This window comes from Mesoplodon mirus (genome assembly GCF_964341445.2).
Source record: "Mesoplodon mirus genome assembly, chromosome: 15".
In the NCBI taxonomy this organism is placed as follows: Eukaryota; Metazoa; Chordata; class Mammalia; order Artiodactyla; family Ziphiidae; genus Mesoplodon; species Mesoplodon mirus.
Window position 1 is genome coordinate 8542641 of NC_138991.1, and position 71857 is coordinate 8614497.

A 71857-nucleotide genomic window follows, 5' to 3' on the forward strand; every position below is an offset into this window, starting at 1 on the left:
TGCCTTTTCAAAGATGATCAAATATATCACCTTGGAAAACCGTGTAACCTTGTTTGGAAGCCTCCCTCATGCTCTTGCTCCCTATAAGAGATCTGCTAGAGAACTTTAATACAAACCAGAAGCTTAATTTAAGTAAATGGTACTAAAAAAGAAACTTCTGGCCCAGTACTTCGAATCTTTGGACTATTAATAACCAAGAGAACTGTATTTTCAAGTTGGTGTATTGTTCATCTATTCTGCTCCCAACTTTGATCTCAATACTTACAGGGTGTCTGTGAAGTCTGGAAACAAAGAAGGAAATGCATAATATCATCATGAACCTCTTCAATCTGCAAAAAATTAGAATACAACAGAATGGACTAATAGAATGGTATAATCGAATAAAACAAAACAAAAAAACAGAGTAAAGTAAATTAATAAATGAAATAACACTATCTATGTTTCCAGACTTTATGGAAATCCTCCCCGTGAACTTGTGGGGTGTGCTGAGCCATGAGTAGCTTGGCGAAATGGGAAACTCCACTGCAGGAAGTGGTACTTTTCTGATGCTGCTAATTAAGGAATGTGGAACCCTTCCTTCTGAGTCAGCTTGGCGGTATGTGGATCTCTGCGCTGCTTGCTGCTTACATGATTATTGCATGAAACTTTGGAAATAAAACCAGAGTATCTCACCACTTAACACTTAAGAGGCAGGAGGTGGTATGTGTGTGTGTGTTTTTAAATGGTTCCTAATCTTTAAAATGGTTCGCTGCAGCTGGCCTTGTTATCAGCTGATCGTATTTACAGCATAGTCTCAGACAGTGGTGCAACCCACAGAGAGGATTTGGACCATTTATGAGCTTGCATTTTAAGGTACCTAGGCTTATCAGAGCATTCTGAGGATTCATTACTATTACACAGCAATAAAGACATCTCATGGGACTGTCAACTCTTTTAAATTTCTTTTTGGTAAAATAAATGTTAATTTGTTTTATTTCAAAGGTAATACAGGCATATAAGAGAAAATATTTCGAGAAAAATAGGAGGTAGAAAAAGGTCATGCATATCCCATGATCAAAAAACAACCATTTAAAAATTTTTAATAGAAATTTTGAAAGGAACATAAGAATAGAGAGAATAGTGAAGCTCCCATGCCCAATCTCAGTTCTGCAGTTTCAAGATGTAAACCACATTTGCTTCAATTCTCTCCTTTTTAAAGTTTGCTAAATATTTTAAACTCCAACATACCAGGCCATTCGTCTCCTATACTCTACAATATATATCTCTAAAAAATATGTAAATTTTTTTCTAGTAACTCAAAATGCCATTATCACAGCAAATGAATGAACAATAAGTCCTCGGTATCACATGATGCGCAGTCCGTACTAAAATTTCCGTGATAAGAAAACCAATTTCAGCAGTTTTACATATTCTTATATGCTCTCTTTTTACTTACTAATAAAAAGACATAGTTTATTAAAAATATGATTTTGCATCTTGATTTTTTTCCATTTGCTATTTTAACTATTTCCCAATGGCATTATTTTTTAAAACTTTCTAATTTCAAAATGGCTATGTGGAAAAGTGGGGCATAATTTGAATGATTAGCTATTCCTCTGTGTGTTTCCACATGTATGTGGAGAGAGAGGGTGTGTGTGTGTTTTTCTTCCCCTTATATTAAGACTTGCTGCCATGAATGTCTTTGTTCATAACACCTTTTCCTTGATTAGGGTTATTTCCTTGGGATTGATTTCAGGAGTGTTATTGCTGCACCCAAATGTATGAACATTTGTAAGGCCCTTGACTTGTCTCACTGAGTTGTTTACAAAAGGACTGTACCAATTTACACTTCCACTTACAAAGGATGAGAGAGCCTCTATTAAAATGTTTAAAGGCAGTGCTTTTCAGAGCTCTTATAAATCATTGGCTAAGGCTAGCTCATGTGTCATATGGTCATAGCCATCTCAAAATAAATAAATACACATTTTCTATAGCCATAAAAACCTGGCAAGCGCAGACTGCCAAACAACCACAAACTAACTTTGATTAAACAAGGAAACCGGTCTGCTTGTTGAAAATGTGGTAATGAGATAGTTTCCACCCAGCCGGGAAGCCCAGTCGTGGAGGGGGAGGGGAGCCTGCATTTCTTCTTGCCTCTTTACCCATCCTGGAGAAGGTAGAAATGAACAGGTCAGCAATCTCTTCCCTCTACGATTTTTTTTTTTTAAGCTGAGTGTTTTATTTGTTTCCATATGGCTGAGTTGATGATGTAAAAATACGATTGAAAGCGGGTTGAAAACTAGCAGAAAACTTCTGGTGGCAGGCGTTTCCTGTAAACGCAGCCCCATGGTACCGGGTAACAGAGGATTAAGGCAGAGCCATTTTAGCTTGGAATCCAAATTCTATTTTGTTTCCTTGGGGACACGTTGTTGTTCTTATTCCTTGACTTCAGATATAACTGCTTCAGAAACTGTTTATTTCTGTTCATAGACTTCTTTTCTTTAAAGGACATAGCATATCAGTTACAAATCATTATAGCAAATTCAATTGGAGAAATTTATTTGACAGATTTTTTTTTTTTTTGAAAGTAGGGAGAAAGAAAAACTATCTCGTTACTGTTGTGTTTATGGGTGAGGAAAAAAAAAAAAGAAGGAACTTGGTAAGAAAATACTTAGCAAGATGGTCTTTAAAAGCCCAGGATCTGAATCTTTAATTCTTTGCTTTTTCTTTTCTTTCTTTCTTTTTTTTTTTTTTTTTAAGTTCAGGAAAGATGGTCCTATTATCCTCATTTGCTTTTATACTGTTTTCATCCCACTCAACGGCGCTGAAGCTGTTCCTCAAAGCAAGTGGGAACAAAACATAATCTCTTAAAATATTTTTAAGAGGACATGCAGGCTTGGTATTTGTAAAAATATGTCAACAAAATGTGCTAAGGACGTTTGAAAAAAAGTTGTCAAAGAGGCCAAGGAGATTAGTTAAGTAGAAGGGCTGATTTAGGACAGGGAGACGGATGGCTGATGTCGTTTTGGCTGACATTTACTGAGTCAGTTTTAAGGTTTTTAAGGTCTCCTCACCATCAGCCCATTTAACCCTTAAAGGCGCCTGATGCATTGGGGACTATTATTCCCATTTTACAGGTGAGGTAGAGAGGCTAAATCATCGGGCTGAGGTCCCCCAGCAGCTGAGCAGTGGAGTCAGGATTTGGATCCAGGAAGCCTCTGGAGACTGTATTTTATTCAGTTCCGGTTTCTGGGAAAACTTGCTGTGGTAGTGTTGGGAGCTGCTGCAAGTGAAGTGGTGAAGTAGCTGGTTTGGGATTAACTATGCTCCAGAAATTTAGGGCAACTGTCTGATCTTTAGTCTAGACCCAGGGATTTTTTTGGTCACTCTGTGCCTGTCAAGGGTATGGCTCTGACCTTAATCTCCTCTCCAGCACTTCTCCCAAATCCCAGTATCCTATTGGGCGTGGCTCGAGAGGGCACACCTAAAGTCAGGAGATTCTTCTGTTCCACATCCTTTCCCGCTGCCACTCACCTCTGACCTCCTCTTTCAGGGGTCGCTCAGGCCTTGCTTGACCTTCATTTTGGAGAAGACGCCCAAGGAACAGTGAAAGGTGGGTTGTCTCCGAACTTCCTGGAGGATCACCCAGATTGAGGTATGTATCTTTTTTTCCAGGGAATTCCACGTACTTAGTCTACGTTGGGTGGGCGCTCAGATGATTGAAAGTGACTCAGTTCTGGAGAGGACAAATCCCTCACCTCTATAAACACACTTCTCTTCTCCAACCCATGAATAAGTACCCTGGCAGGGTCCTGCAGTGGGTGAACTTCTGTGACCGTGGGCAATAATCTTCATAATAATAGTGTGTCTTAATTAAATGTTTACCATGTGCCAAATTCTCTGCAAAACATTTTACAGGTGAGGATTTATTTATTCCTCTTAAATACACTTGTCAGTGAGTATTCTTACCTCCATCTGTAAAATGGGGAGAACAGAGGCAAAGAGAGCTCAAGTGAGGTGGCAAAGGCGGCACAGCTGGGTAGTCCAGAGTCTTGGTTTGAACCCAGTTTTATGAGCTCAGCCCTTTAACCACTATCCGTATGACTGCTCGGAGTTGCAGGTTTCTAATCTGGGTGAAGGGGGTACTGACTCTGCCTGGGTATCCAGTAATGGTGCATACAATGTGCTTGGCCTATAATAAGTACTTAATCAATGATCCCCATTATTACCCTCTAGTCTCCGAAGGCCAAGGTCAACAACTTAGGGTAAAAAAGAATGGCATGTGGCAACATGGGGTTTGGAATTAGATGGGGCGAGAATTTCACTTTATTTTTTTTAATTTTTTTTTTTTTTGCGGTACGCAGCCCTCTCACTTTTGCGGCCTCTCCCGTTGCGGAGCACAGGCTCCGGATGCGCAGGCTCAGCGGCCATGGCTTACGGGCCCAGCCGCTCCGCGGCATGTGGGATCTTCCCGGACCAGGGCATGAACCCATGTCCCCTGCATCAGCAGGCAGACTCTCAACCACTGCGCCACCAGGGAAGCCCCACTTTATTTATTTATTTATTTATTTATTTTTGCTGTACGCGGGCCTCACTGTTGTGGCCTCTCCAGTTGTGGAGCACAGGCTCCACACGCGCAGGCTCAGCGGCCATGGCTCACGGGCCCAGCCGCTCCATGGCATGTGGGATCTTCCTGGACCGGGGCACGAACTCATGTCCCCTGCATCGGCAGGTGGACTCTCAACCACTGCGCCACCAGGGAAGCCCCCACTTTATTTTTGTTGTAGCACCTCAAGGAAGTTAGAGAAGTTAGTAAGTCAGAAAGCAAGTTAACCTCTGATGGCTATAGTTTCCTCATCTGACAAATGAATTTAAATATACTTAATTTCTATATACATTTACATTTCTGTATATTTACATAAATATAGATAGGTTGTCAGGAGAACTAAGTAACAGCTTGATTGGATACATTAGATGTGGAGTCAAGACTCTGGCACATAGCAGGGGCTCAGTAAATTCTTTTATTTCTCCCTTCTTATCCTTTTTATCTCTTCTATTGCTATTGTCCATGTTATGTTGTTGTTATTGTAAAAGTAGCCTGAAAATATGAACACGCTTAAATATCTGAGTGATTTCAGCAAAGGAGACTATCTGCTTTACTACTTTAGAAGTGCTCTTAATTTTATCATCTGTTTAATAAGCCTCTTAATACCCCAGCCAGGTCATCATTCCTCTGCTCAAACCATTCAGTGGCCCTCAGGCTCATTCAGATAAAATCCTATCTTTACAAAGTCCCAAAGGCCCCAGGCAATTTATATGCATCCCCTCCATTCTCATTGTCTGAGTTGTCTCTTCTTACTTCACGCCAGCCACTCGGCCACCATGCTAGCTGCCTTGTAGTTCCTTGAGTCACTGGATACACACTTCAAGGTCTTTGCAGGCCAACCTTTTAGCCTCTTTCCCCAGAACCCCACATGGCTCCCACTGCAACCCTATTCAGATCTTCACTCAGATGTCTCCACCTATGAAGTCAACCTGCAGTAGACTTTTTTTTTTTTTCTTTTGGCCACTTCTTGGCATGCGGAACTTCCCTGACCAGGTATCGAACCCGCGCCCCCTGCAGAGGAAGCGCCGTCTTAACCACTGGTCTGCCAGGGAAGGCCTGGACTAGCCTATTTAATATCCCCCCGCCTCCCACACCTACCCCTTCCTTTTCCTGACCCCTTCGCTCACCTTATTTTTCTCCATAGTACTTACTTAACACACTAGAATAGTAAATGTTAACTTTGTGAGGATAGGCGTTTTGATTGGTTTGCTTTCCTGCGGCATTCCCAGCACCTAGAACAGTGCCTGGTACACAGTAGGTGCTTAATAAATGTTCGTTGAGTAAGAGTAAATGCATGAGTGAATGAAAGAATTCAGGGAGCATATTTATTTAATTAAATAGAACAGCTGAATATTGAGATACTTCCTGTGTGCCAGCAACTGTGACATGGAGGAAACTGGCCTTCCCTTCAAGGAGCCTGTGATTTATTCAGGTGGGCTAAGCATAATCCAGCAAATGTCACAAAGGAGGAGTGAACAAACAGTGACTGAACAAAGAGAGGGTGGTGGCATTTGGAGTGTTCCTTGGGGAGTGGGCAGGATGGCTACAGATTGACTTTTGCACATACATGGCACATGTATTTGGAGAGATTCAAAGTGACAGTGGGACAGGAAGCCATCGCAGTGCAAGGAGATAGGTAAGCAGAGAATGGTTTATCAAATGTTTATCAGAAGGCAGTAGATGGAGATACTAAACATTTTATTCCCTGTTTTTTTTTTTTATTTCCCGGTGTATTCAACACAGTCTGGAATTTCTTTTTAGTAGGCATATGAGTATGCTTTACATGTAAAGAAATTAAAATATTTAGCTATCACCAAACTGTCCTGGATCCTTGCCCACACTTGAGAATTAACCAGCTTTTATTTGTGTATTTCCATATATACATTTCTTATTTATTTATTGAGATATAACTGACATATAACATTATATTAGTTTCAGGTGGTACAATATAATGATTCAGTATTTGTATATATTGAGAAATGATCAGCATATATTTCGTATGATGTGTGTGTACATATATTTACATTAATATACATATGTATACATACATATATGTATACATAAACACATGTATGTGTGTATTAATGTAAATATATGTGTACATGTATATGTATATATAAATATATTTATATATAATATACACACATAAATGTTATATACATATACATGTATTTCCTTTGGAAAATATATTATTGTGTGTGTCTTTTTTTTTTTTTTTTTTTGCCGTACGTGGGCCTCTCACCGTTGTGGCCTCTCCCGTTGCGGAGCACAGGCTCCGGACGCGCAGGCTCAGCGGCCATGGCCCACGGGCCCAGCCGCTCCGCGGCATGTGGGATCTTCCCGGACCGGGGCATGAACCCATGTCCCCTGCATCGTCAGGCGGACTCTCAACCACTGTGCCACCAGGGAAGCCCTGTGTGTGTCTTTTTAAACAAAAACGGCATATACGTTTTTGCAGCTTTGTTTTTTTACTCCACAATGTCTTGATGATCTAGCCACACCACTTTATTCTTTCCAACTGCTGTCTGTATTCTTCAATTCGGATATACTGTAGTTTATGTGGCCATTTTCCTTTTGATGAACACATAGGTTGTTTCTAATTTTTCACTGTTATAAAATGCTGCAATGAACATCCTTGTGTATGCTTCTTTAAGTACCCGAGTGATTATTTCTCCAGGGTAGGTAGTGTAATTATATGCTTTTCTGTTTATTTATGTTTTAATTTGTTTAATGTCTATTTCTCCTATTAAAATGTAAGCTCCATGAAGGTAGCAATCCAATTTGGTATCTCATTCTTTAGTTACTATCTAGCCAAGTGCCCAGGACAGAGGAGTGCTCCCAAATAAATACTTATGGAATGAATCTGGCTGAAAGCTTGGCTGGGGCCGTAGTTTTGCATCCTAAGAGAGGGAGGTATGGCTTCTTTTGGTAAAATTGGAGATTTTTGCACGGGACAGTGGCAGGATGGTTATTTGTGGGGTTCGGGAAAAAGTATTCTGGGTTAGGAAGAAGACAGGTACAGGAGGACCGGTTATGAGATTACTACACAGATCAGAATGAAACAAGAAACAAGGACTGTGGAAATAAGAAGGAAAAGGGTACACTGAGAGATTTTGAGAGGATAGCATCTGTAAGATTTGCTAGCTGCTGAGCTCTGACAGGCAGTGTGAAGGAAGGCATGGATGTTTGAGACCTAGTCTAGGATATTTTCATCTTACAAACCTATATTGCTTCCCAACTCTGTGAAAAGCACTCTGCTAATTGCTGTTGGGATATACTTTGCATGACCTTTCTCCCCTACCTTCAAAGGAGATTTGCAGACTGTTGGGGAAGACAGGCCGAGTTCACAGGGACACCAGGAACGCCAGGGAGTGACTGAGGTGGGAGGGGACTAGCCCCGGGGCAATGGAGTAAAATATGGCTGTTCCAGAATCGGGGGAGGGGAGGCACATTGGGTGAGGAGGTTTCAACTTTGCCCCGGAGCCACACACAGCTGACTGGTGAACATTCAGGAAACAGGCTGTCAAGCAATGTGCATCAGTGCTGATTTTTATTTATTTGTTTATAATTTATTTATTTTATTTATTTTTGACAGCATTGGGTCTTCGTTGCTGCGCGGGGGCTTTCTCTAGTGGCGGTGGGCAGGGTCTACTCTTTGTTGCGGTGCGCGGGCTTCTCATGCGGTGGCTTCTCTTGTTGCAGAGCACGGGCTCTAGGCGCGCAGGCTCAGTAGTTGTGGCTCCTGGGCTTAGTTGCTCTAAGGCCTGTGGGATCTTCCCGGACCAGAGCTCGAATCCGTGTCCCCTGCATTGGCAGGCAGATTCTTAACCACTGCGCCACCAGGGAGGCCCCAGTGTTGATTTTTAGAGGTGACAGAGTTGAGGTTTGACGTTGGGTTCAAATGGCCCATTGGCCTTAGTCTGGAAGATAGGGAATCAGACTGTTAGCTGTGTGACCTCAGTCAGCCTACTTAACTCTTCTGAGCCTCAGTTTCCTCTTTTTTAAGGAAAGGCAGTAATAACTCAAAGGGTGACGATTGATCAGATTACATACAGCTGGTGCCAGGCTCGGCGATCAGTGACTGCTGTGATTCTGTGATCCTACCCTTGGCACAAATGGGGGCTTGAAGTAAGAGGAGTGTAACTTCTTCATGTTTGCTGTGGCCTCTTTGTTTAACCAGGATGAGATCCTTCAGCAGATAATCTCTCAAGGAAGAAACACTTGAAGTTCAATACTTCTTTCGGTTTTACTACTATCTTTTTTCCCGTTGGCATCCCAGTGCTTTTGGAATAAAGTCCAAAGTCTTCACAGGGCCCACCAGATCCTGCCAGAAATTTTGTCTTTATTTTAAGACACGTTGGGAGTTTGGGGCAGGGCCCTGATGTGATCAGATTTGACTTTTGAAAAGATCAGTGCAGATTGTGAAGAGCTCAGTGTGACAGATTTCTGATTGTCTGCATCTCTCCTGGATTGGCAGCTCTGCAAGCTCAGAGTCCACTTTCCTCACAGCTGTATCCCTGGTATGTGGGAAACATGCTGGGCCCATTACTAGGGGAATGTAATGAGATAGTAGATGGCAGGCACGTGGCGCACAGCATTCATCCTCATTTTGCATCCGGTATTTTAATGAGCAGCTACTATATGCCAGGCATGGTTCAAGGTCCTGGGGATACACCATGGGGTGTTGGGGTGAGGCTTGGCCGGTGTCTGCACAGGAAAGGAGGCCATTGTGATGAAGGACAGTGAGGGAGGGGGGAAGGGGGGGAGAGGAGCCGAGGTGGAGACCTAGGCAGGGGACCCTGGTATGAGGAAGGTCGTGTATCTGTAGGTAAGGACAGAGGCCCTAGAGGCAGGTGCTGGATTTAGACGCCTGGCTCTGCTGCTTATTGCCAGCTACTTAATCTCTTTGAGCTCATGTTCTTTGTCTATAAAAATGGAAAAATATAGGCCCTGCCTCGCAGGGTCGTTAGGTGGATTAAATGAGTTACCAAATGAAAAGCACACATGAACTCAGTCAACGTTAGAGCTTATCAGCTAAGCCTCCGGGCAAGCTGGCCCTGTTTCTGGCATAGAAGTTTTTTGAACTGTCAGTGGTTTGGTCCACCCAACCCATCCCAAGGCAGAGAAATGCGGGAGGCTCTGCCGGGTGTGAGTTTGGACAAGTCCCCACTCTTGATGGAGGTAACAGTCTGATTCAGACCAAAAAATGAAAGAAAATAAAATTCCTAACCAACCAACTATATAAACCATTCACTACACCAGTTATCTCATCCAAAAGGGAGAGAAAAGTGAGTTCAAAGACTCTGAATGCTCTTTTAGCAAAGTGCAGGACCTCTTGGGTTTCAGGTCTTATGTAAAGGTCATCAGGGGACCTGAGTCCAGACACAAACGGAGCCCCCTGCCGAGTTGACACTCAGCAGTTAAGACAAGAGTCATGGTAAAAATGACCCTTTGCTGTTATACAGCATGGAGCTTCCCCATGGTATGATGGGGGTAACCCCACTATCCAATGAGGCAGGTCGAACAGAGGTTAGAAGCCCCATTTTACAGATGAGAAAACTGAGCCAAGACCCCAGTGACTGGCCTGAACACCCAGTGTTCAGGCCTGAACACCCAGTGTTGGCTGGATCTCACTGCGGCTGAGTTCTATGCATTAGTTTTATTTCTATATTCATTTGTCTTGAACACATTTATTGATCCCTGCTATAGACAGGCATCATACTAAGACTTGGAGATACAGCAGAGAACAAATCACAGTATCATGTATTTCTATGGAGTTTAGACTCTAGTGGGAGGAGGACAGGCAGAAATAATTACTATAATGTGTGATGAGCATAATTGCATTGGTTTGAGCTCGGGGAGTACCTGGCAGGGGTGCATGATCCAATGTCAGCGGCTGACCCAGCTCTCTGCCCGCTCTTTCTTCTCCATCTACAGTCCCTTCCTGGAGAGTCTCCTGCAATTCTAGGATCTTATGTATTCATTCATGGTGGAGGACTGTGGGAGAAGGTCTGAGGTTGAAATCTAGAAATAATTTCCGGACATCTAAATGGAGCTGGAAATATATTTTGGGGTTTGAGGGGAGAGGTCTGGGTGGGAAATATATAAATTTAGGAGCCTTATAGATGGTATTTTGAGCCATTGGACTGGATGAAATACTTAGGGAATGAGTAGGAAAAAGACCAGGCTCCAGCACTGGGCCCTGGGGCACTCTAGAGCCTGGAGATCCGGGGAAAAGGACCAGCAGAGGGGAGGGAGGAGCAGCCAGTGAGGACTGGTGGAAATCAGGAAAGCAAGGCGTCCCAAATCTGGGGAAATGTGTTTCAAGGAAGAGGAAAGGGTTTACTCTATCGAGGGCTGCAGATACGGCAAATAAAATGAGAGCAGAGAATTGAACATCTTTTTTTTTTTAATTAATTAATTTATTCATTTATTTAATTTTGGCTGTGTTGGGTCTTCGTTGCTGTGCACACGGGCTTTCTCTAGTTGCGGCGAGCGGGGGCTACTCTTCGCTGTGGTGCACGGGCTTCTCATTGTGGTGGCTTCTCTTTGTTGCGGAGCACGGGCCCTAGTCGCGTGGGCTTTAGTGTGGCACGTGGGCTCAGTAGTTGTGTCTCACGGGCTCTAGACTGCAGGCTCAGTAGTTGTGGCGCAGGGGCTTAGTTGCTCCATGGCATGTGGGATCCTCCTGGACCAGGGCTCGAACCCGGGTGCCCTGCATTGGCAGGCAGATTCTTAACCACTGCGCCACCAGGGAAGTCCCTGACCATCTTTGATATCCTACTGCTACCAGGGTCAAAAACCAGTCCTTGGGACTTCCCTGGCGGTCCAGTGGTTAAGACTCTGCGCTTCCACTGCAGGGGGCACGGATTCTATCCCTAGTCCGGGAACTGAGATACCGCATGCCTTGTGATGCGGCCAATAAAAACAAGCAAAAAAATCCCAGTCCTTGCCTCTGTCTTTACAAGGTCCTGCCTTATTATTTCCTTGCTCCCCTGTCCTCACCCGCTGGGCCCCGATGCACTGGCCTCCTTGTAGTGCTTTCCCCAGGTCAGCCTGTCTTCTACCCTTAGCCTTCTCACCTTCTGCTTCCTGCCTTAGTATGCTTTGCCACCGGACTTCCTGGAGGTCTCTGCTCCTCAGGGAGCCCCAGTCCAAAAAACAGCAGGCACCTTCCCCTCTCCACTGAGCCTGTGTGTTGTCTGCCTCCCTCTAGAAGGTAAACTCCAAAACAGAAAGAACTTCGTTTGCTTTGCTTACTGTAAGCTGTAGCTCTGGTGCCTAGAACAGTGCCAGGCCTGCAAAACTCTGGGCTTACAAGCTTTACACAGTGTGCCTCAATTTTCCCAAGAGTCTTATGAAAACAGAAATACTATTTATATAAATAATATAATTATATTATTATATAGTTCTTCCAGTTTTATTGAGATATGATTCACATATAGCATTGTATAAGTTTAAGGTATACAATGTATAATTTGGTATGTGTATACATTTCGAAATGATGACCATAATACATTTAATTAACATGAATCATTTCACATAGTTACAAATATTTTTTTTCCTTGTGATGAGAACTTTTAAGATCTACTTTCTTCTACAAGAATATATTGATATTATACAGCACAGGGAATATAGCCAACAATATAATAAATTTTTTTTAATTTAAAAATTAAAAAAATTTTTTTGGCCGCGCCACATGGCATGGGATCTTAGTTCCCTCACCAGGGATAGAACCCGTGCCCACTGCATTGGAAGCACAGAGTCTTAACCACTGGACCGCCAGGGAAGTCTCTAAATCAACTATACTTCAATTAAAAAAATTTTAAAAAAAATGTACCTCACCCTTCCCCGCCTCCTCCATCTTCTTCTTCTTCTTTTTCTTCTTTATCACACCATTTTTTGGATCAGGAATTGAAACCCATGGAGATTAAATAGTATTCTAGGATTAATGCAGCTGTCAAGAGGTTGGAGCAGGAATGTTTGGGCCCAAGATTGGATTATTGCAGAGAAGACTTTCCGACACCTTGTCAGAGGGCCTCCCCCCAGATAGCCCGGAGTTTAAACCTCTCAGGAGGAATAGAAGCTGATTTCCTGAAAGACTGGAGCGATGGAACTAGGCAAAGGGAAACACAGGGCTGGAGCCTCTGGGTCAGAGAGAAGGCCTTGTGGCTGGAGCTTAGAGCTCTAAGCAGAGGGCTTGCCAAGACTTGAGGCTGGAGACTTAGGCAGGGGCCAGATCTACAGGGTTGGCAGGCAGGCTCTGGAGTTTGTTCTTTTTCCTGAGGCAATAGGAAGCCATTAAGCAGGGTGGTGACACGATCTGATTTACACTGTAAAAGATCTCTTGGGCTATGGGTGAAGAACATAACTAAGGCAAACCTAGAAAGGAAGAAGCTTGGAGACACCTTGGTATATTTGGAGGAGTGAGAGATCGTGGTCCTGTGGAGTAGCCTTGTGTTAGAGATTTGAGATATATTAAGATAGAAATTATAGGCCCTGCTGATGGATTAAAGGTGTGTGTGTGTGTGTGTGTGTGTGTGTGTGTGTGTGTGTGTGAGAGAGAGAGAGAGAGAGAGAGAGACGGGGGTGGGGCTGGAGATGAAATATCATAGTTTGACTTCCAGGTTTTGGCTTACGTGGGTGGATGGAAGATGGTTCCATTTATTGAGATGATGATGAAAATTGCATTTCAATAGATGTTAGTTACTTTCCTCTTCCATCACCTCCCCCTCACCCAACAGCTCCCCATTTGGAATATTAGATGAGTACAAAAGCTTTAAAGAGGTACTCCAAAAGTTACACGACCCACGTAATTTATTTTTCTTCTAGTTTTATTGCGATGTATTCAACATATGCCATTGCGTAAGGTTAGGGCGTACGGCATAATGATTGACTTTTCACAATCACGAAATGGTGACCATAGTAAGTTGAGTGAACATCCATCATCTCATATAGACACACACACAAAAAAAGAACAACTTTTTCTCCTTGTGATGAGTACTCAGGATTTACTCTCTTAACTTTCATATATAACATACAGTGGTGTTGACTATACTAATCATGTTGCATATTGCATCCCTAGTACTTTATATATATATATATTTTTTAATTGAGGTATAATTGATGTACAGTGTTATATAAGTTTCAGGTGTACAACATAGTGATTCAAAAATTTTAAAGGTCCATTTACAGTTACTATAAAATACTGGCTCTATTCCCTGTGTTTACAATATATCCTTGTAGCTTATTTATTTTATACATAGTAGTTTGTATCTGTTAATTCCCTCCCCCATCTTGCCCCTCCCCCTCTTCCCTTTGCCTACTGGTAACCACTAGTTTGTTCTCTATATCTGAGTGTTTCTTTTTTTGTTATATTCTCTAGTTTGTTTTATTTGTGACCCGTGTAATTTTTAAAGAAAGTTTACACTGACATTTTGAGTGGAGTCACCCTTGGAAAACCATCCAGGATATTGGGAAGATGCATAGAAGCTGTGCTTGTAAAGTGGGGCAGGGTACTCACCAAACTTGCCAATGGGACAGATACAGCCATGATTGGTTAGTCAAGCTGGGATTGCATCTAAACCTCTATTTATACTGAGCCTTATTCTTGGCCCCTCCCTTTTTTGGTTTGCTTATAAAAACCAGCAATCACATCTCTTCCAGTATTGTTCCGAGTCAGGTGGACCGGCCAACTCAGGGAGAGAAAGCCTCCTGGTTCCAGACCCTGCCTCCACTTCTGCAAGGTAATTTCTGCTATTTAGTTTTATCATGTATTATGATGATGTTTTATAGGGCGTTTAAAATTGTGAGATGACTTGAATGGGATGAAGAAACTTAACAGGAAGGAGAGAAGTTTGGTGTTCCTGGCGTCGCCGGTGATCCCTACTTCGTGTAGGGCATTCTGTCCTGTTAAAAGAGTTGCCCTTCTTCATTTCCTTCTCAAGTGTCCCTTGTAGTTTGCAGAGCTGGCAGGTTTGCCTAACTTTTTCATTTTCTTTTCCTGCTAACTCCTCACTGCAGTTTTTCAGGTTTTCCTGCTCTGAACACTGAATTCTTTTAAGTCTGTGTTGGCTCCGTTTCAGCTCCAGGGATTTACATACAGTTTCCAAATCGTTTCTCTATAATAGTTCCACAGTAAAATAAATACTTGCGAAAATAAGAAGATCATAACGGCATTCTCCTCTGCTAATGAAGGCTAACTCTCAAAAGATGATTCCAATGAATGTTAAATACAGCAAATTAGAAGGGTTTTTTGTTGTTAGATCTGAGAATGCGGTGGCAGGCAGGAGCTGGAGAGAAAATCAGAAGTTAACTAAAGCCAGAGGGCTCCTATCACTGGGATTAGATCAGAGATAATGGTGCGATTTTATAAGCATACACTGGGAAACAGATCTTAAGGAGGGCTGGTCTGTTTGGATAATTGTGAAAAATGAGGTGTAGGTGATGTGCGTCGCATTAAAAAGAGGTGAAGTGGGGTCTTTCGCTCTCTCCCCGAATAACGTGTGCCGAGCATCAGCTCACATTTGAAGGGACATTTCTGGTTCCATTGTTTGTGTCGCCTGCGTCTCTGCAGCACCTGACTCCTTTAGAGATAGTCTAGCTGGGGCGGGGGGCGGGGGGGGCGAAACAGGATTATGCGTGGGCGGAGCTAAGTATATGGAGACCAACGTTTGATTTTCGATTTTCATTTCATACGATAATAATGAGTTCCTGGCTTTACTACAAAACCGAATGTTCCTGGCGTCCTCCTGTTGCTTTTGGAGTTTTCATTCTTAATTGTTTTAACTATACACGCTTTCCAAGCAAATCTTAAGTGTGAGTCTCCACCTTCTAAGGGGCCGGAATGTGTCCCACAGACGCCCTTACAGCGCATTCAGATCACTCTATGTCCATTTAAAAACACAGTATGTGTTTGTAACCCAGCACTCAGCCATTGGCAGAATTTTTCAACGACTTCCCAGTTTTGCTGGCACGTCTCCAGGAATAAGGTTCTTTGTAATTCTTTGCTCAAACGTAAGATCGCCTATAAAACGCTTAGCGGATAGATCAGTTAATAAAATTACTTTCAATTTGAAAACCTACAAGGTAATACGGTTTTTTTGTTGTTGTTCTATTTTTTATTTTTTGCCGGGCGTGGGGGGGAGGAGAGAGAAACAGTAACTAACAAACCATATAATGCTATTATGCTCACAAAGTGGTAGTTTTGTGAGGGCATAGGGAAAAAAGTACCATTTTTTGCTCAGAAAATAATTCAGTAGCAACAAGGTCTGAGAGCCAGGAGCCTCACTGTTCTTAGTGAAACGATTATTTGTCAAAACATTTGATTGTTTCCCTATTCCTACTGAAAAGTTTGGACTTTTCTTTTTGCTCAATTTTGACACTAGGATTTTTAACTATCAGTGTTATTGTGTTTACAGCTTTCAAGGTTTCAGAGTTCAAAGGTTATCTATTAACATGTAGAGTGAGGCTACACTTACGTGAAGACTCAATTTGGTTTCACTTGTTCATAGTTTCTTTGTTTTGTAGCAGTGCCCGAAGTCATTTGTTTTGGTAAGTTAAATGAAGTTTCTTGTTTAGGAAGAGTGTGTCTATGGACTGTATTTTGGTATGTGACTGTAAGACTTTAAAAAATATTTTAAAGAAAGATATTCATCTTCCCTGAGAAAAGGAACTCTAGTACTAGAAGTGATCAATATCAGTGTACTTGAGTGAGGAAAAAAAAGAGTTCTGGCTTAAGAATCTACTTCTGGAACTGCTAATTAATTAAGTGTGAGTAAGTAATTGGTTCACTTCCTTTTTAAAAAAGACTAACCAGACCATATGTGGGGTTAGTAGTTATATATAAAATGACAGCAAAACATCACACTTGGCAAATTCTTCCCCTTTGCTGAGAAACTGTCTCTCAAGTTCCATTTCCTACTTATTAAGGATTGCACTGCTCACCAGCGGAGCATTTATGTAGGGCTTTTTTCGTCCTGATTTATTAAATATATACTTTAAGGGCCTTTCTTGATATGTTTTAAGTTTTTCCATTGTGGATACACCGAAGGCCAATAAAAAAAAACACAACAAAACAAACTTGGCTATTTTGTGGTGACTTAACGTAGCACCCTTTACTTTTGCATTCGTTTGCATCTTGGGGCAGAGAACTTGGTGGATATGATTGTTGCTTCTTTGGTTCCTCCTTGGGGCTTACTTAAAATGGGGGAATATCACTGGCCTTCGGAAGCATAACCTTTTCTTTTTTAGTGAGCAAATAAAAAGAATAGTTGGGAAACGCTTTCAATTAAGGGGAAGGGGAAGGCTAGTTTTTTTTTTTTTTTTTCCCCCAGTTTTAAGCCTGGTTTCATCCACGTGGATTTCTATCAAAGCCAAGTGGATTCTTGGCATCTAGGCCAAGTTTAGAAACCTCAAGTTATAGCAGCGCAAGCTCAGCCCTTTCAGAAAAATAGGAACAACTAAAAGTAGCTTTACGAAGATACTAATTTAAAAAATATTTTAATCATCTTATCTCATCGACCTTTCTCATGCTTGAAGAAAATCTGAAAAAATGTTGTTTGTGCACAGTTGCCTTCTAACCTACCCAAATGGGGGTAAAGGCTCTTCGTTTGGTGGTAATGCTGGATGACCCAGGAGTTCGGGCGACCAGCCAGCCCCTCCCCTCTCCTGGGCACACCTTGCATGGGAGGGGGAAGCGGCGAGGCAGAGGCCTGGAACTGCGCTTGCGCGCTGCCCTCGTGGCCCCCTCCCCGCGTACCTGTCACTGGAACCGCTGGGGCGCGCGCGGGCCACGTTAAGCCGGATGGCGGGAGGCGGGGGTTGTGGGGGTGGTGAAAGGCGCGCGCGTGCGCGGGAGTGGCAGGGCGAGAACAGGGAGTGCGCGCGCTCGACCGCTCGCTCGCGTCCGGGAGGCGGGGGTCCGTGGCGGTGGGCGGGGCAGGGGCGCGCCTGCGCAGATCACGTGGATGTGGGGGCGTGGCCGGGGGCGTGGCCGGGCGGCCGGTGAAGGCAGGAGGCGGGGCGTCTCCGAGCGACCGGGCCGAGGGAGGGCGCAACAGCTGCTCCCTGAGCACTTTATGACCTAACAGTCCCCCTGCGCCTGACGCGCCGCGCCCCGGCGGCTCTAGGGACCCCCCGCGCCTGCACTGTCCTCGCACGGACGAGTAGGGGGCGCCCGCGCCTTTGACCCCCGTGAGCGCCCCCGCCCCTCTCACCTTAGCCCCGCGCCTGAGGTGAGCCCGGCCCCCAAATCCTCCAGGCGGGGGTGGGGGTGGGGGACGCTCCTTTTGGGGGGGTCTTCAAGGCGCGAAGCCCCGAGGCGCCCTGGGGGATGGCCTCGCCTCTTGCGCAGTGGCCCCCAGTCTCTTTTGGGGGGCCGGTGCGGGCGCGGAATCCGGGAGGTGTCCGCACAAAAGGCCGAGAGAAACTCCCCGTCGCCTCCCCTCCCTCTTGCCTTCCCCGCCCCCTCCCCTCCTCGCCTGCTCCCTCCTCATTCAAACCTCGGCTCGCTCGTGTGGTGTCAGTTCAGTCCCGGCCGCCGCCGAGCGAGGAAATGGCTGAGGAGCCGGAGCCGCAGGTAAAGGGGGCGCGCCCCCCGCCCGCGCGGGGCCCCAGGGGGCTCCTCGTCTCGCCCCGCCGGCGTCCCCCGAGCCCGCCCTCGAGTTTCCCGTGCTCGTTATCTCGCCCCTTCCCCGGACGGTTCCCCCGCCCCGCCGCCCCCCCGCCATTCCTACTCTCTATTTCGCTCCTCTAGGGCGCCCCCTCCCCTCCCGGCTTCTGAGCGATTCCACTGGCGAGAAGGTGTCTGGCGAGCCCCCGGTGTGCACAGACTGGGTTGACCATCACACTCACTCTGGGAAACAGTCTAGATGGCTTGGGGGCGGAGGAGTGCCCCCTTCCCTGGGTTGGGAGCCAGGGGCCCGCCGGAGGGAGCTCGGGGGCTGCGTGGGGGGCTGTTTCTGAAAAGTTGGGTGGCTCCGCCGGGCAGGTCTCCCCGTTTGCCCACTCTGCCGTGGGGCGCGGGCGGAGGGGAGCGGGCCGGCGCGGGGTCCCCTGCTATGGCCCGAGAGGGGCCGGGGCAAGTTGGAAACAGCCAAAACAATGCGTCCTAACAGGCATCCCCCGCAAACAATGGCCGGGACCGTCCGCACGGGCCGGGCGGAGGGCGCGTCTACAGGGGCCGAGGGAGGGGCTTGGCCTCGCCGCGGACCCGGCCGCGCACCCCAGCCAGCCCCCCGGGCGCCCCCAAATCCGTCCCCGGGAGCCCCAGTCCTCTGCCCATCCCTGAGCAGGCGGTGCACCGGGCTGCGTTTCCTGGATGTGTGATAAGTTTTTTTTTTTTTCCCCCTTTAATTTTAAAATATTTTTTTAAACTTTTTTTTTTTAATAACCCTTAAATGCTTTAAGAATATCTTTATCACTCAATTCTAGTGGGAGACGCAAAGCCAGCTGGAAGCAGAACTAGGAACTCTAAAGGGCAGGAGGGATTGAAATGTTAGCCTAAAAGTGTTTCTTTTTTTTTTTAAAAAAAAGGGAAGTTTCTGCCAGGAGGCGCTGAGTGGCGAGACCGCTCAGTTTCAGATGTAGAGCCCTCTTCACTCTTGATTTGGCCCCAAAATGCGAGCCGCACGGGATGGGGAGGGAGAGGGGGAGGAGGGCGCTGCTGGGGGCCCTGGGAGGCTGGATTTGGGATGGCCCGGGCGGTCTTGCTCCGAGGGGGCCAGACCTGGCCTGCGGGGTGCGCAGGCCGCGGTACCTGCGCCCCGGGGATCGGAACAGAAGTTCAAGTCCCGGGTTGGAGCCCACATTTTAGGATTCAGGGTAGGGCCACCGAGGACGGGAAGCCGCATTCTTGGGCGGGTGGGTGGGGGTGGGGTGGGCGGGGGGAGGCAGTTTCCCCCCAGGGCTTAGTAAAGAGAGCAGGAGAGGGCCACCAGTGGCCACTTCTGGGACCCCAAGCAGCCTGTTCACACTTGGAGCAGTGTAAACTTTCTTTTCTCTCATTTTGTTGTTTTTTCCAAGAAAAGGATAGTCACTTCAGAGTTTGAGGCTTTGCTGTGTTGTTCCCCTTTGAAATTCCTTGAGCCTCAATTTATCTTTCTGGATCAGCCTATAGGGCTTGGAGTGTTAAGCTTGAACATTCCTTCACGTGTATTAAAGACAGACGGGTGCAGTGGTTCTTTGGCCAGTCTGGGGTCCTATGTTATTGACCGCCGTGCAAACGAGCAGGTTTCCTAGTTTTCTAGGTCGTTTGGAATCATTAAGGTGTATGTTTTAAGAAGCCTAGGTCTGATTTAGTTCAGGTTGATTCAATTATGTCTTCATCGCTTTTGAGTTGGTTGAATGAGTTGACATGAGATTAAGGCCAACAAAAGAAAAGGCAGGGTAACAGCAGCTGCCAGCCAGGCCTGGCCACTAGGTAGGAGTCCTTAGGAGGCCTTTACCTTCTCTTTTGTATGTGTCAAGTAGTACATTTAAAATGTTTTCGACTGTACTTTTTCCCCCCTGGAATGGATGGACCGTCTTGATTGATACCAAATAAGACTTAAAATAGTGAATTTTGTAATACTTTGAGAATGAGTAATAGATCTAGATTATCTGAAAAGACTTTAGCGCAGTAGTGACAAGTGTAGAGCAATAACCTAATTGCTTTTTGTCTGAAAAATATAAGTCAAACCACTAGTTTGTGCTTGCTTAGTTAATGTGTGCTAAGAACTTTTAAGGTGTGTCCTTAATGGTAGATGACTTTTTCTGAGAAGTCCTGTTTATTTTAGATACTGTTTTGTTTAGTATTCTAAAGACTATAGTAGTGCGTGTGAGTGCGTGTGTGTGTGTGTGTGTGTGTGTGTGTGTGTGTTTAATCCTGGTGTTTTAGTGGAAGTCGACCCCCACCCCCCATTGCTGCCATTTTAAATCAGTTATATAAGTCCTGAATTCCAGAGGCAGGGACTTATTTAAAGATTCAGTTGTCAATAGCTACAGGCCAAATTTATCATTTATTTGGCTTGTTTGATAGAATAGGGTTAATAATCCGATTGTTTGGAATTTTAATTATTTGGTGAGATGAGGGAGGCTGCTTCTTTAGATTGCACATTGATTTGCATGCTGAAGGAGGGAGATGGGGAAGATTATGACTTTTCTAGGTAAAGGACACAGACTTTTTTCTTTCGTGTCCAACTTCTTTCAGTCCTTTTATCTTCACAACACCGTTTGACCTTTGCTGTGTGTTTTTAATAACTTGTGAGATCGAAGTTTAGTAGTTGTCTTGGGTTCATATTATTCCCTTTCACTTCTTAATCAAAAAAAGGAACTAATACACCACTCAGATAAAACTTGTAGAAAATGTTTTGCTCCTTTGTCCTGGAGAATCGATTTAGATAACAGCTTGGGTTTTTTGTTTTTTTGTTTTTTGTTTTTTCCAAGTAGGGGAGGAAGAGGGAGGGGTGAAGGTTTTGACTTTCCCAGTAAAGGTTTAAGGTGGAGGTCGGTCTGCATTCTCTTAATAATCCTCCATTTTTGGCAGTGGAACTTCAGGGAGGAATAGCAGCCCCTGTTTTAATAAAAACCCCTTCCAGTGGTCCTTTTCAAGAGGAAATCTGGAAATAAGACTCAGTCATCAAGTCACTTACAAACTGATGAAATAATTAAGGAATATAATGGCCTGGCAAGGACAGAGTCCCTCTGTCTCATTTCAGATAAATGCTAATCACTTCTCTCTCTTTTAACAACATTTATGATGAAATGGCCTGTTTTTGCCACAGCAGGGTTGCTTTGCCAACCCAGAGCACTCTTAATTCTGATACGCTTGATTAGAGCCTCAGGGGTCCCAAAAGATGTGCTGTTTTCCCACTTTGTAAAATTACATTCTTTTCTCACAGTTGTCGCAAACATGATATTGATTGATAAGAACTTTTGAGTAGTTTTAATGACTCTTTACTGCTTACAGTCTACTACTTTAAAAAAAGAGAGACTTTTATCTCTCTTAAGACTATAAACGATTGGACCTTTTTTATGTTTTACATGAAGCTTTGTTTCCATTTGCTCAAAAAAAAAAAAAAAAAAAAAAGAAAAGTCAATTCAGATCATTCCAGCTCACAGATGCCACTATGGCCTGTAAGCGTTTTCTAGGTTGCTGGGTATGACTTGTTTTAAATGGTTCATTTCTAATTTCAGTTTAATTGTGTAATAGTGTGTTTAATAGATGAATTGGAAAGGTGAAGTCAAAGAACTGAACAATGGCTATGTATTTTCAAGCTTAAGAATTACACAGTAAGAATGAAACACGTGAGACAGTTGGATAAACTGATGAGTATTCATTCCTGTAGAATAAAATAAATGTAAGGAGATTTTAAGTTAAATGACTTTATTTGGAATATACTGAGTAGTTTTCAAATTGCTGAGGTGTGCTGCAAAATAAAAAAAAAAAAACCTGGAAGGTATTTACAGAACAACCACTGAAGTGGAATTAGAGGAATCCAATCATATTAAATATTCTAAATAGTGAAGAGTTTAGTTACAGCATGTAAATGAAAGACATGATAGTGGAAGAGTCTTGATTTGTATGCCTCATCTTGAGATCTTTGGGGGAGGGGTGCTGACTAGTTTAAATGCACGTGGAAGAAAGAATGAGTTACACAAAGACAGCAGGAAATTTCTTAAATCTGTGGGAGGGAAGCTTGATCATCATAGCTGAATGGCCTCATTTGGGGGCAGTATAAAACCTTCTGAAATGTTGGTGAAATGTTGACTTTTGGCAGTAAGGTGATCTGGATTATTTTTCTCCGACTGATACTATGGTTAGGCAAATTTGCAGTGGTATGTAGGGCAAAGGATTGGGAATTGAGACCATGAGGGCAGATAGAAATCTGACTTTGAGGAAGTGGGAGGACAGGGACCATCCTTTCCTAAAATTGGCAGCTATTGATAAGTAAGCTCAATTCTTGTATAAATCTATCTTCCCAATAAATAGAGGGGCAGCCCCTGTCAGCCAGGTGCCACCACACGTTGCTCATTTACGCTTCGGGTTGGAATGCTCATTAGAACACTTTATATTTGAACATTTGTTGACGGACCCTTCTGAACATCCTCATAACTTCCTGCCCAGGGTAACAACATAACTGAGTTACTGGAAATTTGGGGCCAGTTTGGTAATTTTGTGATAAAGTTGAGAAATAAAATTACTAAACCCGAAAAGACAGCTGAATACGTTGTACGAGAGAAGTAGTTTAATTCTTTAGCCTTTGTCCTCGAGCCTTACCAGAGTTGCTCTTGGCCTGCGCGGTCCTCCACTTGCTATGGGAGAGCAGCCCTGGCGTGAGCTGCCAGTTTTTTAATGGGTTCGTGTAATGTTCTGTGTGTTGGTGTTCATTAGTTTCTAGTGTGTCAGGAACCTTCTGAATTTAAAATACAGTTCCATGGACTGGAAATTGAGAGTCCACATATGTTTTGTTCCTGAGTCAGCATTAGGAAGAACACTTGTTTTTATATTTCCTACCTGTAACAAATCAGGATAACCTCAGAACAGTTCAGTTATACCAGAAGAAGTGTTTTTGTGTTTTTTAAATTAGTGGGTAAGTTCTTTTCAGTTCAGTATATAAGTCTACTGAGCAGTGATTGTGTTAATTGAAGGGAGACTTTTTTTTTCTTATTTTTGAGAGCAAATAGGTGATTTGAAAGAGCCAGACATACAGCTTTAGTATTTACTCAACAGAGATGGGGAGGGGAATATTTAAATGTGGCTAAAGAAAGATCTCATGCCTTAAAAGGCATTGCCCTTGTTTATATATAATCTGAAGTTGGTTAAATTGGTTATAATTAAGAACACTCACCATTAGGCACTGTGGAAAAAGAGGTGTAGTTGTGTAGGGTAATGGGTAATATGATGGTTATAGTGATTTGTATATCTGTGTGTATATACACACAGATATACAAATACATATACACACACACACGTGTGTGTGTGTGTGTGTGTGTGCAGTGTTTTCTTTGTAGAGAGTTAAAGAATGCAGGTAGTTTTTTTTTTAGTTCGTTGAAATCTCTCTGAAGTTACTCCTGTCCAAAATCTTTGCAAAATACTTAAGGTAGTACTGGTTAAGTGGTAATAATAGAAACTCACGATAGCAGTGCTTAATCTTGCTTAAGTAAAAATTAAAACAGTTAATTTCCCTTATAGTTCTTTTTTTCACGTCAAGATGGAATTTTTAAAAGCCAGTTTACAGGCCACAGTATCTGTTAATATTGATAATACTGAAACTAAAACTTAATATGTGGTGCTTTAAGTTCATATTAAGATGGTTTATCGAGCTTAATTAATTTAGGAGGAATCAGGCAGAGTTCTTAATCATGACGCTGAAATATGCTAGTAGGAATATATTTTTATCCTACTTTGGTCTCTAATCCCATGTAGCACCGAGCACCTACACAGAATTTCAAGAAAATGAGCCTTTATCCCATCGGATCTTCCCAAGCTTTGCGTTTGAACAATCTTTTGCTTTCGAATAGATTGTAATGTTGAATGTAAACTTTGAATATTTTAGTCTTTCTCTCTCGCTTAACTTTTAAACATCTTTCCACAGCTATGTTAGGAAAGTTGGGTTGGCCATCTGCTCAGTGGGTGTGACCTTGGTGATTTCTTTGCAATAGTGTTGAAGGATTTAAAGTTGTAGGTTTTGATTGCCACTGTAGATTACTGTGTAGAGTTCTCTTCACTTGTCAGATTAAGGGAAAAATAGTATGTGCAAAATAGAGAAGGGAAACCTATGGAAAAACCGGCAGTTTCCTAACCACATCTTGGAGATAATTTTGAAGTTTAAAGGATACAAATGAATTGACCGGAGACTAGTAGTTTGTTTAGACTGAATGTTTTAGTGATCATTTATTTGGACGCTTAGGTAACTTGGGTGGTGGTAGGGGGAGTAGATTTGTAGGAATACTGCAAATTACTTGACTATAAATAGAATTTTTAAGTGTTTTTGACAGGTTTTGAGGGCCTTGAATACCTTATTGCTCCATAATATGGTAATAAATATTCCATGCCAAGACATGTCAGATAACCTGTTCAGCCGAAGTAGGGATGTGGGGTCTCTAAAGGCGACAGTTTGCGTACAGCTGTACATTAAGAACAGTATTTCCAAGTTACATTGTCAGCAAGGTGGCATTCACCTCTAATTCACTGTGCTTAAGCACAAATTATGGTGCTTTTCATTAAGCGTTGTATACTGGGTAGTATCAATATTTGCTAATTTCAAGGTCGATAGGTATTGGCAGAATTCATAGTAAATTTACTCACAGATGAATATCTTCTTTAAAAAGAGATAAATGATCTAAAGAACACCAGACTTATATTTCAGGTGGTTGTAGCAGTATGGTTTCTATTCTTTTCAAAGCTTATGTTGTGGTGAATTTAAAAAAAGTATCTACTTAAGTGATCACAATATAAATTAAACCCTAGTAGTCGCTCAAAATATTAGGTTATACTGAATAACCTCTTGCCTTAGGTGCCTTAGGTGTGTCTGGCTGATGGTCAAGTGCTGTCATTAACCTGAGTAAAGGTTAAGAAAACTTGTTGTAGACGTTGAAAAACATTTTTGCTGAGCGCCTTTCAATAAGCTTAGTGTGTTCAGAATGCTCACTTTTCTTCAAACTAAAAGCAGTTAGACTGTAAGTGTTGGTTTATAACGTCTTCCCTACCCCGTCCCCTCCATCTCCAGTTCTTTGTCGAGACAGACAATTCATTTTATCAGCAGTGCCACTGGCGTACTGTTGGCGTCCGTGTGCTCCATAGGTGGAAATGCCGAAAGTGCTGGGGAGCCTGTGTGTGCACACTTCCCTCAGTTGGAATGGTGATCTGTTGCTGTTACCAGTAATTAGCTTACAATGTCTAGTTTCCTTAAGTTCTGTTATTATTAAAGTCTTTGTTATTACAGGCACTCTATAAAGATTTTTGATTTTTGTTGAGCAGACTGATTTTGAGTGTAATTATTGATTTATAGTTTAAGGAAGTGTTTTGTCTGCATTTAGTTTTCTAAGTCGAGTTGAGGGTATTTGCTCAGAGAGATGTTCCTAGCAGGCCCTGCATTTTGGGTTTGGTAGGTCAATAAGGAGAGTGGTTATAAAGCCAAGTGATGCAGTTTTACTTCTACTAGTTAACTTTATGGTATGATTATATATGATTCATTTTTTATTATACTCTTAACGTTGCAGAAAATGGCAATTAGATGGCAGCCACAGATAGCCATGTAGAAGTCTTGATGAACATTCAAGTTAATTTTAATATCAAGTCAGTTACGGTTCGTGACTGTGGCCAAAAATACACGTACTCATTCTCTACCTGTACTGATTATGTGGTGTTTCTTGAGAGCCTCACCCTGTGCCAGGGACCCTTTCTAGGCACTGGGGGGCAGCAGTGAGCCAGGCCGACAGGGTCTCTGCCCATGGGATCTTACTTTAAAGGAGTGGCCCATAGTTTTCATATCTTTCGGGAGAATAGTAAGGATTGCTTGTGACCCTAGTGCTGGGGACAGCTGGGCACAGTTAATGACCATCAGAATCTGTCCCAGAAGCTTCCCTGGAGGAAGAAGTCCTTGGGTTTTGCCTGGGAGGGTCTTCTTCCCCAGCTGACTGCACCCGAAGATTCCCTGGCCTGGGACATCCTTCCCTCCCTCCTGTTCACCCTCTTGGGCAAAACTGAAGCTCTTCTTTCTCCTAAGGTTTTTCCCACTACCCTCCTTTACCAATCCTTTAGGTCTTGTGTTGGAAGCTGATGATGACTTACTTAACCCAGATATTTAACATTTCAGTGGTAGAGTTGAAACTAAACTGTCTTTCTAAGACAGGAATTTCCAGTATATGCTGTTACCCCACGTGGGGAATAATAGGGATGTACCCACATCATGTTTGATCCAGATACTGAGTTTAGGATTGGTGTCTTTTGGGGAAAGATTATTTATAGAAAAGTGGAGTTCCCCCAACTTAAAAATGTCACAGACTAGTCAAATTTCTTATTAAAAAAAATTATGTTGAGGTCTGACCTGGGGGACTTTGATTTTGCCAAATTAGGACATTAAAAAAAAAAAAAGCCTGCTATTGCCACTCTTTCGTTTTATGAAAAGGGTATTTTGGCATCAAAAAGTAGAAAGGACCTCAAATAAAGGACAATCTTTATTCAAACTGGAATTAATTCACAGAGCTTTGTGTAGAGCTCATTGAGCGGTTTTTCTATTTCTCATTCAGCTGTTGGCCAGTGAAAACAGTGTTGTTGGGTTTGAGAACTGCTTTTCTAGAGTGTGTGCTGTTACTTTCTTCAGTTAAAACATTACCTGGGACATTAGCACTCAGTAAATAGTTGTTGAATGAGTACATGACTACACAGAAACCCCAATTATCCATCACAGATCCAAATATCATTTAGCATCTTGATTAGCATAATCATTAAATATTCTTTTGAGTATGTCTATCCATAAATGGAGATCTAACCCCAGGACCACAGAGTTTTGGAACCTGGCAAGTGGTCCTGTAATTTAACCACCCTCGTTAAGTAGACAGAGAAAGGTGAGGTACGTGGTGGTGCCAGCTTTAAGATTGTGACTTGGCCAGGACTGGAACTCAGGTCTCTGGAGTGTTCTGTCGTACCCAGCAGCCGGTAGCCAGCCCGTGTGTTTATCCTCCACTGTGATTGCAATAAGACGAAGAAATTAAGATAAAATACTTTAGTCCATTCTTTCTGTACCCTAAACTTTGATCTGCAGTCTTGTTTAGAAAAGCTTAATGTTAAAGATCTAGTTTACTCAAAACTAAAGATAACAGGGAGTATGAGAATTTTCTTTCTCTGAGCGTAAAGAAGTGGAAGAAATGTTTCCTCCTCTTCTGAGCCTACAGGCCCTTGCTCTTTGAGGAAGTGGAGAGGAGGAAAGTTGTGTTTTTTTTTTAATATAACTGTTGACTGTGGTGGGAATAGTTTGCATGTCTTTTTGTTTTCTTGGGTAGAATTAACTGACTTCAGTTAAAGGAGTTGGGACTATTTAAAAACAATTCCTGTGCTTGCGGTAAAGGTGGAGGGTGTTGGCTTTAGAGGTTAATTCTTCTCCAAGAGTGAAAATTAGCTTCTAAATTGGACCCTGTAGAGTTAAATCATCTCATGCATTTTTTACCTGGCTAGTGCATATGTGAAAGGTGGATTAGAAATGAGAGGATCTATTTTCTGATGAAACACTAAGCCATGTTGAACCAGCTATGTTGAGGATTTTATTTTAAATGTGTACATTCACAGAGTAGCTTTGTGTATATTTGTTGTTTGGACAAGGAAGCCCTACCCTGCCTGACGCTGTTAAAAGCACACTGGGATTTGGGCAGGGGAATGAGGGCCAGAATATCCAGTGAACCAAAATACATCAATATCAAGGTTCTGCTTGGCCAGGAGGAGCAATGGTTCTGAGGTGTGTTTCTTGAATGGGGATTTTAGGAAAGGGTCCCATTTTCTTGTGCTTATGTTGTTGACTTATGTATGGGTAATCTTTGAGTGTGCTTTTAGGCATTTGTGTTTCTTGTATGTTTTGCCTGTAAGACAGTTTGAAACTCTGGCTTTTGAAATTTTACCTAAAGTGCTTTTATTGTTATTTTTTTACAATTCTTGTAGTCTCTCTACTTATACAGGTTGTTTTTAAGGATACACATGTGCATTTTGATGGCAGTTAAAACTTACTCAGCTGAAATTTACAGTTTCTGTCCTGAAACTTTACATTTTAGATGTAAATCATTAAAACACCAGGTTTTCAGTTTAACTGCATGAATTTCTGGCAGTTTGATAAGGGTACTGACTGGATAAAATGCTAATGATTTAATTAACGAGCACTTTAACAGGATGCACTGTATTAGTTAAAAGTGAAGCAGCTGAATTAGGTACATTCTGTGCTTCGTGGGAAGGACCACTGTGAGTCACCGGCCAGCCTTCTCTTTTCTCTGACTGGAGCTAGCCGTTTCTATTTTTTTTTTCCTCTAGGTTTTGGAAATCCCTTGTCTCCAGGTTGCTGGAATTGACTTCTTGCTCAACTGAATCACTCACTTGATGAAGACAAAGAGGACTAATGCTTTGTGCTGACTCATCTCTGAATCCAAGCACTGGGGAGTCTGTCTGCCTGGTTTGTGGAAAGATCCAGTGATTGTTTTTATCACTGAGCTTCCTGAGACTTCTGAAGATAAGAAGTCAGAGGAATATACACTTTCTTTTGAATTTTCATAACATACTTGCTCTAGTTTTGAAGCCTCGGGCTGCTGGGCGTGTGAGTGACAAGTCTTTACAAGTGGCCTTATTCCAACTCCAGAGATTCCTCACCCAGATTCTAATTTTATATACAATCCTCAAGAGACAGGAAACATGCCAACTCAATCCCTCTTGATGTATATGGATGGACCAGAAGTTATTGGCAATTCTCTTGGCACCCAAATGGAGATCGATGATGCCATGACAATAAAAGGGACCACCGCTGTTCCTTTCAGAGCCACGCAGGAGAAAAACATAATCCAAATAGAAGGGTATATGCCCTTGGACTGCATGTTTTGCAGTCAGACCTTCACACATTCGGAAGACCTCAATAAACACGTCTTAATGCAACATCGGCCTATCCTCTGTGAGCCCGCCGTTTTGCGTGTTGAAGCGGAGTATCTGAGTCCTCTTGATAAAGTTCAGGTGAGAACAGAACCTCCAAAGGATAAGAATTGCAAGGAAAACGAAGAACTTAGCTGTGAAGTGTGTGGGCAGACGTTTCGAGTCGCCTTCGACGTTGAGATCCACATGAAGAAACACAAGGACTCTTTCACTTACGGGTGTAATGTGTGTGGCAGAAGATTCAAGGAGCCCTGGTTTCTGAAGAATCACATGCGAACGCACACTGGCAAATCGGGGGCCAAGAGCAGACCGCAGCCAGGCCTGGAGAGCCCGGCGACCATCAACGAGGTGGTGCAGGAACACGCGGCTGAGAGCGTCTCATCTCCTTACAAGATCTGCATGGTTTGTGGCTTTCTGTTTCCAAATAAAGAAAGTCTCATTGATCACAGGAAGATGCACACCAAAGACACTGCTTCCGGTACCCGCAGCTCACAGACAGACACGCAGCAGGAGGGAATGCTGTCTCCGGGGGAAGAGTTGCTGCAGTTCTTAAACCTAAGACCCAGGTCTCACCCTGAGATCGCGAAGAAGCCGGCCAAATGGATACCTCAGCTGGACCCGTTCACCACCTACCAAGCCTGGCAGCTGGCCACCAAAGGGAAGGTCGCCGTGTGCCGAGAGGTGAAGGAGCAGCCGGGCCAGGAGGGGAGCACTGACAACGATGAGTCCTGTTCAGACAAAGAAGAGCTGGGGGAAATTTGGAACGCGAATAAAAGCCATCCCGAAGGTTCCGGAAAGTCCAAGACAAGTAAAAGCGGTTGTCCAGGTCTCTCACAAGATAAGGAGAAGCCCAGACACCCCACCGGTGAAGTGCCTTCTGTGGACGCAGACCCCAAGTTAGCCAGTAACAAAGAGAAGCCGACACATTGCTCCGAGTGTGGCAAAGCCTTCAGAACCTACCACCAGCTGGTCCTGCACTCCCGGGTGCACAAGAAGGACCGCAGGGCCGAAGCCGAGTCGCTGCCCATGTCAGTGGACGGCAGGCAGCCGAGGACCTGCTCTCTGGACCTGCCCCCCACCCTGGAGGACAATGGAGCCATCGATCGAGAAGGTGGCTCTGAAGACGGGTCCGAGGATGGGCTTCCAGAAGGGCTCCACCTGGGTAAGCTGCTGGGTGGTGCACTGCCCCTCCTCTGCTCGGTGCCAGAGGACACTAGCTGGTTATCAGGGTGGGGAGGTGGGTTTGAGTCCTGGCTGTTTCTGGTGTCATCCCACTGTTGTAAGTCCCTTAGCCTCTCGGGGCCTTCACTTTCTCATTTCTGTAACAATAGGGTGGAGTTAAAAAGGCTTATTGAGGTTTCTTCCTGTTCTAAAAGTGATGTGATTTCATACTTTGCTAACAAGAGACACACATTATTTTATTTTTTTTTAAACCAATCTTTACTTTTAAATTAATTAATTAATTTATTTTTGGCTGTGTTGGGGCTTTCTTTAGTTGGGCGAGAGGAGGCTACTCTTGGTTGCAGTGCGCTGGCTTCTCATCATGGTGGCTTCTCTTGTTGTGGAGCATGGGCTCTAGGCGTGCGGGCTCAGTAGTTGTGGCTCACGGGCTCTAGAGTGCAGGCTCAGTAGTTGTAGTTCGCGGGCTTAGCTGCTCCATGGCATGTGGGATCTTCCTGGACCGGGGCTCGGACCTGTGCGCCCTGCACTGGAAGGTGGATTCTTAACCACTGTGCCACCAGGGAAGTCCCAGGACACACGTGATTTTACCTCGTGCATCGGTGCTGCTTCGCTGGGGCGATTTTGCCCCCAGTGGACATCTGGCACTGTTTGGAGACAGTGTTGGTCGTCACCACTGTGTTGGTGTGTGTGCCACTGGCACCCGGTGAGTGGAGGCCTGGGATGCGCTACACATCCTCCCAGGCACAGGGCAGGCCCCCCCCGTGCCAGTAGTGTCAGGGTTGAGAGATGCTGGCCTTCCCTTACAGTTTCCCAGCATTTCTGGTCTTAATCTATAAAAACAAGTTATCCTTATATGCAGTGCACTTCCCTTTCTATCAAGGGCCAGCTTTCACACGTTTATTCCAAACGGATATCTGTGGGCACAGATCAGTACTGGGAATGGTTGTCAACCAGAGAAAGAGTATTAGGCCATTTGGTGCTGCCTGGTCCCCTGTCCTTTGTGTCTGGGGGCAAGTATTCATTCACAGTCAGCTCATTCACTGAAACAATTTGTAAAGTAAAGAGAATGTGAACACACCAAAGATGATTTAAAGATCTCACTTGCTCAGTCAAAATTTTAAGGTAGTGATGGCATTTATGGGAAACGGAAGCCATCGCTGAGGGCCTGTTGACCTATCTCTTGAGTCCCAGTGGGCGTCATCTAGGGCAGAGGACTCCACCTGTGGTTCAGGTTGTGCCCGTCTTCACGTAAACCACAGCTTCTCTATCCATTTAATAATATTTTGTTTGAACAGAGGATTCTGCTGCTGGAGAACACTGAATAAACCCCTGCATAATCAGCACAGGAATGATGAGAACATGAATTAGTCTTAGAGAAACGGTATCATTTACAGACTGGTCTTGGGTTTAAACATATGCTGGCCTCTTGCATTGTAACTTGACTGTGTGTTGATGTCTCTAAGAACCCCGTGTGTGAGATCCAGGGTGAATGTGACCAGATAATACATCTTCTCTGAAGCCGGTGCCCAGTTCTTTTTCTGATCACAGGATGGATGTGAGAGCAGCAGTTTTCATATCAAATGTTTAGCATGTTTAGAGTTTCCGGGGAGACAGGAAACCTAGCACTTAGCATGCTTATAATCTTCATTTTTCAGAAATCTAGAAAACGCATTATGGTGTCTTAATGACATCATAAACGTGACTTTAAACCAGCCCTCCAGTTTTCTAAGTGATTCCTCTTAGTGGCAGTGCTGTTCGTGGGCCTGCAGTAATGGGGAGATAATGAAGCCTGTGAGATAGATGTCCCAGTGCCCTGAAAGAAATGAGCTAGCCGGTCACATCCTGCCAGTAGGTGGTGTGGGCGGAACTGGGTGGAAAGCTTGGGCCCAGTCGGCAGGCAGATAGAATAGCCCGTGAGAGTCGGGAGCGCCAGGACTTGCGTTGAGTCTGGTTCTCCCACTGCCTTGTTCTGGGACCCATTTCGTGTTGCTTAACCTTTCTTTGCCCTGATTTCCCTGTTTACAAAATTGGTTCATTGACCCTTGTCTTCCACCTCCCAAGGATGATTTCAACTGCCTATTTATAAAAAGTCCTTTAAAGGGCAGCACAGCAAAATCACAGGTGGTGCCGAAGGAGCAGGAACCAGGTAGATGTGGACGTTTCATGCCCTTTGTGTTAGAATAAAGGCGTTTCATAACGTTGGGGATATGATGCAACATACCGTAAATCCTGGCACATAGCTGGAAGTATGAAATTGCAGTGAGGTGCAAGCCCAGCTACAGAGTTGGGTGTGATTGTCAGAGAGCTGGGCATTCCACATTAGGGAATGGACTTTCATGAATTAATATTATGATGTGGTCTTCTAGTCTAGATTTATTTTATTGTTATGTACTATCAGCCTGGCTTTCTTTAGATTTACTTTTGAGATCAAAGAGCAGAGTAAATAATTTATCTTTATTGTTTTCAACTTTAAGCTTTAAATAGCTTTAATAATAGTTCATGTAAATTATTTTTAAAAGTCTTCATGACACCTTTTTAGATCAAGGGTTGTCTCTGCTGTCTTAGAGTGTCCGGAGGTTTAGAGGTGGCTACATTGTCTTCAGGGAAGTTTAGGGGTGACAGAGATTTTATAGTCCTGTCTTTTTTTTTTTGGCCGTGCCTTGTTCCCCGACTAGGGATTGAACCTGGGCCCTCGGCAGTGAAAAATGTGGAGTCCTAACCACTGGACCGCCAAGGAATTCCCTATATAGTCCTGTCTTTATTGTACCTGGAGGCTCACCGTGGTTTACTTATAAGTTGCTTTTTAAAATCAGTGAAATCTATAATCTAGACTGCGGAACGTGGAAGGAGCCAGGAAGAGGCCATTTAGTAGGGAATTACAGTTTTTCAAGGCAAAAGGACAAGTTATGCTAAATTTAAAGAGATGACCCGACTTATGTTGTAGTCATATTGTGATGTATGTAATATGACATAATTTAATAATATAAGAGGAGGTTCATCTAGAACTTACGCCCATATATGGCGAGCCGGTACTTTAACTGCAGCACGACTGTCTGGGAGGGCTGCTCTGTCCTCCTCTCATTAGTGGCCCCCCCAGGACCTTCCTTTACTCCCCTGTCCTGATCAGGCCGCAGAGAGTGAAGTTTAAAGTTCAACCCCGTGTCATTTGGGGACAGATTTTGAGTTGTCAGGTACATTTTGCCCGTGTGAGTGCTTGTGGATAATACAACCTGCTTTCCAAAAACGTTGCTGAATTTTGACAAACTTTCCTAGGTGTTTGCCCAGGGCCAAGCTTTTTTATTTTCTGTAAAGATTAAGTTGTGCTCACTGCCCTCTAGTGGTAACTTGCTTAAGCTTAAGATAAAAAGTTTTTCCTCTGGTGGTTGGGAAAGTCAGTGATTTGTATTGGCTTGGTTTTCCAAATTATTTATTCTGAAGAAGCTGGTTATTCCAGCCTGTGTGCAGGTCCAGCTTGAGTTTGCCAGGTTCTGCGTGTCTCAGACTTGTTGGGAGAGCGGACAGCTGCCCGTTGGTTTCAGTCTATTAAATGGTCCTGTGATCGAGGTAGATGAAGAACTGAATCTTTAACAGTGAACTCTGCTGTGCTCAGAAAAAAATCTGATGCACACGTGCTTTAATACTGCAGGCAACCTCAAAGCAACATTTGGCATGTTTTTAGCCAATACCTCATATAAAAATTATTTTATACTTTCCAAAAATGCTTCTATCAAGAATCTTTAAGAGTCAGCTCGCCCTGTTCACATACTTGAGCCATCTTCTTACATGAATTATTTTTGTTTCTGTTTTAAGATAAAAATGATGATGGAGGAAAAATAAAGCATCTTACATCCTCAAGAGAATGTAGTTATTGTGGAAAGTTTTTCCGTTCAAATTATTACCTCAATATTCATCTCAGAACACATACAGGTAAGGAACTTCTTATATTTGTTTACAGCATGTATTAGTTCAGAGGATTATGATGTAGTTCTGTGTCTGATTTTTTTATTTTTTTTTATTTTTTGCTTTATAACAAATTTAATCAGTTATACATATACATATGTTCCCATATCCCCTCCCTTTTGCGTCTCCCTCCCACCCTCCCTATCCCACCCCTCCAGGCGGTCACAAAGCACCGAGCTGATCTCCCTGTGCTATGCGGCTGCTTCCCACTAGCTATCTACCTTACGTTTGGTAGTGTATATATGTCCGTGCCGCTCTTTCACTTTGTCACAGCTTACCCTTCCCCCTCCCCATATCCTCAAGTCCATTCTCTAGTAGGTCTGTGCCTGTATTCCTGTCTTACTCCTATGTTCTTCATGACATTTTTTTTTCTTAAATTCCATATATATGTGTCAGCATAGAGTATTTGTCTTTCTCTTTCTGACTTACTTCACTCTGTATGACAGACTCTAGGTCCATCCACCTCATTACAAATAGCTCAATTTCATTTCTTTTTATGGCTGAGTAATATTCCATTGTATATATGTGCCACATCTTGTTGTGTTATTCAGATATTCTGCTAGATCCTTGGACTAGCTTAAGGATATATGTGTAGTCTGTTGATTGTAGCTGTCATTTTGATTCCTTTAGTGTCATTGTAACTTGAACTGTTCTTGTTGTGAAGTTAATTTCTCCTTTATCCTAACTCTCATTAAAACCTCTTTAACATTTTTTAATGCCACAGCTCTTTCGCATTAATTTTTATGATTTAGAATGCAATGAATATATTTAACAATCATTAATTTATTTTTAAGTTTATTTTAATTAATTAATTTTGGGGGGGCCGTGCCACACGTCTTGTGGGATCTTAGTTCCCCGACCAGGGATTGAACATGCGGCCTCGGCGGTGAAAGCGCGAAGTCCTAACCACTGGACCGCCAGGGAATTCCCAGTAATCTTTTCTTTAGGCTGTAGAAGCAGCTGTAACATAATGGTTTAGGAGGCTGTGTGGACTTGAATTTGCATCTCTTCTGCTCACTGGCGTACAACCTTAGGCAAATTACTTAACTCTTCTGCGCTCCCATTTTCTTAGCTGTAGAAGTGGGATAATATTCACTCCCGTAGGGCTGTTACGAAGATTAAATGAGATAATTTTAAAGTGTGCTTTTAAATTTTTTAAATTAAAGACGTGTTCACGTTTTCAAATATTTGGGGTAGAAAGGGTGATGAAGCAAACAACTCATGACAGATCCTGGATGTGAAGATTAATAGACAAGAAGGGAAAAGGAAAGGACCCCATTTTCTCTGTCTTATTTGTTTCGATGCCTTTCATAAACTTCTGTAATAGAGTGACATTTCTTGTTTTAGGTGAAAAACCATACAAATGTGAATTTTGTGACTATGCTGCAGCCCAGAAGACCTCTCTGCGGTATCACCTGGAGAGACATCACAAGGACAAGCAGACTGATGCTGCTGCTGAAGTCAGGAACGAGGGGAAAAACCAGGAGACGGAAGATGCACTTCTAACCGCTGACAGTGCGCAAACCAAAAATCTGAAAAGATGTTCTGATGGTGCCAAAGATGTTAAAGGCAGCCCATCTTCAAAGCAACTGAAGGGGATGGCCCCTGCCTTTCAGAACATTCTGGGCAGTGCTGTCCTCTTAGCAGTACACAAAGATACTCAGGATTTCAGTAAAAACGCAGCTGATGACAGTGCCGATAAACTGAGCAAAAATCCTGCCTCTGCTTATTTGGACGTGTTAAAAAAGAGATCAGCAGTTGAACCTCAGGCACACAACCTCACTTGCAGAACAGAAGTGGACGTGGCCCCTCACCCAGACGGCCGGGCGGCCCATCACGTCCAGGTCGGCCACAGAGAGAAGAAAGCGGAGGTCGATGCCGACTGTCAGGAAAAGCCCTTAAACTTATCCCTCGGGGCTTCCCACTGCTGCCCGGCAGCTTCTTTGGGTAAAAGTGTGACCACGAGTACCACCTGCCCGTTCTGCACCTTCAAGACATTTTATCCAGAGGTTCTAACGATGCACCAGAGACTAGAGCATAAGTACAACCCAGACAGCCACAAGAACTGTCGGAACAAGTCTCTGCTTCGAAGTCGACGGACCGGATGCCCCCCAGCTTTACTGGGGAAAGATGTGCCTCCCCTGTCGAATCCCTACAAGCCCAAGCCCAGGCCCGCCTTCCCAGCGCAGCCCAGACCCGTGCCGTCCGAGAAAGCGAAGCCCACCCCCCCGGGGCCCGGCAAAGCCCCTCTGACTTCAGGGATCGACTCCAGCACTTTAGCCCCCAGCAACCTGAAGTCCCACCGGTCGCCGCAGAGCCTCGGGGGGCCGGGGGCCGCGGCCCGGCAGCCGCCTTCCGAGATGTTCGCCAAAGCCAGCGCAACCCCGGCCCCGGCCCCAGCCGCGGATAAAGCCAAGCGGCTGGAGCCCAAGCCCAAGCCTCAGCCTCCTGCCGGGGCCCCGGCCCAGTCCGCCTCGGGCGCCGCCCTCAATGGCTATAACGACCACACCCCCAGGAATGACGGCCTCTGGGCGCCGCCGGCCCGGGACTACTTCTGCGGCCGCGGCGCCGAGCCGGACGAGCCGCTCCCCAAACGGGCGAGGGTCGGGGCCCCGGCCCTCGACGGGGACCAACCCGGCCCCCACTACCGGCGGCCCTTCGACCTCCCCAAGTTCCATGTGGTGCGTGGCCTCACGTCGCTGCTGCCCCCCGAGTGCGCGTGCCCGCCGCCCACCGCGCTGCCTGCACGGCCCCGCTTCTTGGCCACCGGTGAGGCGGACGCGGCCGTGCTGCCCGCGCAGAAGCCCTTCGCTGCGGCCGGAGCTCTGTTCCCCTGCGGCCCCGCGGCCCCTGCGGCCGGGTCGGCGCTGGAAGGTGGGTGTCCTGGAGGTGGGGGCTTCCGGGAGGGCGAGACGTTCCGAGACAGGGCAGTGGTTCGGGGCCCCCAAGCTCAGCCCTGCAGGACGAAAGCTTATTCCCCAGTGTTTCATTTCGCTCTTTTAATTTAATTTTCTCCCTGGTTGGGAGGATGGTGGAAAGCGCTTGAGGACCCAGGAGTCTGATGTCAGGTGTCATTTACGCCCGCTCACCTGACTTCATCGTGGTCTAGTTTTCTCCTTTGTGCGTGTGTGTTGCGTCCAGCGCTCCAGCCCAGCCCAGCCCAGCCCAGCCTGGGAGGTGGGAGCCCGGAGGTGGGGTACTTCTGTCCAGGTCTCACCACCCCTACTAGACTGTGAACTCACTCAGGGCAGAAAATGCGTTTTATGTAACTTTGATATGTAACCCTGTCAGGTGCCCGGCACAGGGCGGTGCCAGGGGTGCTCAGTAAATACCCATGAGGGTCCTTGATCCACCAGAGCAGAAGGCTAAGAACTGCTGGTTAAACCATCTTTTGAACAGCTTGATGTTCAGACTTACAGAACTGTACTGCCTTCTTTAGCCTTTGTTAAATATTTAAGTGAATTGTAAAAAGCACAGTTTTTCCCCATATTGTCCATGACGCTGATAGATACTTTGGTGTCTTTAATGCCCTTGCTAACCCATGACAGTTTCATAGAGGTGTCTGACACATACCTGTGCCTGCAAAAAAGTAGATCAGAGTGTCGTGGGGACCTGTCCCCCTTGGAAAACGTGATGAAACCAACATGCCTTCTTTAGTCGGATATAAACTCTGCAGGTTTGTCCGCCCCAAAGGGACAAATCCATTTTGAACCTCTCAGGTTGTATTTATTTCAAATTAAAGATTCTGTGTGGTGACAATGCTCTGTCAACAAGGATGGCTTGATGCCAGTTGATCTGGTAGGGACAGCAAATTAAAAAACAATTGCTTTCATACAGTCCAGTGACTTTTATAAAAATTCTGATGAAGAGATCATTTTTGCTGCCTTTTGATTAGAAGCGTCCCTTTTTTTCCCCCTCCTTGGCACTTAAAATGGACATGAGTCATAACTGTGTCTTTACTTGAAGAGAAAAGGCTCTGTGTTGCAAGTAAATCAGTCTTTTTTTCCCTCCTCCTCCACACAGTTTTGTTCATGATACACAAAGGTTTAAAATCCTTATGTTGCTGTTTCCTCTTAGCTTTTTAATTTTTACTAATGACCACCTAGCACTTAGATAATTGTAGCTTTAGTGACTTAAAATTCTGTGCTAAGAAATGTCCTCATGGCATTTAAACACATTTCACCTTGTAAGTAACTTTATAACATGTATGCATCTTATGTGTTCTGGTCACATTATCAGTTAGGAATTTTGAAAATTGACTTCTAACATCCCACACACATCTTACCTAGCTGTTGAACTTAATTCTAAATGCCCTTTTATGCTTTTTTTTTCAATCAGGAAAAAGGCCTGTGTCCTATCAACACTTATCTAGCAGCATGCTACAGAAGAGGAACTATGAGAATTTTATTGGGAACGCACATTATCGACCAAATGACAAAAAAACTTGATTTCCTATTTTGGGGATGAAAGGTGAGCACATATAATGTATTGATTTTACTTAATTGAAAATAAACCATCTAGCTTATCCAGTATAATAATAAAAAGTAAAACTACTTTGAATTTGACTTTTGAAGTGTCTTAAAACAGAGTCCTCCCGGTCTCTGCATATCAGCGGCGATGATAATGGTAAAAACAACAATAGCAACTGGAAGTTACTAAGCATTTGTTTCATGCCAGGCGTTGAGTGAAGTGTTTTATCGCCATCAGCTCATTTAATCCTTCTTACAGCATCAGGTCAGGGGTTAGCCAACTGCCCGCCACCTGTTTTTGTCAATAAAGTTTTATTGGCACACAGCCACATCCATTCCTTTACATATTGTCTGTGACTGCTTGGTGCCACAGCAGCAGAGGTGGGTAGTTGTGACAGGGACTTCATGGCCTGCAAAGCTGAGAATATTAACTGTCTGGCCCTTTACAGAAAAAGTTTGCTGATCCCTGGGTTAGGAGGTCCTGTGCCCACTTTACAGATGTGGAGACTGAGACTTGGATTATGTAACTTGCCCAGCGCCTTACTCTGCCTACTTTTGGTTGTAGGTCTGCACGGTCCAAGGCCTGTGCCCCAACCCTCCAGTTTAAGAGCTTGTTCAAAGCCTTTATAAATCCTTATCTGTTGGGGGTGGGGAGTGGGACAGAGCAAGTAGGTTTATTTCGACTTGTTGGTTCACATGGCAAATGTATCTAACGGTAGCTACCCCAAAGCCTCAGTGTTCTTGGAGCTGTACACGTGTTAGTTTAGTTACTTCCAAGTTTGGGCAGAGGGCATGATGTCTGTGTGAGAGTCACACTAGGACGCTTTTAACAATAAATTGAGTGGAAAGATTGGGGCTCATGGACTGATGTAGTTCCCTCCCAGATAACTCTTGTCCTGTCAAACCACCACCATATCCCCATGGAGCAGACTTTTGACTGAGTGCCTGCTAGATCTAGGTACAGAGATAAAGACTTACGGACCAGGGCAGAATTTCTCCTTCTGCTTTCACTGGGACACATGGGGCCCGTCAGCCTCTGCGGCTCTACATCCTTCTCTCCCGCTCAGGTGATGCCAGTGGTGTGAGACTGGTGTCATCACAGGAATGAGATTAGATACACTCTGCCTTAAAACATGAAAACAGCAAATTTATAGGTTGTAAGCAACAGATTGTTTGCACTGCATGTAACAGCAGGTGGGAACCGTCCTGTTTACCCAGCTCGGCCTCTTCCTGCAGCCTCTGGGCTACTCTGCTTGCATTTCTCTCTTCCCGGGAACATCCTTCCTGCACCCTCTTTGCCAAACAACCTCGTTCTGAGACTTCAGGACCAGCTCACATATCATCTCTGCAGAATGTTTGCCGGGAACTGGGGCTTCCCTGTTTGTGTTCCGTCTGAGCTGTGGTTCTTACCCGTTTGTGCCCATCTTACCTGTGCATCGGGCTTCCACTCCAAGCTAAGCTGAGGAGGAGTCTCCTTCATTCAGTGGCTGGCCCATCGCTGGGAATTTCAGCCATACAACTTGATAGGTGTTGGCTGAACAAATACTGTTACACTCTGTGCCATGATTTTCCCTTTCATAGGGTATAAACTTCCAGAGTTTCTTATAGGTGGCAGTTGCCTTTGGCAACTGTGTCAGATACAAATTCTGGTTCTTGGTTAACTCATCTTCATTAAATCACTGTTAAGTATATATTAGCACCCCCTAAATATTAGTGCAGCTTTTATTTATTTAGACTCCCGAGACTTTGGTCACAAAATTTAAGCTTAAATGGAACCCATTGCATTTCTAGATCCCTTTAGCTCTATTTATTTATTATACTTTTTTTTTCTTTTTTAAGGTTTTTGTAAACTGTACTTAGTTTTATCCTAATCATTTTTAAACCTTTCCCCCCCACCCCTCCTTAGGTCTTGATGGATATAAATGTGTACTCTCCGTGAAATTGAATTAGTTCATCTTTTGAAAAAGCAGATGGTGAAAGCTACTGAAATAAGCTGTGATTGTACTGTACATATAACATATAAAGAACACTACGGTTTTGTAAAGTTGTTCTGTTAACTTTTGTACCAAATAGCAATAAAAACTATAGTTGGAACAGTTGGGTTGTACACAAATGGAGACCGGACATCTCTATTTTGCCCTGAATAATATTTTTTTTAGAATTGACCAAATAAGAAGTGGAGTTTTTTTGCATACTTGAGCGCTGCTGAAAAGAAATCATTTGGGCTGGGGGGTGGGATGGGGAGAAAGTATATAACGCTTGCACCTCAGGTAAAACTGTAAATATATGTTGTAAACCTGCTTGTTTAAAACTGTGTGTATTCTTTTCTCTAATGTTGCTCATCACTTTGAGCATGTTTCTGCTACTTGTCCTCTTTCATTTAAAATGTATGTTTTTTAAAAAAGAATTTCTCAATGATTTGTATTATGTTAAATCCTCCACAGTCTGTTGTCTTAACAGAATTGTTAACAGAAACATTGACCCACTATGAATATGTGCTGCATGTATGGAGATCAGCCATTCTGAATTTGGTGCCCTTTTACTGCAAATTTCAGTATGTCATCTGAGAAAGACGCAGATCCACAGTCCTTTTCTGAGGGAATGGCATGGTTTGTGGGATTTTTAAGTGTGTGTATCTACAGGGAAACATTTCCTCTGTAAGCCAGCCACACATTGAATAAGCATACCAAATCGTATGTGGAGTTACTTAAATTTGTTTTCTATCAAATTTATCATTTTTGTTGGACAGTTCCTGGGTTTTTCTGGCATTTGCCTAAATTCATATATGAAAATATAAACACTAAATTGTACATGTGAATTATATGTATATTGGAAACAATTTTAAAAGAAATGAAAGTTTCGGGGTAAATTTTAGGTTTGCATTTGGAAGTCTTGGTGTGTCTGGCATTTGGGTTAACTGTGGACACACTGAGGTTAATTACAGACACATGGATTTTGCAGGAGTGTGTGCTGGCCAAGTTTTCTGGTACTCAGGGGAGAGGTGATCTGTTTTGAGACCTCAGTTGTCTTCCCATTTTTGGTTGTTTTGAAGCAGCGGCGTTTTTCTCAGTGTACATGCAATTTGGGTTTTAATGAGAGGCTAGCCACCAGCTGGCTTACTAGATGTTTTAAACTTCTGTTCTCTTAATCCGCCGTCCATGGCTGAGTGTATTCTGCAGTACCTGGGTTTAGCGACCACAAAATACTTCATTAACAAAACTGTTTCAAAAATAAATTTGCACTGTTAATTTTTCTTGCCCTGCCCTTCTCCATTAGAGCAAGGGTAATGTCCTCAAAGAATCCTGATGTTTTTTTGTTTGTTTTCATTATGCAACATGACACCTACTCGATAGAAAAGTCTTAACTCCCAGGTGAAAAGGGAGACCTGGTTTGAGATCAGTCTGCTGGCATCATGAAGTGCTTTGTATCAGGAAAGTGTACACTATTTACCTTTCTTCCTGTTCACAAGCTGAGCCATATGTACATAATCTAGATTTTTGTTTTCATAGTTTTGCACTTTTATAGCCTACTTTTGAAGATTAACACATTTGCAAGATGATTGACCTGATCCTTACCTAATCCAATGAGTGTTACAGAAAGCTTGCTGTGATGATAAATATAAATCTTAAAACGGGATACATGATGATAGAGGGCTGAAAGTTAAATCTGTATTTAAAAAAAAAAATCACCAAATCTATTTGAAAACAAGTCAATTCGTGTTATGCTGAAATTTCGGGAGGCTTTCAGATTTCTCCTTTTTAACCACATTTCTGAGTGCATAAAAATATCAGTTTTTTTTTCTTTCCACAGCCCTTGTATTCCAAAATATGTTTTTTTTTTTTTTTTGGTCCATCAGTATTAACTATTGGGATACTACTGGTTTTGTGTGTTTTTTTTTCTTGGAGACAACAGTACATATCATAGAGGTACAATCTGTTGGAGTTTTGTTTATGTATTTATTTCATTCCAGTTTGATTTATTTTAATTGTTGATACTTAAGTTGTCAAACCGTAGACATTACTTGTTTTATTTATGATATATTTCAGCTTAAAGTTATGTTATTATATGTGGATGTAAATATAGATTTGGTGTTTTGCAGTCTTGGGCTTTGGTCTTTATTGTGTCCCTGCTTTCTGATTTTGTTTTAACTTTTTATAAATGTAATTTTAGACATACACAATAATAGATTAGTATAATGAGTCCCCATGTGCTCGCCAGCGACACTTTGCCAGTCTCTTCGTGATTCCCCACCCCTTTCCTGAGTATTTTAAAGCAAATCTTAGACATGATTTAATTTCATTCCTCAGATACTTCTAAGTATCTCTAACAGATAAGGGCTTTTCCTGATCACACCTAAGTAAACGGAAAATGATTTCTCATAACTGACCTCCATGTCTGTCTGCATTCCCTGGTTGTCTCAGAAACATCTTCTGACAACTGGTAAGTTGCAGTCAGGATCCAAACAAGATCCACTTACTTGGTTTAGTTGATAGGTTTCTTAACCCGATTTTCATCTTAACCTTCTACCCCCCGACACACACACACACACACACACACACACACACACACACACACACACACACACACACACACACACACACACACACACACACACACACACACACACACACACACACACACACTTCATGACATTTTATTTATTGAAGAAACTGGGTCATTTGTCCTATAGAAGTTCTCACTTTCTTGTTTGGGTTTATTGCATATTTGTGGTTTCATCTAACCTGTGTCTCCAGCCTCTATATGTAGTCCTATAAACGGGTAAATAAAAGTCTAGAGGTTTAAAGTAGATCTCAATTTTGGGGAGGTGGGGGCTTCTTCATCCCATCGCACTTCAACTGCATCACCTCTGGACATTTACAATGTGTGACTGTTAACTACTTTCATGTATTCAACCCTTTTTTTCTGTACAGTTTCTCAAATAGCTAAAGTTCAAAATTTTGGCATGGATAGGCTGACCATATCTTAGCCTGGCTCAGGCAAGTGCTGAAAAAAAAGAAGGCAAGAGCCCTCCGTGGCTGTGTAATGTCAAGAGGGTGAGAGAGCTGAACTTCCAGAGGCTGCACTCGACCCCCTCCTTGGACAGACGAGGAGCCCGAGGTCCCCAGAAGGCCACATGTGATCCCAAGGCCAGACAGCTTTGCCGGGCGTTACGAGGGAGGCATCTCTTCTGTTACACTCGGCTCTCTTTCCAAGGGTCAGAGAGAAGTGCAGAATCTCAGGTTCATTTTCAGACTTGGTTAGACCTAAGTCTGCCCTTCCTTTTTCAGAACTTGGCCGTTTGTGGTGCCTGGGTGACATCTCTGTGCCAGTGTCTGGGACTTGGGCACCTGATGTTAATCCAATTGTACAGCCTTTCAGTGAGATTCTACTTCCTAGTATGAATGGGACATACTCATGTGACAAAAGATTTCTGTGAGTTTATGAAAAGTTATACCAAAGAAGAAAAAAAATCACATTTCTTTTCTGCCTTTTACCCTTATTCGTCACAGTTGAAATTGCATCCTCACTTTTACGCACACATCAAACTCCCGAACGTCTATGGCTCCTATGGACTGTAGCCATAGCATCAGAATCACCTGGCATGTCTCCCAGCCCGACCTCCCCTGGATTCTGGTTGGCAGGTCTGGAGCAAGGTTAAGAAACCTGAATGCCTACCAAGCACACCAGGTGATTCTCACTTACTCCAAAGAGTGAGAAGTTACCTAAGGTTCCTGGATATTCTATTTGGGCAGCTGTAATCTCATCATAATGATGGTTAAAGTGTCCCTGAGCTTCGTGCCTCACAAGCATCATCGTCAGTGGACTGATTGCCATCCTCAGCACCCCAGGGATTTTCACTTTAACCCGCAGCAGCCCCAGCAGGGATTTTAGGAACAGGTGGATCTTTCCCTTCCATGCCTCTTGACATGGCAGGACCCGGCAGGACCCAGGGTTCAGGGCTCTGTCCACATTGGTCCAGCCTCAGGACTGTCCACGCCCTGGCCCTGCCCCTGAGCCCAGATGTGTCGCTCACAGCTGCCTCTTGCACATCTGCACCCGGGTCCCCAGCTGGCATCTGAGCTCAACACGCCCGGAATGATGGCAGCCCATGACAGCCCGTCTTCCTCCCTCTGTGGAATGGACCAAACCCTTTCAGTCACCCTGGACTCCTCTTCCTCATTTCCCGTCCAAGCTAAGCAAACTTGTTCCCTCTTCCTTCAAAACACCTCCGGACATATGGACGTTTCCCGTCACCTCCATTGCCATCATCCTAGACCAAGACACGAACTTCACCTTGATGACTTCACCTTTTCAGTCTCTCCTCTTCCCTCTTTAATCTCTTCTTCCGGCTAATCACATGGCTGCCAGAACTATCTTTTACAATAGAGGTCATTTTACCCCATCCTTGCTCAAACCCTGCAATGATCTTACATGACTCGCAGTATAAAACCCAATCCTGGCCATGGCTTTGCTCACCAGGCCTGACCCCTGGTTTCCCCCATCCCCTCCTCTCATTGATTACGGCAACCACAGGGGACTTGGTTGTCCTTCTGGAACACCTTAGGCACCTTCCTCTTTCAGCAGTGATGCCCTTGCTGTTTCATGCCTGGTACCTCCTTTACCTTGGGTAATCCACGTTCAAGTGCTCATACGTCACCAGCCCCCAAGTCTCTCCAGCCCTCTCTGTCTCTGGATCTGGCATTATTTTTCTTCCTAGCATTCAGCACCACCTGCCATTATAATGTGCATTTGTTTGGTTGGTCTTCCCCCAGTTGAAGGTGAACTCCCTGAGGGCAGAAATTTGTTATCAATGTATCCCCAGGCCTATGCAGAGCTTGGCACTCTTAACATTTGTTGGCAGAATGGATGGATGGATGGAAGGATGGATAATATATGTGGTTTATTCTAGCCCAGCAATTCATTAAAGACGGAGAGGTGTTTGCCTAGAATTACGTCAGAATAACCTCATACCTTTGAAATGAATTACTGAGTTCCTTAACATAAGCATTTCCATGGCAGCAAATTAATTTGCACTCACCACTGCTTAGTTTATTTTTGCTTATACAGCAGTATACAAAGTGAGAGGAGTTTTACCGAGAGGTTGATTGTGGGTTGGACTGGTATTTTAGAGGAATAAACGGTAGCTAGGATTGAGAGAGCTTTGGTCTGGAGTACTTGAATGATTGCTTTTTTACTGGGTGTGTGTGCTTGTGAGGGTGAGGATGTGGAGGTGGCTTGAGGGCAGAATTTGATAGGTTGCAGGAGAGCAGAGATAGTGCCTGGAGAAGGGTATTATTCACGTCTGAGAAGTTTAGCCATTCACAAATCACCTATATATGCAGAAAAAGTTTTCATAGGTCTATGCCAATCCAAGCATTTATTGTAGGAAAGGTTGACAGAATTCGGCCATTCTGAAGACTTTTGGCTTCAGAATCCCTTTACACTCTTAAAAGTTCTTCAGGGTCCTCGAAAGTTTTTTTTTATGTGGGTTATGCCTATTGATGTTTACCATATTCTGGTTTAAAATGGGATTAAAACTTTAATTCATGAGGAAAACCAAACCCACTACATGTTAATATAAATAACATATCTTTTCATGGTAGATAGCAAAATTTCCAAGGCAAAAGCATTTTATGAGAAGAATAGCATTGTTTCACTTTTTTGTCACCGTCACTAGTGTCTTATTGCCCCTGCATTCAGTCTTTGGGGACATCCCACACCATGTGGCCTCTGGAAAACTCCACTCAAGAGAGAGTGTGAAAATCAAATAATTTCCTGGTATTAGATCTTTTGACCCTTGGACCCCCTGAGGGGTCTTTTGGACCCATAGGTGGTCCCTGGACCACACTGTTAGGACGTTTGGAATAATACAGTTGACTGAGGGCTTTATAGAAGACAGAGGTGTTGCTCGACGCCTCCTGTATACTCCATTAAAAAACCCTGATTTTGCACAAAATAGCAAATACTGCATGATTCCACTTGGAATAGTCCAGTCCACAGAGACAGAAAGTAGAATGGTGGCTGCCAGGAGTGAGGGGTAGGAGAGGAAGATGAAGAGTTTAACGGGGATAGAGTTTCAGTTTGGGAAGATGAAAATGTTCTGGAGATGGAGGGTGGTTATAGAAGCACAACAGTGTAAATGTGCTTAATGCCACTGAGTTTTACACTTGAAAACGGTTAAAATGGTAAATTTTGTGTTATGTGTATTTTACCACAGTACAAAAAACCCGTTAATTTAAAACTACAAGCACAATACGTCTTTATGAAGAAGCAAGCTTCGTGTAAATCTATAAGGTAGAAAGTGAAACTTCCTCCTCTAAAATAACCACCTTTAGTAGTTCAGAATCCATGTCTTCTGATTTTTCGTTGAGCATTTACTTAATAGAAAAGCATGAAGGGACTTTACATGCATTATCTTAAGGCAGAGAATTTATTCTCACCATTTGACAGATGAGGAAGCCGAGGCCCAGAGAATTTAAGTAACCTGTCCATGGCTGGTAAAGGAGTTGAGCTAGGTCTGTACTTTTAACATAGAGATGGGTAGCTGGCTATAGTTTCTACATGAGTTTTTGTAAAGTGTGAATATTTCTGTGAATTAAGCTAAAGCAGTTACTGGGATTTGATTACATTTGGGACCAAACCAGTCTCTAGTCATGAGGAAGGCGATGAGCACAATTCACTTTTGCGAAATTGCATTTGAGAGGTGCGTGCTTAAAGACAGTCAATAATCGAACACTTTGAATTAATTCAAGACTATTTTCCCCATGGAACTGACCAAGATCCCAGATATTTTAACCCTGGAAAGTGCTAAATAAACTACACCACCAGGTGGCGCTGTTCTAAACAAGCTTCGTTTACTTGTCCAACCAGCTTTGCTATTCAACTATTTAGGACAAAATTTCCTAAGACAGAGCAATAGTGATTTGTGTTATTGCAAATGCTGCAGGGACTATGAGATTCTATTAATGTGATTTTATTGAAATATTTAACATTTTTGTAGTTCAACATCCCACGAGCTAGCCTTTATGTTCATTACTCAGTGACTGTAACTCGGCAGTAGAATGACACCACTTCTATGGGTTTTTTTTTTTTTTTTTTTTGGTGGTGCGCAGGCCTCTCACTGTTGTGGCCTCCCCCGTCGCGGAGCACAGGCTCCGGACGCGCAGGCTCAGCGGCCATGGCTCACGGGCCCAGCCGCTCCGCGGCATGTGGGATCTTCCCAGACCGAGGCACGAACCCGCATCCTCTGCATCGGCAGGCGGACTCTCAACCACTGCGCCACCAGGGAAGCCCACCACTTCTATTTTGATGTTTGTTTCCAGGAATACCCCAAACCCAGTTTAATTAAAAAAAAAAAAAAGAAGAAGAAACTGGTCACCATCGTCTTCTCCTCTTTGCCTCAGATGCTGGCTTCAGAGAGAGCCAGGGGCAGGATGGAGACGCCTCTGTCTTCTAGTTTACAGGGAGGATGTGGGGTAGGAAGGTACAGGTTCAAATCAGTGATCCTGGAGAGTGGGGGAAGGGTGTGGTGAAGTCCCAACATTAAAGGAAATCTAGTCCTGGAGGAAGGAGCCTCTCGGCTCCAGGGGGAGCGGATTGAGCCTGTGCCCTCCCGCCCTCTTCTCTTTCTCTACGAACCCATCCTGCTTTCCTGTCTCCCTGCTTCTCTTCCCTCCACCCCCTCCCCCCTTCTAAGGTGACTCCATCAAGAACTTCCGGAAGTAGATCTGGCTTAGTGTGGCTCGTGCAAAGGTCCTGGGTTACTCAAGACCAGTGAGAAGGCACAGGTGGCCGGCTGGCCAGGTGGCTGAGGAGAGAGGAGATGGGGACCTGCTTGGCTGTTGGAAGGATTTGACTTTTGCTCTGAGCGTGATGGGGAGCTCCTGAGGGCTTTGAGCAGAGGATTAACATGATTGGACTTCCAGCTCCATGCTGAGACATGGTCATTGAGTCACTGAGGCTACCTCCAAGTGGAGTGGAACTTTCATACAGTAGAGACCCTGTGGGGCTGCTTATCCCACCATGTTGAACTTGATTCCCATTCCTGGAAGACCCCACCTGTTGGTGCATCTGAACCCCATGAGGAAGGTCGGGAGGGCTTCCTGGAAGTGTCACCTAATCTGAGACTTGCACATGGATCTGAGAAGGTTTGCGCCTGCTGTTCCCTTTCAACTTCCCTCTGGAGGTTGAAGGCAGAAAGACCCACTTCAGGGATCATCCGTAGGTGGGATCCACTTGAGTAAGAGAATTTTCTGCCAGGGCAGGGTTTGAAGAGGCTGCAGAGGTGCTGGTTAGCCGGTTAAGGAGTTTCCATTATCATGTGGCCAACAGATGCAGGGTGCAAAGCTGCAGAACGACAAGATCTATGGTTTTATCGACCAGAAGCAGTAAGGCAATGTCAAAAATCAACAGCAAGACTTGAACTTTTGGTTGAACTTGTATTAACTCTCCCTCATTATTATCAGTTAGTTTTGAAGGTGAGCAGGCAAGTGTAGCAAATTGGAAAATGGAATCCTCTAATGACTTTTTATTGCCTTTTGCTGATCCTTAATATAAAGCAAATAATCGTAAATCACAGCCAGCTCGATGGCTTCCTTTCATCTACAATACAAACGACGCCTGGGGTTGAGAAATTTACAGATTTTCAGAAGTAGCATCTGCCTGACTGGACCCCAGCTGACACAGCGAGGTCTTACTGTATGCAAATTTGAAATTGTGAATTAGATACATGTTAGCCATTCCGTGGTACGTACCAAATTTGTAATAGTGTGAATGCTGCAAAATTAGAAATTCTCTGAGAATCTTCATTCAGGCAGTGTGGACTGAAGGTTGGGGACACATCATTGCCACATGGTGGCGCCCGTCGTCAGGTAAACAGAAACGTGGGTGCTCCTTTGTTGAGATGAGATGTGAATTATGTGGCTTCAAATGATGCATTTTCTTCCCTTGAAAAACAAGCAGCTGCTCTGTAGTTCCAAGCTGGATTTGTCTTTGAAACCAAAGGGCACGTGACATAAGAAAACATTTAAAAATTCAAGTGAAATGTTGTAGCTGATAGCGTTTCCTTATGTCATAGCCCTTTCCATACTGTTGAAATGGCCATTTATGTAAAAATAAACATCATACATGCAAATGGTTAAAACAGCCAAATAGTGTTTATAGTGAAAAACGAGGGTCTTGCATTACCTCCCTACTCCCTCAGTGCTGCTCTTCTGATGCAAGACCGTTTTTCCAAGCTTCTACTGGCATTACCAGCGATACGGCGACTAGCTCTTGTCTCTTGAATCCTCTCCATTCCACTGGGCCAGGATTTTTAGCTTGCCCGTTGCAGTGTTTCTCAGTGGGGGCACTGTTGGCATTTTGGGGGGGACAGAGTTGTGTTGCGTGGGACGGACCATTTATTGCAAGACGGAACGTCAGCATTCCTGCCCACACCCCTACCCAAAGTGGAGGATCTGCCTGTTACGTGAGAAGAATGTTTCTCAAGTGTCCTTGGGGTGGGCAGCACCTCCCTCAGTTGAGAACAGCCGCTCTACTGCGGACCTTCTGCCTCCCCTCTTGCGAAATGATGATAATGATGGTGTCTGCTCCGTCTCATCACATCTCTGCTTCCACTTCTCAATTTATGTTACTTGTACTTTTTCTGTTCCGTGTTCAAGACTGGTGACACTTGATCTGGGTTCTGGAACCATAAGAACCATAAGCACGTTGTCCATACTTATCTAGTTTGATTCTAAAAGCTGAAAAATCAGTAGTTATAACTATGCAAGTGTCTCTATGCCTTTACCTATTCTGGATATTTCATACAAATGGAATCATACAATATGGAACTTTTTGTGCCTGGCTTTTTCACTCAGCATCATGTTTTGAAAGTTTACCCATGTGATAGCAGGAATCGGTGCTTTGTTCCTTTTCATGGCTGAATAATATTCCATCGTATGGATACGGCACATTTGTTTAATCTTCCATTTGTTGATAGGCGTTTGGGTTGTTTCTGCCTTTTGGCTGTTGGGAATAGTGCTGCTAGGAACTTGCACGTACACGTTTCTGTTTGAATATCTGTTTTCAGTTCTTTTGAGTATATACCTAGGAGTGGAATTGTTTAGTCATACGGGTTATTATATCACATACACTTTTTTTTCTTTTATTTTTCAATAGGAAAACCTATTCTTAGTGTGTTACTTTCCCCCAGACTTCTGGTCTAAACAATAGTAATTGCACTTTACGATTGAGTCTTGAATGCCTGGAACAGTGATAAACAGGGGTTGCTAAAGAAATATATTTTATTTTAAATATTGTTAAATATATATTTAATGAGTAAATGAATGAATGATAGTCACTGAGGCAACCCTTCATGGCAAAACCCACCAAGACTTCTGTTGTGCTAGTCAGTGAATTGGTACCCTATTAATTACAACATTTTAAAAATTGTTATATAATATGGGCATAAAATTCTCTATGAGAACTGATTATAGTGAATGTTTATTGACTCCTTATTCATACCAAGGAGCATAGGCTGTATTTTGGTTTTAGTTTCTTTTTTTTCTATCTCAGTCTCACAAGTTATGTGTGGCGCCTGCGGGTCCATTTTATTGATTAGAAAACCTAACCTGCAGCCATAAAAAGAAACGAGGTTGAGTTATTTGTAGTGAGGTGGATGGACCTAGAGTCTGTCATACAGACTGAAGTAAGTCAGAAAGAGAAAAACAAATACCGTATGCTAACGCATATATATGGAATCTAAAAAAAAAAAAAAAAAAAAGAAAAAGGTCATGAAGGACCTAGGGGCAAGATGGGAATAAAGACGCAGACCTACTAGAGAATGGACTTGAGGATACGGGGAGGGGGAAGGGTAAATGGGACAAAGTGAGAGAGTGGCATGGACATATATACACTACCACATGTAAAATAGATAGCTAGTGGGAAGCAGCCGCATAGCACAGGGAGATCAGCTCGGTGCTTTGTGACCACCTAGAGGGGTGGGATAGGGAGGGTGAGAGGGAGACGCAAGGGGGAGGAGATATGGGGATATATGTATATATATAGCTGATTCACTTTGTTATAAAGCAGAAACTAATGCACCATTGTAAAGCAATTATACTCCAATAAAGATGTTAAAAAAAAAAAGAAAAAAAGGAAAACTGAACCTGGGAGGGGGTGTCCACTTAGCAGTGGAGCCTAAATTCACACCCTTATCTTAGAGCAGTCTCTACTTAATTGGAATACTGTCTCTGGAACACTCAGAACATAGACACGAGGACAGGTAGAGAGGGAACTTGAGTTTTATTAGGGAAAGCCCATTAGAGCCACTTCCTTAAACGGTGGCCCCCGGAAAGGTTGTTTCCCAGGCAATGGTAATGCAGCCTCTGTCCACACGGGGGCAGTATTCGCTCAGAATAGCAATCGTAAGGGAACAAAGGCCGCAGTCACCAACAGTGGGCTGGCTGCTGGGTTTCTAGGCCAACTTTAGGAAATTAATCAACGACTGTAGATCGCTGGGTCAACAAATATAAAACAGACCAGGCATCAGCTCCGAAAACCACAGCGAGGATTCTCACCTCTTCCATGGGAGGGAAAGGGCTCACAGCACACTCTCCCACTTGTCTGCCTGACGATTGCATCAGAGCTGCCCAAGCGTGGTACCTGGTTTACTCCCCCTGTGCTGGTTGTCACAGACAGATGAGGACCCAAAGAAAGGGCACTGCTTCCCCGAGGAAGAGCTTTCTAACTTGAGGGCAGCCAAGTGCACGACAAACATCTCAAAAGCAGCTGAAAGCGACTGTCCAAGAAGACCTTCCATTGGGTTGGGGAGGCCAGAGTGCTCAGATTTTTGGAATTTCGTTAACCAATAACACTGGAAAACTGGTGTCATCATAGGGGTGGATATCAAGTCTTGATCTTGCCAGTTAAGGAGATAAAAAAATACAGTTGGCGTTTACTATTGCCATGATTTCATAAAAGACAGGGCAAGACAGTTGGAAAAATATGATTGAAGACTAAAGGGTAATCCTTTAAATTGGATAGAAAAGAAAATTTCATGAAAAACAAATCTGCGAAAACTTCATTAAGACTCGAGGAGGCATTCTTCTAAGGGTGTTAATTCTTTTGGCTTGAGAGAAACTTGTTAAGGAAATCAAGATTCTAAGGGCAAGTAACTCATCTGAATTTCCCTAAGTGCATTGCTTGTTTCTACCAGACTGGAGGAGAGTTCACCTTTCCTGAGCATTTGCAACGGACTGTGCATTTTCTTTCTTTCCTTTCTTTCTTTCTTTCTTTCTTTCTTCCTTTCTTTCTTTCTTCCTTTCTTTCTTTCCTTTCTTTCTTCTTTCTTTCTTTTCAAATAGAAGTATAGTTGACACAGTATGATATTAGTTTTAGGTATACAACATGGTAATTCCATATTTTTGTTTTTTATGTAATTCCATATTTTTGTTTTTTATGTACTGACATTTAATTCTCGTGACTCCCCTTTGAGACAGGAACTTGATATCATTCCCATTTTACAGGGAAGGAAACTAGACCTTGAGGCGTTTATGTGACCGGCAGACAGCTGGTGAGGCGGAGGTGCTGAGATTTGAACCCAGAATATGGAACTAGCATCCCCTCCCCACCACCGCACCTAACCACTGGGCCACAGAGCTTTGCTGTTCTCTGGTTGCTCCAGGTTGCTCTGGAAAGAAAAGACGTGGGTTTCCTGATAAATTAAAAAACAACCACCACCCCAGTAGACCATCAAAAAGGAAAATCACCCGTACTTTCCCAGTTTCGAGGCAGCTAATGTGTGACCATGATTCTTTTCATTATTTAAAAAAAAATTGTTATGTTTTGAGGTTGAACTTTATAAACAAATTTGCATCCTCCTTGGCTCACTTAAAAGTATAAAATAAAGCATTTTCCCCAGTTATCAATATCCTCCATACCATAATTTTTGAAGGTTGTAACATCTCCCATTGATGAATGAAATGTGTATTTTGATGCTACTGCCCTGTACTTAGTGTCTTGGTCTGTTTGTGCTGCTGTAACAAAACACCACAAACTGGGTGGCTTATAAACAACAGAACTTTATTTCCCACAGTTCTGGAGGCTGGAGGCCTGCGATCGGGGGTCAGCGTGGCAGGGTGAGGGCCCTCTCCTGGGTGGCAGACTTCTCGCTGTGTCCTCACATGGTGGAAGGGGCTAGGGTCTCCTTGATAAGGCACCCTCCCACTCTGGAAGTCTTCACCCACATGACAAATCACCTCCCAAAGGCCCCATCTTCTAAAATCATCACACTGGGCATTAGGATTTCCACATATGAATTTTGGAAGAACACAAACATACGGACCACAGCACTTACATTAAGTTGATCCAAGTGTTCATTGCTTATAAAAAAGATTGCATTGGATATCTTTGTGCATTTAGCTTTTTTCACATTTCAGATTTCCTTCTGGCTAGATTTTTTGGAAGCAGAATTATTGGGTCAAAGGCTAGACTATTTATTAATTTTTTCCCCCAGTTTTATTGAGAAACAATTGACAGACATCACTGTATAAGTTTAAGGGCTACAGCATGATGGTTTGATTTGTACATATTGTGAAATGATTACACAACAGGTTCAGCTAACATCCATCTTCTCATCTAGTTGCAATAAAGTTTCAACAGAACACAATACTCTCACTTGTTTACATGTTGTCTGTGGTTTTTGTGTTACAATAGCAGAGCTGAGTAGTGGCAACGTGGACGGTTATAGCTGGCAAAGCCTAAAACATTTACTATCTGGACCTTCACAGAAATAGTTTGCTGATCCCGATCTAGCATCTCTTTAATTAATTAATTAATTAATTAATTAATTAATTATTCTTGGTGTACAGTTGATTTATTATATTAGTTTCAGGTGTACAATATAGTGATTCAATGTTTTTATAGATTATACTCCATTTATAATTATAAAATACTAGCTATATTTCCTGTGCTGTATAAAATACTCTTGTAGCTTATTTATGTTATACATAGTAGTTTGCACATCTTAATCCCCTCCCCCTACTTTGCCCCTTCCCTTCCCTTCCCTTCCCCTTCCCTCTTCCCACCGGTAACCTGTATCTGTGAGTCTGTTTCTGTTTCATATTATTCGTTCGTTTGTTTTATTTTTTAGATTTCACAGCTAAATGATAACATACATACAGTATTTGTCACCAGACTTATTTCACTAAGCATGATACCCTCCAGGTCCATCCACGTTGTTGCAAATGGCCAAATCTCATTCTTTTTTTTAAGTTTATTTATTTATTTAGGTATTTATTTATGGCTGTGTTGGGTCTTCGTTTCTCTGCCAGGGCTTTCTCTAGTTGCGGCGAGTGGGGGCCACCCTTCATCGTGGTGTGCGGGCCTCTCACTGTCGTGGCCTCTCTTGTTGCGGAGCACAGGCTCCAGATGCACAGGCTCAGTAGTTGTGGCTCATGGTCCCAGTTGCTCCGTGGCATGTGGTATCTTCCCAGGCCAGGGCTCGAACCCGTGTCCCCTGCATTGGCAGGCAGATTCTCAACCACTGCACCACCAGGGAAGCCCCTCATTCTTTTTTTATGGCCGAGTGGTGTTCCATTGTATATATATACCATGTCTTTATACATTCATCTGTTGATGGACAGTTAAGTTGCTTCCCAATCTTGGCAATTGTAAATAATGCTGCTATGAACATTGAGGTGGGTGTAGCTTTCCAAATTAGTGTTTTTGTTTGCTTTGGATACGTCTGGCATCTCTTTAGACTGCCTGTGAGTTCCCCTAAAGATATAATTCTCCTAGAAACTTTTTGAATATTACAGTAACAAAGCAGAGTCTGAGTTAAATAATTATTTCCATAAAATATGTCCAACTTTCTGTTTTAACTCCTTTGTGAAATGAGGCAGAGTATAAATTTTTAAATGTCATAATAAAAGGCCATGTGATTTAATCTAATATACATCGAAATATCATCTCTAAATTTTCTTATGAGGGAAGAGAAAGTATCTCTTTCTATTTAGTCATTTCTGGAGTCTGTTTAATCAGAAACATCTTTTTAAAATTATATTTCATTTTTCAGGAAAAAAATCTGAATGTAAAGAGGAGGCTTATTTCTCAAGGTCCCAGCATCCTAAAATGGATTGTCCAGGTCCATTTGGGCCGCTATAACAAAAACACCATGGACTGGAGGGTATAGATGACAAATATTTATTTCTCACAGTCCTGGATGCTGGAAGCCCCACAGTTATAAATACCTTAGTGACAACAAGAAAGCTGAAAGTCAAGAGGCCTGGGGTCCAGTCCCAACTCCATTGCAACTTGCTGGGTGACTTCGGGTGGGCCACACAACCTCTCTGGTCATCCCCGGGGAGATGGAGGGATTGGATTAGAGCAGAGGTGACAAACTCCAAGGCCATTAAGGCCAGTAGGTGGCTCAGATGTAAGTGGACATGTGTACCTGTGAAGTTGGGGAGGGCGGCCTGGGGACCTGGACCCATTTAAAGGGAGCAGTGGCTACTTAGCTCTGGCTGACCGGTGCCAGGTGGGAATGCAAGTCCAATGTCACCAAATCTTCAGATTTTTAAAAAGAAGCCATAAACCAGGGTATTTACGTGACATCTCCCTTTATAAAAAATACTGGTTCACAATGTAAAAGACACATATAGGACAGATGAAACAGATTTGCAAGCTTCTGACTTGTGTGTTCTGCTCTGTGCAGCTCAGATAATGATGATGATGATGATGATGATGGTGGTGATGGTGGTGGTGACAGACACACACGCGTGCGCACACACACAGCACACAGACACACAACGGCCACGCGCAGAGCTCCCTGTGCCCGTGGCCTTGCTTCCACTCTTCCTTTCAGGCCAGGAGCCCCAGCCCCATGCCGCCGAGGGGGGACTGGTGGGGCCTGTTTGCCAAGTGCAGGGTGGGGCCACGCTTGAAGGTGCTTCAGGAATTGATGAGTGACTAGTTAATGCTGGCTCAGAGCCGGCTAATCACGGGGCAACAACAATCATCATACTTAGAAACAGATTAGAAGCCTGAGGTCCCAGCCCGGCTGTCCTCCTCTGCCCCAGAGACCTGACTCTCTCCTTGACACTTCCTGGGCCTCGGGAACGGGATGGAGCAAAGGAATCACCCAGAAGGAGGAAGGTTGCCCGGAAAGCTGGTCTGGGCCTTCCACGGAGCCAAAAACCTGGGTGTCCGAGGGTCCTGACATGTGAGTGGGGACCTGGAGGGGCATCACAGTCTTGCCAGATTTTCCAACTTTTCCAGAGACTCCAAAAATCCAGGTTTTTTTTTTTTTCTTGGTGGTAAAATATACATAACATAAAATGTACCGTTTTACCCATTTTTAGGGCACACTTCTGTTACATTAAGTCCTTTCACATCATTGTGCAGCCATTGCCACCCTGCATCTCCAGAACTTTTCATCTTCCCATGCTGAAGTCCCGTGCCCGCTAAACGCTAACTCCCTGTCTCCCCTTCTCCAGCCCCTGGCAACCCAGCCCCCCATCAACTTTCTGTCCCTATGAGTTTGAGCAGGTGTTTTTTTTGTTGTTGTTTTTGGCCACACTGTGTGGCCTGTGGGATCTTAGTTCCCCGACCAGGGATTGAACCCAAGCCCTGGGCAGTGAGAGCTTGGAGTCCTAACCATTGGACATCCAGGGAATTCCCAAGCAGGTGTTTTTTCAAGAGTGAAATCTCCTCCTTTGAAAAAGTGGACTCGTTTACCACAGGCCACCGAAAGGTATCCGTGGATTTCCAACGTACTTCACCGAACTGAACTCTCAATTTTCCCAGCAAATCTTGCTCCATCTTTGACCTCTCTCTCTCTCTCTCACACCCCAAACCTCACGTGCTTTCATTAGATTGTGCGGGAGGGACGCAGCCAGCAGCCAACCCCATCAAGTCAACATTCCGCCTACATCTCTAACCTGCTGGCCAGCCCTTCAGTCCTAAACGTGCAAAACACCTTGACCCGGACCTGGGCCGGCACCATCGTATCTTCGAGGGGCTCCCTGCTTCCCTCGGGGCCCTACAGCCTGTTCTCTCCCCAACAGTTTTGGTGGCTTTGGAACCAGGCAGCTTGGGTTCACATTTGGACTCTGTTACTCCTGATTCATGAGATTTTGGACACGTCTCTTCATGTCTGTGTGTCTCAGTCTCCTCATCTGATGGATGGAAATAATAATGGGACCCAGACCCATCTTAGAGGATTAAACGGGTTCATCCATTTAAAGCCAATTCATGCTAAATAGTAGCATTGTAGTTATTATGATTTTGAAATGTATTGTCACCATTTGCATGTCTATCTATTTCACACTGAAATGGTCCCTTGAGAATAGGGACCCAATCTAACCGATCTTTGTTTCCCCAGAGTCTGTCCCATGCTTTGTACTTATTTAGTAAGTGCTCAGTTAATGATTGGGAAAGGAAACAAGAGGGAAGGCAGGAAAGAGGGAAGGGAGGAAATTATTTCAGTGGAAGGTCAGGACACACTTTAAGATATCAGGTCTGACGGGAAGAACCCTCCCAGGGTCCCTGGATAGCTGGGGTCCCCACTTTCACTCCAGATCATAGGAATGCATCCCCTTCGTGTTATTGCCAAGTAACAAATACCCCAAAACTTAGTGGCTTAAAGCCACAAGCAGTATGTTACGTCTCCTGATTTTGTGGGTCAGGCATGCGGGCAGGGCTCACCTGGGCAGTTTTCCTGTCCCCCATGGTGTTGAATGGGATCCCCTGAAGGCTGGTGGATGGGCTGGTCTGGAAGTGAAAGTGGCTTCACTCTGTGTCTGGTGTTCTGGCAAAGATGGCTGCAAGGCTGGGCCCTGCTGGTACCATCTGTTCCATGTGGCCTCTGCAGCATGGTGATCTCGGGGAGCCAGAGTCCTTACATGGCTGGATTCCCCCAGAGCGAGTGTCCCAAGGGCAGAGCTGCAAGCCAGGCCTCTTAGGAGTAGCCTCGGAGGTTCCAGGGCACCACTTCTGGTGCATCCTACTGGTCAAGCAAATCACTGAGGCCGCTCAGATTCCAGGTGGGGTAGAATCAGATCCCACCTCTCCAGGAAGGGGCAACAAAGGCCTCGTGGCACATTCATCCACCATAAGCTTTCCCTTCATTGCAGGTCCGTTAAACCAGGGGTCACTAGGTCTCATGGACATTTTTTTCAGTGAACCCCCTGAATGAGGTTTTGTACAGATGTGCAAAATGTGCATTTTTTTTTTTCCAGCGAGATGAGCTGTCAGGAAGATTGTGAATCACTGCATGGTGGTCTTCCTTTTTACTGAGCCTTATCTAATCCCCGTGCTCTGCAAAAATTTCCCAAGAAAGCATGCAGAGTCTTGTAAACTATTCAAATAATGCAGAAAAACCTAGTCACTCTTGAATTCTCTGCCCTCCCCCATCCACTCCTCCCCTCAGAGATAATCCCTGCCAGCAGTTGGATGTGTATCTTTCATGATGTTTTCCCATGCATTACATAGACGTGTAAGGTTTTTAAAAATGCAGATAGCTTTGTTCTCCTCTATTGTTTCTGTAATTTGCTTATTTTTCACTTTTAACATTACGTAGAGGAGATTGTTCATGTCAGTGCCCTAGACTTATTCCGTGTTTACATCCAGCCTCGAAGCCGGCCAGTGGTTGCATTCATAACACGTGAGCCCTTCTTCCATGAAGGGATCTGGAGGTTGTTGCCAGCTTGCACCATGCTGCTGTAAACAGCCTCACTTTGTCCACTAGGGCACACATGACGGTGTTTCTTTTGGGTAGGTACCAAGAGGTGGAGTTGCCGGGTTATTGCATATGTGCATATCCCATTTGAATTTTTATTGCTGAATTCACTTCCAACATAGAGGCACAGATTTACATGCGCACCAGCAGGGTCTGACAATCCCACACTTTCCACACTCTTGCCAAAGTTGAATCTTCTTAGTCTTCTCAATTCTTTCCAGTGTGAGAGCTGAGCATCTGACCATTTTACGGAGCATTGCTATCCAGCTGACAATGAAAAACATGGCCTTTGGGGTCAGGGAGAACTGAGGTCCTGGGTCAGCCACTTGCCTCTAATGATGCTATTAAATCATGTGACCTCAATGAGGTCCGTTGCCTTCTTTTTTTTTTTTTTTTTTTTTGTGGTACGCAGGCCTCTCACTGTTGTGGCCTCACCCGTTGCGGAGCACAGGCTCCGGACACGCAGGCTCAGCGGCCATGGCTCACGGGCCCAGCCGCTCCGCGGCATGTGGGATCTTCCTGGACCGGGGCACGAACCCGCGTCCCCTGCATCGGCAGGCGGACTCTCAACCACTGCGCCACCAGGGAAGCCCTACTGTTTATTTTTTAATAACTTGTTTTCATTTTTTTATGTTTATCATAGCCATACTTTAAAGACTCCAATCAATATACATGGTTTGTTAACTATATAAATTTTTTTCTTTTTCTTTAACTGGGTGAGAACAGAGGTGTTCGCTCTATTACTCTCCAACACCTTTTTATAAATCTGAAACGTCATTAAAAAGTACCCATTCATAAAATTATTATAAAAAATGAATCAACCATTATATTCAAATGAATCAAAGAATAGCTTTGTGTCTACAAATTTAGCGATCTTAAACTTTTCTAAAACGGGGACTCATCATCCGTCTCGCATCTCACTAGCTTCTTTGTTTTCTTGGAGTTGTGACTTTTCTTCCCCATTTCCCACCCATTGGATTCGAGTACCATCGTGAATTTTCCTAATCTCCACTGGGTATGGTGGTGGAGATAGTTTGAAAATTATGATCAATATTATAATGGTGGCTTGGATGACAGCTGGAGAACTGCCTTTGATATCTGGATAAAAACGCCTTGAAATCCTCATTCTCTAAGCTTGTGCTATTCTGAAGCTTTCCCACAGATGTCTGCTGCTTCTTGTGGGGATTTAGGGAATGTGGGGTAGTCTCTCTCTCTCTCGGGGTCTGGTTGCTGAGTGTGATGCCTATTTCTCCTCCCTGCCTCCCTAAAATTCTGTCTCTCCTTTGTTTAAAACTATAAAAATCCACTCAGATCAATTATTTCATGGGTATCAAGGACACTCTTGACCAACTTCTTTGGACAGAGAAGGGTTTCACATCCCAATGTGCAAATATCTTTTAAAGGGATCCGTTGGCATTGCTTTACTTGAAATGTCTATATGGGTGTCTGTTGGTTTTGTCTAGTTTCCTTCCTCTTTATCCTGGTGCTGCAATTTGTATTTTCTTTGGGAAACCAGCCTACCTTGCTTTCGGGTTTTTGGGTGGACCAAGGCTCCCTGGGGATAAGACTAGCTAGGTTATTTTATAAAGAAGAAGAGTGTGACTGCAAGAGGTTTGCATACTGCCATCAAGGTCAAATAGCTAGTGAATGCATGATTTGGAATTTGAACTCAGATCTAACACCAAAGCTTGTGCTCATAACTGCTATGGCATAAGGATATAATAATAATGATAATGAACATTGATCAACTCCCAGGCTGTATCTCCATTCCAGACCTCTCCACTGAGCTTCAGATTTGTATAACCAGCTGCATGTACAATATCTCCACTTGAATGTCTAATAGGCATTTGTGATGGTTTTAAAAAAATGTTCATGAATCTTTGATACAATGTCCTTAAGGAGTGAAGCTTAATTTCTCTCTCCTTGAGTGTGAGTTGAATTGATGACTTTCTTCTAACAGAATATTATGGGAATGACAACGTATGATTTCTGAGGCTAGGTCATAAAAGGCATGGTGACTTCTGCCTTGCTCTCTTGAATCACTCATTCTGGGGGCAGCCAGCTGCCATCGTGGGAACACACTCAAGTCCTATGGAGAGACCCATGTGGTGAGGAAGTGCAGCTTCCGGCCAACAGTCAATAAGGAACTGAAGCCTCCTGCCAACAGCCATGTTGAGTGTGCCATCTTGAAATCAGCTCCTCCAGCCCTAGTCAAGCCTTCAGATGAGCGCAGCCCTGGCTGATATTTTGACCCCTACCTCATGACAGATCCTGAACCAGAACCACCAGCTAAGGTGCTCCCAAATTCCTGACTCACAGAAACTGTGAGATAATAAATATTTGTTGTTTTAAGATGCTAAGTTTTGGGAAAATTTATTATGTGGCAATAGATAATCAATACAGCATCTCAAACATGACACGTGAAAAACTGAACTCATAATCTTCATCCTGCAAACATAATTTTCCCTCTGTCTTCTCTATTCAGAAAATGGCAATGTCATGATTCTTGTTACTAAGGGTAAAACGTTGAAGATATCCTCAAAACCTGTCTTCATGTCACATCCCAAATCTAATGTAAGAGCAAATCCCCATTGTTCTAACTTTAAACTGTATCCCAAATCCAGTCATGTCTTCTCATATCCTCAGTTACCATCCTGGTCCACCACCATCATCTCTCACTAGGTTGGCTGCAATTGCCATCTACCTAAATTTTCTTTATCTCTCATACTCGTAGAGTCAGTTCTATATACAGTAGCCAGAAGGATCCTTTAAAACTATAAGCTGGACTATCAACTACTCTGCTCCAAAACCCTCACGATTACTCTTCCTCCATATCTGTGAATGGCTCCCTCCTTTCACTTTCTTTAGATCTTTCCCCCAAAAGCACCTTCTTACTTAATGGGGACTTTTCTGGCTCCTGAGCAGTTTCTATAGTGTATATATTTACATGTCTATTTACTTTCTCTCTCTCTTCTAAAATGACAGCTCTGTAAAGAAAGGGACTTTGCTGTCTAGTTTGTTGACTCTTGTGTCCCCAGCATCTAGAATGATTCTTGCACACAGTAGGTACCCTAAAATATTTATTGAATAAACACACCATTGTTTTCCTAAGAGCTATTGTCTTTGGTGTATATCAGAACTCCCTGGGAAGCCAGTGAAAAAAGAGAGTACCCATTTGGGTGCCCAGGGCATCCGACACAGTCCTAGGTACTCAGAGTCTGATGAAAACCAGGTGATTGTAAGATGCATCCCTGGAAATGTCTATTGCATTTGTCTCTGAATCTTTCAGCAAAATTTGTTATTTCTGCTTTAACAGAGGCAAGGAAAATAGTAAAATAAATTGAAATTGGTTTGTATTAAAAAAAACTCCTTTGTAGTTAGGGCAGTAAATTATAGACATAGGATTCAATATAAGCCATAAATTGAATATTTTACTGTGAGTAGAGTTGTATTGAGTCTTCCTTTGGGGATTAGAGTTTATTTCCTAAGCTTTTGTTCACTACATCGTGAGTCTTTTCAATAAAACCATCTCATTGCCTGACAGCCAGACAAGGCTTTCAGTGATGCAAGAGTTTATTGGGTGTGGTTAACTCAGAAAATGGTTCTCTGAAGACACTTTATGACCAAATATTTACTAATGTCCCTTAGCAGGCCTGGTTAATTTCAGAATACCTAAGAAAGCCAATAAATGTGAACAAACTAGGATGTACACACACACGCACACACACACTCACACACACACACACATCCACTGTTGCCACTCTGCTTCAAGTAGATAAAAGCCAAGAAATGTAACTGAAATAGGAAACTTGATGTTATCATGACCTTGCTCTTAAATTTCTTGGGCAGATGAAAGTGATTAGGATTGGTGGGCATGTCACATAGAGATTCAAATCAATCCATCCATTCATCCGTCCATCCATCCATCCATTTGAGCAGGTGGGCATTTGCTTTACAATGGTTGGGCTCAAGGTTTATAATTCATTATTTTTGTAAATTAGGAAAATTTGTTCTACTCTTTATCCGTTAGAATTTGATGGATGCAAGAAACAAACTTGACTCTTCGGTTTTGAAATGGTACAGGGTAGCCGACAAACTACCAGCTGAAGGACTGGGCTTGGGGAGGGCAGGACACAGGGCAGCTCTGGGTTTCCAGGGACTAGGAGTGAATTGAGTCTCTCCTGGCTGAGAAAGAAAGTGATAGGCCTGCACACCTGCCCATGCCTCGGCACAGTCTGGGAGAGCGTGGTAGGCCGCCTCTGAGACAGCCCCACTGATCCCCACCTCCTGGTATTCATGCCCTTGTGTGACCCCCTCCCCTTGAATTTGGCTGGATCTAATGGCTTGCTTCTAATGGATAGAATGAGGCAAAAATGAGGGGATATCACACTGATGATTAGGTTACAAAAGAGTCTGACTTCTGTCTCATTGCCCTGTCTTGCTTACTGTGATGAAGCAGCTGCCATGTGTGGGCCACATAAAGAGAATCCCACATGGCAATGAACTGACTGAGGCCTCTGGCCAACAGCCAATGAAGAACTGAGGTCTTCAATCCCACAGCCCACGAAGAACTAATCCAGCCCACAGCCACTGATTTTACCTGGAAGTGGATCCTGCCCCAGTTGAACCTTGAGATGAGACCACAACCCTGGCTGGTACCTTGATCGTAGCCTGTGAGAGATCCTAAACCAGAGGGACCCAGCTAAGCCACACCTAGATTCCTGGCCCACAGAAACTGTGAGGTCATACATGCCTGTGGTTTTCAGTTGCTAAATTTTGGGACAATTTGTTATGTGGTGTATTAGTTTGCTAGGGAAGCCATCACAAAGTACCATGAACTGGGTCATTTAGAACCATAGAAATTAATTTTCTCGTGGTGCTGGAGACCAGAAGTCCAAAATCAAAATGTCAGCAGGTCCACACTCCCCCTGGAAGCCCTAGGGAAAGACCTGTTCTTGCCCCTCCTCCTGGCTTCTGGTCGCCTCAGGCATCCCTTGGCTTATGGATGACCATCTTCTTTCTGTGTCTCTTCACATAATCTTCCCTTTGTGCTTGTCTGTCTCTGTGTCCAAATTCCCCCTTTTATATGAGGGTACCAGTCATATTGCATTAGGGTCCACTTAATGACCTCATCTTAACTTGATTACATTGGCAGAGACACTATTTCCAAGTAAGATCACATTTATAAGGACTGGGGGTTAGAACTTCTTTTTTTTTTTTTTTTTTTTTTTTTCGCGGTACGCGGGCCTCTCACTGTCGTGGCCTCTCCCGTTGCGGAGCACAGGCTCTGGACGCGCAGGCTCAGCAGCCTTGGCTCACAGGCCCAGCCGCTCCACGGCATGTGGGATCTTCCCGGACCGGGGCACGAACCCGCGTCCCCTGCATCGGCAGGCGGACTCTCAACCACTGCACCACCAGGGAAGCCCTCATATTTTTTTTTTGGTGGGGACACAATCCAACCAAACAACCAGCAATTAAATAACTAACATAGAGAGTTGTTTCCTAAAAAGGAACGTGGGCAGTATTATTAGAAGAAAGAGAAAAACAGATGCTACACTATAAAAAAGACCTCAATATATATTAGAAGTTCCCATCCGGTAACACTGAGGCATCTAATACAGTTGTCACCAGGCACATGTGGCCCTTGGGCACTTGAGATGTGACTGGTCCCAGCTGAGATGTGCTGTGAGTACAAAATACACACCAGAATTTGAAGACTTAGAATAAAAATATATATTTATTAATAAGCTTTTATATTGATTTTATGTTAAAATAATATTTTGGATATACTGTGTTAAATGAAATATATTATTAAATTTAATTCCACCTGTTTTATTTTTTTTAAATGTGGCTACTAGAAAATGTAACATTAAGCATATATGGCTTGCATGATACATCTGTTAGGTGCTGTTTCCCTAGAGGTTGGGATATTTCTATTCTGTCCTATTTAAGGGGAATTCCTTCCCCCCTTAGAGTTAAACAAAGCTTCCGAGCTCTACAAAACTGGGGAAATGGGTCTCTCGTCTTGATTGCATTGTGATTAAAAGTGAGATATTCTCGGGCCTCCCTGGTGGCGCAGTGGTTGAGAGTCCGCCTGCCGATGCAGGGGATACGGGTTCGTGCCCCGATCTGGGAGGATCCCATATGCCGCGGAGCGGCTGGGCCCGTGAGCCATGGCCGCTGGGCCTGCGCATCCGGAGCCTGTGCTCCGCAACGGGGGAGGCCACAACAGTGAGAGGCCCGCATACCGCAAAAAAAAAAAAAAAAAAAAAAAAAAAAAAAAAAAAGTGAGATATTCTCAAGGTAGCTTTACTCCTTCAAATCCAACTGGCTCACCATCCCGAGATTGAACACAGGGGCCCTTTCCTAAAGTCACCAAGACATGATGCCTTTCATCCTGCTGTAGGGAGCCCCAGGTTTCCATGCCGGCACCCTGACTAGATGATCAGCTCTTCTGGGAGTGATGGGGAAATGTTGCATCACTGCATCTCCTCCATCTGCTCTCCATTCCTTGGTCCTTAGGGCTGGACCACTGAGAGACCACTCATCTCCTTCCCCCCCAACCCCTCACGCACCTCCCTTGGAGCTCCTCTTTCCTGGGACTATCCAGATCCTTGTAGCATCTTCTGTTTGGAAACAAAGGCCTACTCATTCCCCCCAGGGAAAAGAAACACAGAGGTCCAGGCTGCTCTCAGAGCATGGGGGCAATGGAAATATCTTCCCCTATTTCTATATCTCAGGATGAACAAGGCAAATTAATATTTCAATAAATAATCCTTCCACAAATTCATTTGCTCAACAGATATATTTATTGCTGTATTTCAAAGCTCTTTTCCTTGAATTATTTTCATTTATTCAACAAATGTAGGGAGCGGTTACTCTGCTAGGCCCTATGGGGATTAATTGGTGAACGGGCAGACACCACCCTCTTCCCGTGGAATTTACAGTTGAGTGGAGGAGACAGTGTGGAGCAGACATCCAAACAAAAAATTATCACCTTCTGGATCAGTGCTACTGGGGACAGTAGAAGTGTTCTCAGAAGGTCCTCCAGTAGAAGCTCACCGTGTGTGTGTGTGTGTGTGTGTGTGTGTGTAGGTGAATCAAGGAAGGCTCATATAAGCTGAGAGCTGAAGAATGGATGAAGCTGGAGGTAAGGAGGTTAGAGATGAGTAATGTCTTTTCTGAGCTCTTAGACTGAACCACTGTTCATCCATCCATCCATCCATCCATCCATCCATCCATCCAACAAATAGTTTCTGAGCATCTACTGTGTGGCAGGCACTGTCCCTTACTGCATGGAGACAATCAGCATGTAAACCATGGTTCTCAACCTCAGCACTTCTGACACGTGAGGCTGGGTCATTCTCTGCTGGGGGCTGTGCTGTGCACTGCAGGAAGTTTAGCAGCCTCCCTGACCTCCACTCATCAGATGCCAGTAACAACACTCCCCAGTCCTGACAATCAAAAATATCTCTGGACATTACCCAGTGTTTTCTGGGGTTAAGGGAAGAATTGTCATTGATATAAACAGATACCTATATTATATCACATCAGGTGGCAATGTGTCCTGTGAAGAAACATGTAAAGTGGGTTAAGGGGATAGAGAGGGAAAGCATCACTGACAAGGTATCACTTAAGCAGAGATGTAAGTGATATATACGAATGAGCCATGCCCTGGGAAAGAGTGTTCTGGGCAGAGGGAACAGTCAGTGCAAAGGTCCTGTGCTGAGGTGACTTGGGCATGAGGGAGGAAGGGCAGGGAGCCCGAATGGTTAGAGAGGGGAGGAGGGGTGTGGTGGGAGATGAGGTAGCAGCTGAGGGATGGCTCAGGCAGCCCATGGTAAGGTCTTAGGGTTTTCCTCTGAGTGAGATGGGGGCCACAGGAGGGTTTTGTTTTGTTTTGTTTTGTTTGTTTTCCTCCTTTTAATTTTTTTCTGTTTTAACTAACTGGGGTGGATTTTGTTCATTTTTTTTTGGCCACGCCCCAGGGCATGTGGAATCTTAGTTCCCCAAGCAGGGATTGAACCTGTGTCCCCTGCAGTGGAAGTGTGGAGCCCTAACCACTGGACCGCCAGGGAAGTCCCCACAGGATGGTTCTGAGCAGAGGTCTATGTGATCTGATTCTTTGTTTTGAAAGGATTACACAGGCTGCTTTGTCATGAAAGACTCCAAGGTGGTGAGAGGGGAGTGAAGCAACCAGTCATGAGTCAGAATGAGAGATGGACGTGGTAGTAATGATGGAGGAAAGCAGACTCACAGACAGAAAACAAGCTAGGGTTACCAAAGGGGGCGGGGAAGGAATGTGGAGTTTGGGATTAGCAGACACACAACACTATATATAAAATAGGTAAAGAGCAAGGTCCTACTGTAGAGAACAGGGAACTATATTCAATATCCTATAATAAACCACAATGGAAAAGAATATGAAAAAGAATATATATATCTGAATCACTTTGCCATACAGCAGAAACTAACACAACATTGTAAATCAACTATATTTCCAAAAAAAAAATGATGGAGGAAAGCTGAGGGGTTTCCACAAAGCTTATAACTGCCCCTCCTCTCTGCTCAGCATACTCTGCATACATTGGTCTTAGGACTTAAAACGTGATCATAAATTATTTTATTGAAATGGTCTATTTATCTGGAGAAAAACTCCTCGAAGGCAGATATCAAACCCCGAACTGTCTTTATGCCTCTGAAAGTTGTCACAGGATCTAGTATCTTCCAGGTGCTGAAGGGGGCCCCTAAGAGCCCCTTGCATTTGAACCTGGGTCTTAGGAGGCCCTGCGTAGGACCCGGGCGGTGATCATCGTGGTTAAGTTCTCGGACGACACGGTCGGACACAGGTTTCAACGCCGATGCAGCAACCTGTGAGTGTTGTGACTGCGTGCAGCCCTCTTCCCCACCCTGAGTTGCAGATTTCTCATCTGTAAAATGGGGAGGATGATCCCAATCACGTGGGGTTGTTGTGAAGATTAAATGAGGGGGTGTGATAAAGTGGTTGGCAGGGGGTCAGAGGAAATGTTCCACTGTGAATCCCAATGGTCTCCAACGAGGGTGGGCAAGAGCTCCCTGGCGGTGGGTAGAAAAATATGGAAATGATGTATAAGCATATGTATATTCATATTTATATATAAAACGCTGTAAGTGTTTTGGGGTGCTTCATAGTGTACACAAGAAATTAGTACAATAGGATGTGTATATTGTTTCTACATGACTAAGTGAAGATCTATTGGGGTGATAGGTATAAGCGCCATCACCCCAGTAGTTTGGAGAGCACCGTTTAGACCAGCAGTGCTGACTTTAGGAGACTTCTCCTCGATACTTAAAAATACAGTTTCCCTGGCCCTGTCTCTCAAATATCCTGAATATTTCCATCCAGAGTTGGCCCCAGGAATCTGCATTTAACAGATGATTCTGATGTGGAATTAAGTACAAACCAGTGCTTTTCAGAGTTTAATGTGCATCGTTACCACACACGGATCTTGCTGAGACTCAGATTCGGTTCAGTAGCTGGGGTAGGTGTCAAGATTCTGCATTCCGAGCAAGCTCCTGGGTGACACCAAAGCTTCTGGTCTGAGGCCCACACCTGGGGTAGCGAAGGTTCAGACCTGCTTCTCAAAGAGTGGTCCTCAGGACAGTGGCCTCACCTGGGAGCTGGGAAGACATGCTTATTCTCAGGCTCCCATCCCCAAACTTCTGAGCCTGGGGCCGGCCAGGGTTTTGTCAAGCTCTGCAGGTGGTCAGATGCACGCTTGGGTTTGAATACCCCTGGTTTGCGAGAGGTCCACTCTCCTCTGCACCAAAGGCCTCTATCCCCCATGCCGTCAGCTTCACTGGACGGCCAGCCTCAAGCCATCCCATTCTTCTGCAGCCCTGGAGCAACCCCACTTCCACGACCCACCTTCAGAACCCTCTCCCTGTGCCCCCCCAGCTCGGCAGGCACGCAGAGTTCAACCAAGCTGACAGGTGGATTCTCCTGAGAAGAGCTGATGGGCCCTCTCGTCGAGGCGTGATTGACAGCCCCCTAATCAGCGGGAAGGGAATGGCACGCCTCTAGAATGATGTTTGCTCTGTAAATATTTGACATTATCTACCCTGCAAACCTGAAAGAGAACTTCATTTCTCTTTCTTTTCCGGGGAATACGGCAAGTCACAGAACACCCTTAAGTATAATTAGTCTGACAAGGGAGTTTCCGATCGGGACTGGGGACCTAGGATGCGGGAACAAGTGTAGGTAGGTGTCTTTTTTTTTTTTTTTTTTTTTTTTGCGGTATGCGGGCCTCTCACCTCTGTGGCCTCTCCCGTTGCGGAGCACAGGCTCCGGACGCGCAGGCTCAGCGGCCATGGCTCACGGGCTCAGCCGCTCCGCGGCATGTGGGATCTTCCCGGACCGGGGCACGAACCCGTGTCCCCTGCATCGGCAGGCGGACTCTCAACCACTGCGCCACCAGGGAAGCCCAAGGTAGGTGTCTTTGTCTCTCTGCTGTTCAAGGTGGATGAGGGTCGCTCACTTGGGGCGTGGGAACCCCAGCTCCCTTAGCTTATGAACCTGCAGACTATCATCTGGGTGTGTCGTGAATTCTCAGCCCGCAGGGCTGGGCCAGGGCCTGAGGCTCTGCATTTCTACATATCTAACAAGTTCCCAGGTGACGCTGCAGCGGCCGGTTTGAGGACCACACGTTGAGTGGCTGGATTCGCAGGACCTGCCTGCTGTTGCCTCTAACTTAGTGTCCAGAGACGGCTTTCAGAAGTCATTTTTAGGGCATGGCTTCTGGTAACAGACATGGGCTTGAATTCTTGATGTACATATCACGAGCTGTGTGACTTTGGGCAAGTTAGCTCACCTCTCTGAGCTGTCACCACGGGCTTAATGAGAACACTTACATTTTAGGGCAGTGTGACTCAACCTTTGAAAAGAAGTTGCCTCTTTGAGCAACTTTTTTAGACTCCCCTGCATCAATTGCCTCCCTCTCCATGAAACTTTAATGCCACAGACACATAGTACATTTGTTTTTGTACTTTGTGGAGGACCACAAAGTGTTGTAGCAGCTAAGATTTTTCCCCCGTTGGAAGTGATGTTACCCTGTTGAGAATGCTTCTTTTAGGGCAATGGTAAAGTCTAAGAGAGGTAATTTCTGTCAAGAACCCGATACAGGGTAAGTGCTCAATAATGGTTAAGTATTAGTGTGTATTATATAAACTATATTAAAGATAATATAGTATTATTAATACAATATACTGTTGACCCTTGAACAACACAGGTTTGAACTGCATGGATCCACTTATACACAGTTTTTTTCAACAGTGAATACTGTAGTATGGCAGAGTCCATGGTTGGTTGAAGCCACAAACGCAGAACCTCGGATATGGAGGGCCAGCGCCCCAAAGTCCAGGGTTATTCAGGGGTCAACTGTATACTATATATTGTTATGTTATATTATGTTATGTTATATTACATTACATTATATTATATTACGTCATATTATATTTTCCTTCACTCTAATACCTACAGATTAGGTAGGAGTGCAAGACAAAGATAGAAGAAGGCAAAGAAACAGAAGCAAGCTGAGGTGACCTCAAGCTGTAACACAGTAGTCCTGGATCTGAGATCAGGCCTGGGTCTCACCTCACACAGCGTGTGATCTCAGAGGCGTCGTTTAACCCTCTGGGTCCCTGTGTCTTCATCTCTACCCTGGACATGACACACTTCTCCTCTCTCGAACGCTGTCAAGAGTCAATGCAAGAACAGAGGGAGGAGGACCATCACGGCCTTGGTGGGCTGTGCGGATCCACCGGCCTGGGGCCTGGGACTGGGGGTGCAGCAGAGCAGGGCGGCCAGGCGGGTGGCATCAGTCACCACGAGGGCAAAAGGGCTGCTCAGGGGTGACCACAGGGCAGGGGGCTTGTCCCAGCCTGAGGGTCAGAGGAGAAGGCAGGTCACGGCAAAGGCCGACATGGGGGTTGAGAGGACCCCATTTGGCTGGAGGGTGCGATGTGCCAGAGGATGTGCCGATGTGGGTGTCCTGGGCTGGCGGGGAGCTGGACCAGGCAGGGTCTCAGGCGGCTGAGGCCGGGGTCTGTCTCCAGGGCACAGGGAGCCGGGAGAAGGAATCAGTCAAAGGATGAGGGAGGGCAGGATGGCTGAGGGTGCAACTCACTTTTACATCTTAGAACCTCCTGTGTTTTCCCAAACTCTTTCCATTTTCCTTGGGAGGGGAGGAGCTTAGTTCTGGAGTCTGGAAAACAAAACCAAGAGGGGACTGGATAACCTAGGAGGATAATGAGACACCCGTTCATATTTCAAAGACCTTTGCTGTCACGTTTGCTTTTGT

General features: G+C 44.2%; 1 protein-coding gene across 5 annotated transcripts; it reads left to right on the forward strand.

The window, feature by feature from the left end:
- The first annotated feature begins 3546 nt into the window (after positions 1 to 3546).
- On the forward strand, positions 3547 to 42898 carry ZNF217 (zinc finger protein 217). 5 transcript variants are annotated; one of them, XM_082643379.1, is made up of 7 exons: positions 3547 to 3634; positions 14252 to 14331; positions 28584 to 30351; positions 34182 to 34298; positions 35679 to 37205; positions 38670 to 38801; positions 40707 to 42898. In XM_082643379.1, exons 3-6 carry the CDS (start codon positions 28959 to 28961, stop codon positions 38777 to 38779), a joined length of 3147 nt encoding a protein of 1048 aa, XP_082499505.1. In that variant the 5' UTR covers positions 3547 to 3634; positions 14252 to 14331; positions 28584 to 28958; the 3' UTR covers positions 38780 to 38801; positions 40707 to 42898. The 5 variants fall into 5 exon arrangements, with proteins under 5 accessions (XP_082499505.1, XP_082499506.1, XP_082499504.1 ...); XM_082643380.1 differs by lacking the exon at positions 3547 to 3634 and having other exon boundaries at positions 14153 to 14331; XM_082643378.1 differs by lacking the exons at positions 3547 to 3634; positions 14252 to 14331 and adding an exon at positions 17640 to 17820.
- Positions 42899 to 71857: the final 28959 nt, after the last annotated feature.

Bases quoted from the DNA above. Each gene is read 5' to 3' on its own strand.
- ZNF217 (XM_082643379.1), top strand. From the start codon at position 28,959: ATGCCAACTCAATCCCTCTTGATGTATATGGATGGACCAGAAGTTATT. The intron at 34,299-35,678 runs GTAAGGAACTTC...TTCTTGTTTTAG, and splicing joins TCATCTCAGAACACATACAG to GTGAAAAACCATACAAATGT. The intron at 37,206-38,669 runs GTGGGTGTCCTG...TTTTTCAATCAG, and splicing joins GGCCGGGTCGGCGCTGGAAG to GAAAAAGGCCTGTGTCCTAT.